Raw genomic sequence first — 71,805 nt, 5'->3', positions numbered from 1 at the left:
AAATCCTTTATGTTTTCTAAATATTTGACTGTGATGTATAGTCTAGAAATAATACTCCAATTGTAAATACAAACATTTCAACTGCAGCTCTTTCATGAGAGTAGTTTTTGCAATTAAACAACAAATTAATATTTTTATATTACTTTTGCCTGCTCTACCAGAACTAAAATTGGAAAATCATACTGTTATTTAACCTAGCACAGTTGCATAACTTCCAATAATGCGTTGGATACATTAAGAAACCTGGAAGGTACGTATTGTTTGATATTTTTTTCCTGCATGAAACAGTAATATGCAACTTAAATGAAGTCAATAAAAACATTTTTATTCTGATATAATATCCATTTTTATTTCAACATTTAAAAAAATGGTAGAAGTAGGTACTAGTAGAAAGCAGCAAGGAACTCTAACAACTGTTTTTTTTTGTTTTTTTTTTTCCCTGTGCAAAGACAGAAATCAGTCTGTGATCCAAAGAAATCATGTGTGGCCTTCCCTATAAAATACCTTTCTTGATCTGTTGAGTCAGCTGCAATCCATAGTAGCTTGAAAGCTGAAGCAAACGTGGCACCGATTCAACAGGATTCTTAAACCTACACTTCTCAGGGTTTGCTGCATGAGGAACTCTGATTTCAGGACATCATAATGTGATTGCAGACACCTTCATTAATGCATACAAGTGTACACCGTCATAACATTTACTAAAAGTATCCTATCCGTGAAATTAGGATTCAAGTTTGAACACTGTTCTCTGATCCCCTGCAATTAAGCATCTTTCTCTTGTCTCCTGATCAATGTGGGGCTAGCAGAGACCTACAGAAGATCTCAGGAGGTGGAGGCCAGAATTTGGTCATATGAATGAGCTGCTGGCTGGCTCTTTGGAATGCAAACTTGATTCCATAACTTAAAAAGTGAATTGAAATATTTATCTATTTCATCTTTCAGTGAAATATGACAGTTTACAATTGTTTTCTATCAGGCACTCAGAAAATTTTGCTGTAGTTTTCATTACAGCATTTGTAATTTATGATTACAAAGTATCAGAACAGTGGACCAGCTATATTTCAGACGTCTTCAAGGCTTTCTAATGTATTACACATTTTGTTAGGTACTTTGGGTATGTGTGGAAACAAGATAACAGGGCTGGTGTCAGACAATTACGTAATGATGTACTCATAGTCTTGGATCATCTTATGAACTTGTTAGACTTGAGCTTCAGTTTTTAAAACCCAATTGCTCACACAAGACAAAGGATAACACGTGGATTTGTCTATGCATGGGTGAAAAGCCTGAGTAAAAAAAACAACAAAGCACAATCAAGGGGAAGCAACTGAAAACCAATTAGGTTTTAAATAGGATTAGGAAGGAAAATTGAATAAAACAAGAATCCGTTGAAAAATATCAGTAATTCTAGAAGTATCAATCATTAAATTGCAGAACTAAGTACTTCACAAGAGGGTTGTGTAATATGTCAAAACCACAGATTTCAAAGCTTTAGACTGGACTAGAGTTTGTAACTGATATCTATGTTTAATGACATGCTGTTTCTCTCTGCTTTTCCCTGTATGAACCACTCTGTACACGGGTTTGCACCAGTGTGATCATTTATTAGGAAATCAATCTGTCCAAATGCGCATGCAATTATTATAATAAAAGGCCATTTTGCCAATAGGTAAATGTTATTAAAATACTTTTCCTCACAACTTGATAGACACTATTGTGAGCCATTCAGAAATCTCAAATGAGTACTTATGAAAGAGGTGTCTGTACTATTGAAAGTTACGTAGGCAGTAAATCTCTGAAGTTCCTGGTTGAAATGTCATATTCTTACGATATGGAATTTCCAGTGGAATATGAAGGAAGGCAAATATTTTATAGTGGATATATCAAGTTTCTACTTTAACTTTTCAACTGACTTAAAAAAAAAAAAACAAACAACTGAAGCATATGAAAACAGTTAAGCAAACAATTAGAGCTGTTCTACTGTAAAACAGTAAGGTTATATTAAAATCAACAAACAAGAATAGTATACTGAATTTCGAAGTGTATTGAACTTGCTACGTTATTACTGTTTGCCAGAAATAAGGCAGGTACAATAGTTTTTTTTGTTTTGTATCTTTGACATACAAATATACAACTTTTGGTTATATTTTTTTAATAATGAAAATTCTATAATTCAAACAAAGCTGCTCCTTTTGCTTTTTCATAGAACCATAGAATGGTCTGGGTTGAGAAGGATCTCAAGGATCATCCACTTTCAATTAGCAGTATCCAGGTGGTTGAAATCTCCCATCAGGACAAGAGCCTGCGAGTGTGATACCGGACCAGGCTGCCCAGAGCCACATCCAGCCTGGCCTTGAATGCCTCCAGGGATGGGGCATCCACAGCCTCCTTGGGCAACATGTTCCAGTGCCTCACCACCCTCTGGCTGAAAAGCTTCCTCCTAAGATCTAATTTAAATCTCCCCTGTCTCAGTCCAGAACCATTCCTCCTTGTCCTATCACTATCCAGCCATGAAAACCATTGTATCCCCTCCTGTTTATACACTCCCTTGCTTACTGGAAGGCCTCCCTGCAGCCTCCTCTTCTGCAAGCTAAACAAGCCCACTTCCCTCAACCTTTCTTCATGGGAGGGATGCTCCAGCCCTCTGATCATCTTGGTTGACCGGCTCCAAGAGCTCCACATCCTTCCTGTGCTGGGGCCCCAGGCCTGGACGCAGCGCAGCAGATGGGGCCTCACAAGAGCCGAGCAGAGGGGGACGATCACCTCCCTGTCCCTGCTGGCCGCCCCCTTTTTCATGCAGCCCAGGGCTGCAGGCGCACACTGCTGCCTCATGTCCAGCTTGTCGCCCACCAGGACCCCAAGTCCTTTTCCACAGGGCTGCTCTCCAGGAGATCTTCCCCCTGTCCGTATCAATACCTGGGATTGCCCAGGCCCAAGGGCAGCACCCTGCACTTGGTCTTGTTGAACCTCATTGGGTTCACATGGGCCCATCTCTCCAGCCTGTCCAGATCCCCCTGGATAGCTTCCTTTCAATGAAACTGCACTGCTCAGCTTGGTGCCATCTGCAAACTTGCTGAGGGTGCTCTCGATGCCATCATCTGTGTCACTGATGAAGATGCTAAAGAACACCAGTCCCAAGACTGACCCCTGAGGGACACCGCTTATGACCGGCCTCCACCCTAACACAGAACCATTAAGTCAACCTTTGACTGCAAGACTGCAACCCACCAACCAGTTCTTAATCCGTTGAACTGATCATCTTTCAAATCCGCACCTCTTCCGTGTAGAGAGAAGGGTGTGATGAGGGACCACGCCAAAGGCTTTGCAGATGTCCAGGTAGATGACATTCGTCACCCTTGTCCTCTGATGCCTTCACTCCATCATAAAGGCCACCACATTGGTCAGGCAAGATCTGCCCTTGGCGAAGCCATGCTGGCTGTCTCGGATCTCCTCTGTCTTGTATGTGCCTTAATACAGCTTCCTGGGGGTCTGTTCCATGATCTTCCCAAGCGTGGAGGTGATGCCCACCGGCCCTAGTTCCCTGGGTCATCCTTTATTCCTTTCTTAAAAATGGGAGTAATGTTTCCCTTTTCCCAGTCACTGGGGACTGCACCAGACAGTCATGATCTTTCAGATAAGATGGAAAGCAGTTCAGCAACCACATCAGCCATCTCTTTCAGAACCCTAGGATGGATATCATCCAGCCCTATGGGCTTACATACATTCAATTGCATGAAGAGGTCTCGGACTTGTTCCACTGTTACAGTGGGACAGAATCCACTCCCCACACTCACCTAGAGGTTCAGGGTCCTGGCAGACATGGGAAGCCTGACCACCCATGAAGATTGAGGCAAAGCACTCACTGAGTAATCAGCTTTTTCCATGTCTGAGGAAGCCAGCTCTCCACTGCCTTCAATCAGAGGGGGAACACTCTCCTTGATCTGTCTCTTCCTCCATATATACCTGTAGAATCCCTTCTTGTTATCTTTCACATTCCTTGCCAAGTTCAGCTCCATCTGCGCCTTGGCTTTCCTAATCCTATCTCTACACACACAGACAACAGCCCTGTATTCCTCCCAGGATACACAACCCTGCTTCCACTTCCTGTACATTTCCCTCTTTTCTCTCAGTTTAAGCTGCAGGTCTTCGCTCAGCCATGCTGGTCACCTGCCTCCCATGCCCAACAACTTCTGCTGGGGGATGGAGAGCCGTTGTGCTCTCAGAAGTGTGTCCTTAAAGAGTTGCCAGCTCTGTTCTGTAACCATAACCTTAAGGACAGTTTCCCAGGTCATCCCATCCAGCAGTTCCTTGAGCAGCTGGAATTTTATTCTCCTGAAGCACAGGGTCCTGACTCCGCTTTTTGCCAGGCCCGCATTCCTCCAGATCACAAATTCCACCAAGGCATGCTCACTACAGCCCAGGCTGCCTCCAATCTTAACCTCTCTGATGCTCTCCTCTGCATTGCTGAGCATCAAGTTCAGTAAGGCTTTACCTCGGTCCATCTAATACCTGGACTCGAAAGATATTCTCGACTGACTCCAGGAATCTCCTAGATTATCTGCCCCCACTGTGCCACTATCTTAGTAGTATCCAGTTGATTGAAATCTCCCATATGGACAAGAGCCTGTGAGTGTGATACCAGATGAAGCTAGAAAGCCTCGCCAACAGCTTCCTCCTGATCAGACAGCCTGTAGCAGACACCAACCACTAGATGCCCTTTACTGGACTAATCCTTAATTTTAACCCACAAGCTCTTGACCTGATCATGGCTGTTCCTCAGACACAGCTCTTTGCAATCTATCCACTTCCTAACATAGAGGGCAACTCCCCCACCCCCCCCCCCACCCTGTCTAGTCCTTCTGAAAAGCCTGTAGCCATTAATCATAGTATTCCAATCATGGGATTAATCTCACCATGTTTCTGTGATAGCAATAAGGTCACACTTTCCCAATTGCGCCGTGTTTCGAACTCCTCCTGTTTATTTCCCATGCTGCGCACATTGGTACAGAGGCACTTCAGCTTAGCTGTTGGCCTTGTTGCCTTCATGGAGGAGCCCTCGCTAATTTCCCCAGGACAAATCTGGGATTTTCCCCTACTGCCTCCCAAGGTGACAGCATTCCCACGCTCTTCTCTGTCATCCAGAGCAGCCCCTTCCTCCATCACATTTAGTTTAAAGCCCTGCTAACCCCCTCAGCCAGATTGCTCTCTAAAATATTTGTGGCCCTTCTAGTCGGTCAGTCTAGTCAGTCAGCTCCCCTCTGCGGTCAGCATTCCTTCTTTCTCAAGGCTGTGTCCCAAGCCATAGTACCCAAAGCCCTGTGTATGACACCACTGGCAAAGCCATTCATTCAGCATGTCCACCCTCCTCCTTTTGTCAGGATCCAAGTCACTAAGTGAGAGGACAGAGAAGAACACAGCTTGCTCTCCCGATCCCTTCAGCAGTCTTCCCGGAGCCCTGAAGTCCCTTTTGAGCTCCAAAGAGCTTCCTTTGCCTACATCTTCATTTCCAGTGTGGAAAACTAGTGAAAGAATAATGAGAGGGCTTGACTTGACAAGTGATGTTCCTAGCAACATCGCTCACCCAGGCTGCAGGCAGGCAACACACTTCCTTGTGGGACAGGTCCAGCGACGTATCGGGCCCTTGGTTCCCCTCAGAAGGGACTCCCCTATGATGGCAGCCCTTCTTTTCTTCCTGGTTGATGTTGCTGTGATACAGGGAGCAGTCCGGGCAACCTCTCCTGCACGGATAACCCTCACCTACATCCACATACCCCTGTTCCTCCAGCTCCAGAGCCTCATGCCCATTATGTAAGGGACCTGGGAAGGTAGGACAGGCTGAGAGACAGTCTGCTTGCTGCCCCGAACAGGGACTTGTTTCCATCCCTTGCTGTCTCTGGGAATTCCTGAAAATCATTTCCACTCGCAGTAAGACACAGGATATGTATGCTTACAGAAAATGTTCTTAATGTTAAGGAAAGAAAAGGTGCACATTGTTGGTTCCTCACTGTTTTAACATTTTGATCTACTCTATTTTAGATCTCTGGCGGACATTATTTCCTATATTAGGCTACTGGCAGCTTATGAGGTATGATCACAAATAACCACTGCATGCGATATGAAATGAGTTTAAAGTCAGACTGTGATTTCATGCTTTCATAATATTTGAATTATTTACTTTATTTACTCTAGCACTGGACAAAATACAGTGACTGAATTAGAAACACTGACACAGTCAGCACAAAAACTCTTAACTCAATACATTTGAATGCTTTTACAGCCTCCAAAGATTTAGAGCTGCAGGCTCTCATGACAGACTGCATGCTGCCTGAGTTGCTCTAACCTGGTTGCCTCCTATGGATCCCCTGCTCACCATAGGTGATGCACAGCCTGGATAGGAGTTACAGCCAAGTTAAGCGTGTGCACTGATTCACACCTTGCAGTCACAGCTCACCCATCTGGACTGATCTGGGGATTTTGCAATGCCCACATATCATAGTGGGTTTTCTGAGAAACAAAACACGTTACAGGTCTCTGTGCATGTCAGGCACCATTTTGTCAGACTGCCCCTCTGCTGCCATCTGTCGCATGACAATAAAACGTAATGGAATTTTGGCGGGAGGTACTGCTTTCAGAGCAGCCCTCATATATACATGTGCTTATTTTATACATGAAAAAAATAAGGCCAACTAGACGTAATTTGACTTGAGACAAATTGTATAAAACAGATGTTTATCTGCACCCAACCTTGCTTTCACTGGTTATGTCTAATATAATTTTAAAAGTGGAAAATATCCTGCAAAACTGCAAACTTATTTCTACAGGCTTACAGTATCATAATATGACACATATAATGTGGCCTTACGGATATTCACAAAGAAGGTAAAAAAAGGCTCCCTATATTTTTTCAAATATACCTGTTAACATTTGTACCAGTATTTATGTATGTATATAATATCCTTTTCTGTTATCATAAAGTGTCTTGGGTTGAAAGGGACCTTGATGATCATTCCATTCAAAACCCTCTTCCGTGGGCACCATTGCCAGCTACTAGATCAGGCTGTCTATGGCTCCATCTGACCTGGCCCTGAGCACTTTCAAGGATGGGGCATCCACAACTTCTTCAGGTGATCTGTTCCCATGTCTCAGTCTTTACTCTCTGAGTAAATAATTCCTTCTTAACATCGAATATAAATTTACCCTCTTTTAGTTTAAAGCCATTCCCTCTTTTCTTTAGCTCTTAGACACGTAAAATGAGCTCTGTCGAGCTTTTCACTGACAGCAACCCCAAGCCCTCTTTTGAGGGCTGCTCTCAATAAGTTGTTCTTGCAGTCTGTACACATATCTGGGATTGCCCCCGACCCAAGTGCAACACCTTGCACTTGGCCTTGCTGAACCTCCTTAGATTCTTGTGGGCCCACTTGTCATGCTTGTCCAGATCCCTTTGGATGGCATCCCTTCCTTCTATTGTGTCATCTGCACCACTCAGACCAGTGTCATCTGCACAATTGCTGAGGGTGCACTCAGTCCCCCTATCTATGCTGTTTATAGAGATGACCCCAAGATGGACCACTGGAGGACACTACTCATCATCAGCCTGGACACAGTCATTGACCACAACCCTCTTGCTGTGACCATCCAACCAATTCCTTATCCATCGAATAGTTTATCCTTCAAATCTGTGTCTTTTCAATTTAGAGATAATAATATGTTGTGCAACTGTACCAAAATCCTTGCAAATTGTCATATCGTCATCTTGTCACCTATCCTGAAATCCAGGTAGATGACAGCAGTAGCACTTCCTTTGTTTCCTGATGCTGCCACTCCATGATTGAAGGCCACCAGATTGGTTAGGCACAACATGCATTTATTGAAGCCACCCTGGCTTTCTTGTATCACTGCCTCATCTTGCATGTACCTTAAAGTGGCTTCCAGGAGGATCTGCTACATGATCAGCCTGTAGCTTCCTGAATTTTTCTTTTTCACGTTCTTAAAAGCAGGATTGATGTTTCCCTTTCTCCAGTCACTGGGGACTTCAACTGACAGCTATGACTTCTTAAATACAATGGGCAGTGGCTTGGTAACCACACCAGCCAGTTTGTTGTGTCATCAGGCCCAATAGATCTGTACATGTTCAGTCTCATCAGGTGGCTTCAAACTTGCTCGTTGCTTACAGTGAGAGGGAGTTTTCTCCCCTGATCCTTGCCAAGAGATTTAAGGATACGAGAGACATGGACAGCCTGACTGACTGCCAGTGAAGACTAGTGCAAATATCTTCTTGAGCATATCAGTCATATACTCTGACTAACAAAAAAAAGTCATAGCCATTTCTCCCTTCTCATTTATCAGAGGCAGTATACTCTCCATGGCCTTTTTCTTCTGAACAGTGTACCTTTAGAGTCATAGAATGATGTGGAATTGAAGGGACATTTAAGACCATCTGGTTCCAATCCCCCTGCTATAGGCAGGGACACCTCACACTAGACCAGGTTACTCAAAACCCTTTGCAACCTGGTCTTGAGTGCCTCCAGGGAGGGTGCATCTACAACCTCTCTGGGCAACCTGTTCCAGTGTCTCACCATTCCTCACAGTAAGGAATTTATTTACAATATCTAGTCTAAATCTACCCTCTTTAAAGCCATTTCCCCTTGACCTGTCACTACATGCCCTTATACGATTTTGTCCCCAGCTTTCCTGTAGGCCATTGTCAGGTACTGGAAGGCCACTATGAAGCTCCTCCAGAGTCTCTTCTCCAGGCTGAAGAGACCCCAACTCTCAGACTGTCCTCATAGGGGAGGTGTTCCAGCCCTCTGATCGTCTTCGTGGTCCTCCTCTGGACCCTCTCCAACATCTTGGAATCTCTTGTTATTGTTCACCTCTTGTTATCCCTTGCCAAGTTCAGTTCCATCTGTGCCTTGACTGTCCTGGTCCCATTTCTGCATGTAGGGATGGCACCCCTGTATTATTCCCAGGCCACACATCCCTACTTTCACTGTGTGTACAGTTCCCCCTTTTTCCTTCAGCTTAACCAGCAGTTCCTTTTTCAGTCACGCAGGTTTCTTGCCTTGATTTCTTAGGCTCTAGACAGAGACCTCTTGTGCATTCAGAAAGCAGTCCTTGAAGAGCTGCCAGTTCTGTTCTTTTCCTTTGTACCTAAGACAGCTTCTCAGGGGATCTAAGCAAACCATTTTTTAAACGAACAGTTCACTTTTCTGAAGTTGTGAAGACCATCTGTGGTCTTTGTCAGGACCATATTCCTTGAGATCATTAACTCAACCAGTCCGTGTCCACTGTCATCTAGACTGCCTCCTTTCTTGACATCTTACTGAGTTCATTTGCAAAACGTCCAGTAACTGTTTTCCTCCAGATAGAATTCTTGGACCAAGAACTGCTCAGTGCAGTCCAGGAGTCTCCTGGATTGCTTTTAGTTAGCTACCTTTCTTTTCCTGCATACATACGGGTGGTTGAGATCCCGGAGAGACTGTGAGCCCAATGCTTCTTGTAGCTGAAGCAATGAGGCTTCATCAACAGGCTCCTCTCGATCAAGTTGCCTGTAGTGTATTCCAAACATCAGATGGGACGGCAGTCCTCTAGAGAAAGACACGATTTGGCAAAGAGAATATGACTTAGAAAAATGATTCTGCATATCCTTCCATCTTTCCAAGTGTGTTTGGTTTTGGATGTAATTAGCTTTAAAGAGAGTAAATTTATTTTTTATTTTTGTGGGCTTATGTAACCAAAAGGGCTACCTGACATTATAAGCAAAATTAATCATTGATGAATGCGTAAGACCAATGGCAAAGATCCAGTGATGTGACTTTTGCTCTGACTGAAGTTATATTTTAGTTATACACACATTGATAAAACTAAGGTGGGATGCCATACAGGTAACTCTCACATTTTCAATACAAAGATGAGATCAATAAATATTTATGATGCACCAAGTGAAAAGGAGACTATGAACAGCTAAGTATGTCATGATTAGAGCGGAAACTTACCATATTAAATTGTCACTGATACTCAATTTATTTTTTTTAATTATTAGCCATTCTGTACTGGAAGATTTTAATGCAACAACAAAATACAATATCACAAGAAAAGCAGGAATTAAAACATGTTATGTTTGTTTTTGTTAGTCAAATATGTGGAGGTAGAAAAATTGCCCACGCCTTGATCAGCTTATCAGATAAGAAAGGGAAGGGAGCCGTGTCAGTAACACCACAAGTAAGCAAATGCTTGTCTGCATTTGATCCCTGTAGACCTTCAGAGGGTCACAGTCTGGCTGCGGCATCCATCTACCATGGATCATGGTGCTCAGCTGAAGTGCATCCTCAGTGTGAGGGACTGCAGCCTGTTTCTTTAAGTAGGTTAATAGATGAAAGTAAATTAAATTAGTCTTGTGTTTGTCTTTGGCCTTACAGTGATGCACAAGAGAACCTCAGGCATGCTTCTAAGCACAGGATTGTTAAGGATAACGGGCTGTCCGCTGGAAGTGCTGCGTTTTTTGTGAGATATTCAGACCTGGAGCGGATACATTCTGCGCCAAAGCAGGGAATTGCCTCAGCTTTTTACGGGGAGCCCTATCAGGGAGCAGCTGATGGGTGCCATCTTCCTCCGTGTTGCAGCAGCATTCTGATACAGCGGGGGGGAGCCAGGAGCAACAGCAGGACCGCTCCTCACGTATGTAAAATCTGCTGCTCCGAAGCCCCTGGCCCAGGGCAGGGCGAGAAGGAAGAGCAAAAAGGGCTCGGCGCGGCACCGCACAGCAGTTTCTAAGGGCAGCTCACGAGGGCACACGAGGAGGTAAAGCACCTCTGTGCTCTCGAGAGTGGTTCACCAATTGATTGCCTCCGAGACAAGAAATCTAGCCGAGGTCTCTGCTAGGCAGAAAGCTCTGGTAAGAAAGTGGCTGCTCAGCCAGAATGCCTGACTGTTGCTGCCGGTGAAGGGCAGCGAGGGATTCCACTTGTGTGAGGTGTCAGCAGGTGGATCATCTGCTCAGCGTGGTGACAAAGCTCAAGGAGGAGGTGAAGAGATTAAGGAATATCAGAGAGTGTGAGCAGGAGACAGGTTAGTGGAGTAACTCTCTGACAAACCAGCAAGAAACGCCAGGGTCATACCCCCAGACAGTGGTGGACCCCTGCCCTGCCATCATCGAGCAGAGGAAGCTGATTTAAGGGAAGAGAAAGAGTGGAAACAGGTCCCAGATAAGAGTCATAGGCAACCCCCATCCTGACCTACCTCTGTTCCCTGAGTGCCCCTCAGGTTTGAGGCTCTGGAACCTGAGGGAGAAGTGAGGATGTGGTGGGAGACCCACCTGTGAAGTTGTTGAAGGTGAGGTGATGGACTCCACACCTCTATTCTGCCTCCACCAGGAAGGACAGAAAGGTTATTGTCATAGGTGACTCCCTTCTGAGAGGAACGGGGGGCCCTAAATGTTGGAACCCACCTGTAAGAGAAGTGTGCTGCCGTCCTGGGGCCTGAGTCAGGAATACTTCTAGGACATTTGCTAGTCTGATTTGCCCCTTGGCTGGTTGGCAGGGCCCAGAGAGTGGTTGTGAATGGAGTTAAATCCAACTGGCGACTGCTCGCGAGTGTTGTTCTCCAGGATTCAGGACTGGGGCCTGTCTTGTTCAGTATCTTTATTGATAACTTGGATAAGGGCAGTGAGCGCACCTTCAGTAAGTTTGCAGATGACACCAAGTTGGCGAGGAGTGTTGAAGTTCCTCGTGCTTCCTCACTGCATGGAAGTCACATACACATACCACTGCAGCTCACGTGTTCTTTTGTAGGTTCTTTTTTACAAACTGAAATGTTTACATAGTGTGAATGCAGAGCTTCCACTTAACAGCTCTCCAAGCATGCACTGTGACTATCCACATACATGAGTGCTTCTCCTAAAGTAACGCCTCCTATTTCACTATATGAAATATATTATTCATTGTATAACCCGCAACGTGAGAGGCAGATGTTGGTGGTATGGTATCAGACGTAGTCAATGGCACCCGCTGACACTCACCAACACTTGCTGAACATTCACAGAGAACAAACAGCAGAAGTGGTGGGTGCTGTGTGTCAGCAGTAGTGACAGCAATGTGAAATGCAAGCCATTTTCCAGACATGCAGAATTTTACAAGTCTGTCATGCAGGATCTACTTCATCGCTGGCAACAGTGCATAGGCAATGGTGGTGACTATGCTGAAGAATAGTGTTTTGCAGCTGAGGAAGTGTTCCATCAAACAGTATTATCGTGCCCTTCCCATCTGTTGTAATTTCATGAAAATAAATAGGAGGCATTACTTTTGGAACAACCTGAGTATTTCTGCATCTGAGATGCCTTTGCTGCTACTGCTGGATAGGGTCTTGGGCCCCTGAAAACCATCATTTCAGGGACTGCATTTTAAGACCACACATGTTTGTACAATGATGCAGCACGAATATCTGCAGATCCATGCTTTGAGTAAATTCAGCACATCCTCAGAGCTATAGCTCAGTTATGTATTGTATACACTGGGAAACTCTGAGAAGGCAGACAAACAGAAACCTCATTAAGGTAGAAATTAAGGTTGTATCTGAAAGACGGATCCAGAGTTCAGGGAGCTCTGTTGAAGTGCACAATTGGGAAATGCCTCATGCTTGTGTGGCTTGTCCAACACAGCCAGCACCATATCAAAAGCACCAATTTAGCTTCGTTAGGCTGCATGAACAGAAGGCTTTTTTGTTTTCATTTTCTCTCCCACTCTCTTCTGAAAATAAAATCTCTTCAGAAAATAAATAAATGAAACCCTACATTAACATGTAAGAAAGCAGAAATTAAGTAATTAATGTTCTTTTGGCAACTCTGCCATCTCTGAATGGAGTGAGTCTTCCTCTTCCTCCTTTCCCCGTTTCCTATTCAAGAGTATCAGACCTAAATACCGAACCTAGCTCAGTCTCCAGAAACTTTGATTTTTGAGAATAAAATTTTAAGATCTGGAACAAATACACTGAAATATCCACACTCGTCTGGAAAAATAAAATCAGAACTTTTTTTAATAATAAAATGCAACTTAGAAATACCACAACAGTAAGAATAACAACAATAACTGAATGCATTGCTTGCTGTATTTTACTGTTTAGAGTGTACTGTGAAATACATCACTGGACATACACTGTGACCAAGTTAATGTTTCAGTAGAAGCTTAGCATTTGCATTTTGTGATTGCTAACATCTTGCATTAGTGAATGCTGCTGAATACATGAAAAGTTGGGCTTATTTCACTTGATGTACATTAATAAAATTTTTCATGGAAGTTCACTCTTTTTGATTAATTTTCTAAAGGAATAAACATCTGAACCCTCACTATTACTTCTGAGCTCAGTGCTGGATATTAAATTTGCCTGAAAAGACCAATAGAAACCACCTGGACAGAAAATCCTCAATTATGTTAGGAGGACAAACACTGTGCTACTGCCCCAAAAACCTACTTCCAGTTATGTTTTCTAGTTGAAGTAATCTGCCAAGAAAGTGATGCTGCCCCTGTACTCAGCACTGGTGAGGCCTCACCTCAAGTGCTGTGTTCAGTTTTGGGCACCTCAGAACAGAAGGGACATGGAGGTGCTGGAGCAGGTCCAAGAAGGGCAGCAAGGCTGGGGAAGGGCTTGGAGAATATGGCCTATGGGGAGAGACTGAAGGAACTGGGGCTGTTGGTCTGGGGAGAAGGAGGCTGAGGGGCGACCTTACTGCTCTCTTCCAATATCTGAAAGGTGGCTGCAGTGAGAGCGGGGCTGGTCTCTTCTCACTACGACAGGTGACAGGACGAGGGGAAATGGCATCAAGTTGTGCCAGGGGAGGTTTAGGTTGGATATCAGGACAAACTTCTTTCCAGAAAGGGTTGTTAAACACTGCAATGGGCTGTCCAGGGAGGTGGTTGAGTCACCATCCCTGGATGTGTTAGAAAACCATTTGGATGCGGTGCTCAGGGCCGTGACTTAGTGGAGGGCTGTTAAAGTTAGGGTAGGATGGTTAGGTTGTGGTTGAACACGATGATCTTTAAGGTCTTTTCCAACCTGAGCAATTATGTGATTTAGTAGCAACAGTCTGACATTTTAAAGCTCGATTTGCAACTGAGCTTGCATGTAAACATGCCTTGAAAACTGATGTTTCAAATAAACAGTAAGTTGTAAACTTTTTGTGCATGTCTGCAGTTTGTAGTGAGTAAAGAAAAAAAGCAGCCTGCAAAAACAAGTGCAGACCTTGAGTAGCTGTTATTTGCTCATTCGGTATTCATTGCTTATAATCAGTGGCAGTAAAAATGTTTATGTATTTGCACCTTTTCCTTATGATTACCAAATGTAAGAATCTGTACAAAAGCATTTTATTTTCCATTTATGCATCATTTAGTCTCTTGAATTTTAGTCAACTCTGCTTCAAGACACAATGAGGGATGAGAGTGTAAAGGAGTCAAGGCTTTTTTGGGTAATGCATGTAGAGTATAGAATACGCCGATTAACCAGCTATCATGAAATTGATTGTTTTATTTCAAACAGCTGACGTTTTTCTGATCCTGTCTTTCCTGAGGAAAAACATCTAGAATTCACACTTACCTGAAGTAAAACAAGTAATGAAAATGGAGCCTATATATGCACTACTCACAGAACAACAGAAGGGATCCTGTTATTTGAATAACCTACATTTCAAAGGCTAAACTTCATCAGTTGATGATGAATTGGACCCAAGTTTGAAAAGCATAGCCTCAGCAATTGTGCAGATGACACAGTAGAAGGAAGGGATGCCATCCAAAGGGATCTGGACAAGCATGACAAGTGGGCCCACAAGAACCTAAGGAGGTTCAGCAAGGCCAAGTGCAAGGTGTTGCACTTGGGTCGGGGGCAATCCCAGATATGTGTACAGACTGCAAGAATAACTTATTGAGAGCAGCCCTCAAAAGAGGGCTTGGGGGTGCTGTCAGTGAAAAGCTCGACATGAGCCCACAGTACGTGCTTGCAGTCCAGAAAGCAAACTACATCCTGGGCTGCATCAAAAGAGGAGTGGAGAGCAAGACGAGGGAGGCGATTGTCCCCTTCTGCTCTGCCTTGTGAGGCCCCTGGAGTACTGTGGCTAAGCCTAGGGCCCCAGCACAGGGTATGGAGCTCTTGGAGGACATCCAGAGAGGGGCTGCAAAGATGGTAGAAGGGCTGAAGTACCTCTCCCATAAGGAAAAGCTGAGGGATCTGTGCTAATAATTCTTCAGTTTATATTTTACAGTTAGATTTACAATCAGCTACCTAAAGTTTGGATAGTGTCACTGATAGCAAGAATCCCGAAAGAGGTCATAATGTACCTCCCATGCATATCAACAGCAGTGGGCTCAAAGCAACCTACTCTGGAACAGCTGATCACCCAATATAGAGCTGCATTCATGCAAACGAAATCAGGCTTTGACATGTTACTGCTTAATTTTTTTTAATTGTCTCCAAACGACATAACAAGTTTAGCACCATTTTACATATATTAAGATTCCAAACACTTGACTCATCAGTCTAATCAGCAAATGGAAAGACCACGCAGGTATATGACTTGCTCAGCAACCCTGACCCCCTCCACTCTCACGCATGTAGTGGCCCTGCCCTGCACCCAGGCATAACGATGATCACCAAAGCAAACGATGGCATGTTCATTCACTTTATCAATTCATCACTGCTTCATCCACGTGGTTGACTCAGTCTTTCATACCTAAAGCTTCAGAACGCCGTCTCACTTTGCAGTAAGACACAGGAGTAGCGCCAATTGAAAATCACTCAAGACTCACAGATTGAGAATATCTAAATTACACTCCCAATCCGATTGGTCCTAAACCTCATGAAACAATCCCTCGGTGTATCCTGTACACAAATTAAAATCTCATGTAAATATTCAGTGCTGCACAAGTCTTTTCTGACATTTGCTTTTTACTTTACTTGCTTTGAAAGCAAAAATGAGTTTCTGCCTTTGGTGTTATGTATCTAACCAAGCATCATGGAGAACAAAATATGGCCAGCTGCACGTAAATTGAAGTTTTAACACCTCTATATTCATCAGCCATAAGACTTCCATAAAGCATTTCTCGGCATCAGTCTGTGCAGACACTCATTTATTTAAAATGTTACTGGCTACAGTCCAGTATGTGTAATTAGTCACTTTAAGTTCCATTTATTTCTCTTCATTCTATGTTTCACACGCAGGAAGTCTTCAGAGATGAAAGTCTGATATAATATTTCTCAGTAAGTTACACCAGTGGCCTTTTTTATTCTATGGTACAGGTTTTATACTAATTCAAACCCGTGATTTTCCTATTAGGTATCTGACCAGCACACTCACCTGGTCAAATATAACTTCACCAACTCATCTGATGACCAAATGATGCATTAGTGACAACAGACTTCGATGTGCGGGTACGTTTGTATTTGTATATACACACATGGATCTCTGCAACAGTGATTCTTCCAGTCATAAAACAAACAAAAAAACCTGTATCACCTTCTGCTTTTAGAAACAGAACACCATTCTACAGCAGCAGCTTTCTCAGAACAGCAGGAGAGTTATTTCTGTTTTTATCATTTTGATCTTCAAAAATGTGTGTATGATAAAGAACTACAAATTCGGCAAAAAAGACTGCTAACTAACTACAAATCCTTAAGGCTAGAAAGTAAATTCTTCGATACAAAGTCAGAGCAGCGAATGTTTCCGCATAATAACTTTTGAAATTTGATTTATTTTTGAATAAAGCCCTCACCCAATGCTAAGACTGAAAAAAAGCCAGGGATACTGTAATACTTGCTCTCTGTTGGAAGGGAAGGGATGGGCATCTTGACTCGCCACGCTCTCTTCACACAGGACAAAGAACAGCTTAATATAGTCCCCGACTCCACAGAATTGTTCTGCAACCAAGGCCCAAGAGATGAAATTTGGAATGTGCTACCATCTAAAAATCCTCCTGAATCACAAGAAACACAGCATATAAACACTAGCACAACCCCTTATTTTAATGACTTATTTTAAATCTGTTTGTGAGTTTCAGTTTTTAACTTCCAGTGTAAACTTTTTATCACACATCTTAAACTGACATGTGGTGTTACTAAACATTACTTTCATTTTCAACTTTTATGAAATGACTAATGTGGGGTATACGAGTTCATGTGTATGTACACATACATACAATCACCTTAATAAAAAAAATTAGCTGGGGCCAACACCTTCTACCATTCCACATGTCACAATTAGGCAATTATGTCCTAGGACCACACCTTTACAAAAAGAGAACTGAAGGCGGGTATATGAGAAAAAGAAGGTGCAAATAAGGCATAACGTAGCAGTATACATATAGAAAACTCTCAAAGATGTAGGTTACTCTGAAAGTAATGCCTCTTCCTTATTTCCATGGAAACTATGACGAAGAGCACAACAACACTATTTAACAGAGCAAATTCTCAGCTAAAAAACCCCTATTTTTCAACACAAACCCCATCACTAATTGTGCATTTCTGCCAGTGTTGAACAAGAGCCAGTATGCTACGCCTGTAAAAATCTGCGAGAATGCTTGGTCTGTCACGTTGCTCCATCACTGCTGAAGCACACCGCTCACTGCCTCACTGTTCTCCATAAGCGTTCAGCAAGTACCCATAAATGTCAGCGGGAACATTTTTTCCTGCATGGAGGAAGTCAGTGACACAGCTTTGCCTCGTACACATTTCCATGTCGGACACCTTTTGTCAGACTGCCCCTCAGTCTGCAGCACAGCAACAAAATGTGACGGACGTTTTGCGGGAAGATTCAGCTTCTGCTGCCGTACCACCAATATCCACCCCTGACGCCTTGGGCCAGCATAAGGAAGCAGGAGGTGCTACTTTCAGAGTAGCCCTTATAGAACAGGAACACTGAAAACTCAGGCTTTTAGTCCTGGATGTGGGTCAAAGGGAGGCCACCTGGTAACTCCCATTGAATGCCCACTTGAAGCTTTGTATTTACAGCTTTTTCTCCTAGGAAAATCTTTGCCTATGAATGGTATGCAACAATATCATACAACCATAGTGACAAATACAGCTGGAAATAGGCTTTGGAATATAAGCTCCATTAAAATCAAAGGTTTGAATATATCAGTAAATACAGGTCAGGAAAAAAATAAAGGTGAGAAATAAGCAGACAAAGAAATGTATTTTTCCTACACAGCTAAAATATCTTCTGGGACAGCAAGATTTCACTTTCCTTTAAAGTGAAATAATTACCTACAGGTAATTTTAAAAATCAAGTTAATTTTGAATTGAGGCATTTAATCTTTTTTTCACAGTTTGAAATGAATGATTACATGCAATAAATGTTATCTCCACATGTTAAGAAAGAGTTAATAAAAAGTCACGTATGCTGCTTCTGTTATTGCATGAAAACAACATTGGACTTTTCCTTTTGGCAACATTCCTTCTTAAGCAAAAGATACTACAGTGTATTTAACACAGTGCCATAGCTTGAGTTAACTGTGTGATGCACCTATGCCTTTATTTGACTTGCATCACCTTCCCTCAAAGGGAAATGAAAAATCTGCTTGAGCTCATCATCACGGACCGCCCCAGATCTACTGATGATAGATCTGCAGCGGTCCAGCATGCTGAAACCACTTACACTTAGTGTGAAATGTACTACACACCTGTATGGTAGTGTAGTATGACACAGGAGACACTGTGTGAAACTTGGCAAGCCTGAAAAGTGCTGGCTAGGCACAAGGAGACTGTGTCTTGCTGTGACCCGGCTCCTAGATTTATTCATCTGGCCTAACAGCCTTGTGTTCAAAGTTACTTCAGCTGTACATTAAATTCAATTCTATGGATAAACAATAGAAATAGTCAATAGAAAAGCACAAGTCAGAAACTGCGTCCAGTTCTGGGCTCCTTGTGTTCACTTCCAAGCTCTCCAGTTTAAAACAGAGAGAGATCTCCTAGAAAGAGTCCAGTGGAGGGCAACAAAATGATTAAGGGCCTGGAGCATCTCTTTTATGAGGAAAAGCTGAGAGACCTGGGACTCTTCTGTTTGCAGAAGGCTGAGAGGGGATCTGATAACTATTTATAAACATCTTAAGTGTAGGAATCGAGCGACGGGGCAGACTCTTTCCAATGGAGTGCAATAATAGAACAAAGGGCAATGGGCAGAAACTGAAACGCAGGCAGTTCCATGCTAATGCAAGGAAGAGCTTGTTTACTGTCAGAGTGATGCAGCACTGCAACAGGCTGCCCAGAGAGGCTGTGGAGTTTCCTTCTCCAAAGATATTCAGTGTACACGCAGACACTCACCTGAGCAACCTGCGATAGGGAATGTGCAAGGGGTTGCAAGTCGCTTCCAACCCCCACAGTTCTGTGATTCTATGAAACCGATCCTGAAACGGGACACACGGCTGCATTTCTTTCAGGGAAATTAGATCCTAAGGACCATCAGGAATCTACAGGAAAACACTGTAAAACATACTTGATCTCAAAATAGCTACATTGTCATTAAATAATTAAGTATTGCTAAAAAACAACACAATAAAAGAACTGCTTTTTAAAAAAAAATTTTTTTTTTTTCATAATAACATAACAAGCGGTCAGCTCCAGCTGGGTAGCTGCTGACTTACACTATGTAATTATTGCAGGGCATTACAATTCTGTGCCTTTACAAATACACCACTTTAGGCTCCCCTTTTAGTTCTCCACATACATTTCCACATCTGTAAAACCTTGTCAAATTCACATGGACTAAAGTTCAGGATTTGAACTTTAGTCCTCAAAATAAGCCAAGATACCTGCAAAAGTACAGGTTAGAGTTAGGAATTGAATGAATATTGACTATTCAATGTGAGGCATATCTTCCGATGCTTGGAACAGCATTACAAAACTAAATAAATTAAAAGAAAGAAAGAAGGATCTTATTTCTGAACAGCCTACTGGATATTATTTTCAGTGCAAAAGGCTTTGCTTGTAGGGCAGTGCATTGGTAGGTGTAAAAAAGGCAGGGTGTGCATCCTCTTTCTCACTCCAGTGTATAACCAAGATGTTATAATTGCAATATAATCAAAAGAGTAAGGCAAAAGCAAACAAGGATCACAAAAGAGAATAAGTAGAAGAGCTTACCCTTGGGTTGAGCTCACTAGAAGATACCAAAAAAGGAGGATCTCCAGAAGAGATCCTTCCCCTCTGGTAGCCAGCTCTTAAATAGGTCCAGGAGGGGTGCAGCCTGGCTCCACCCCTTCCGGCAGCACAGGTGAATTGCCTTCACCTGTGCTCCTCTGGCTGACTCATGGCTCACCTCAGGTGATTAATCAGAGGTTCAGGCCGTGACTCAGCAGTTCCCATACACTCCAGCAAAGAGCAAATGAGTTCAAAACCAGCTACAACAAAACTTTTGAAGCTACGTGGCTGTATGGGAACTGCTGAAACTTCCCGAACCTCTGATTGACCACCTGAGGCAAGCACTGAGTCAGCCACAGGAGCACAGGCGAAGGTAATTCAGCTGTGCTGCACCCCTCCTAGACCCATTTAAGAGCTGACTGCTGCTGACAAAGGATCTCTTCCCGGAGACCAGCTCTCATGGAGAGTATTGTGAGCCTACAACATTGGTAAATGTTTTCCAGTTATTACCTTCCTGTTGCAATAATCTTACTTAGCCTAACTTTCCTGGATATTTCTTAATTATTACACCTGTATATTCACTGATTATACAGCGACTAAACAACAGACTGCACTGCAGAATGGACCCATCCAAAAGCCAAGCGCAGCTTTGTTACAGCTAGATCCCCAAGTATAAGGGAAACAACATTGTGATCAGCAAGTCAGAAGGTATTTATGAGAATGATGAACCCAGCCACCCAGATGCCTCTCTGAGTGGCCAACAGTGGGGTAACCCAGATGTGCCTGTCTTAAACAAGCAGAGCATGCAATGGAAATACTAGCCAACACTTGTGCGTATTTCAAGCTAAGGCAGTTCCCCAACTGTTTTCCCCTGACAGATGGAAGAAACACCATGCAATTCTGACTGCAGGAGTCAGCAGGTTATCAGGACAATAAGAAAACAATGCTTAAGGAATAATCTTTGTCTTGGAAATACCACCTTATCTGAGACATCAAAATGTCTGAAATAAATCAGTCAGCTATTGAGTTTGCCTTGTAGAAGTGTACCTCTTTTTTTCCTTTCTCTGTATTACTATACCTGGACTTGAGCAAGGCCTTTGACATGGTCTCCCACCACATCCTTATCTTCAAATTGGAGGGATGTGGATTTGATGGTTAGGCCACTCGATGGATAAGGAATTGGTTAAAAGGCCACAAACAGAGGGTGGTCATTGATGGCTCTGTGTCCAGGTGGAGGCCGGTAACGAGCGGCGTCCCCCAGGGCTCTGTCTTGGGAGCGGTGCTCTGTAACATCTTCATCAATGACAGCGATGGCGGAATCGAGTGCAGCCTCAGCAATTTGCTGACAACACCAAGCTGAGCGGTGCGGTCGACACAGTGGAAGGAAGGGATGGCATTCAGAAGGACCTTGAGAGGCTGGAAAGGTGGGCCTGGGTGAATCTAATGAGGTTCAGCACAGCAAAGTGCAGAGTTTGGCACTTGGGCCAGAGGAATCCCAGGCATCCATACAGACTGGAAGGAGCGGTGCTTGAGAGCAGCCCTGCAGAGAAGGACCTGAGAGTCTTGATGGATAAAAATCTTAACATGAGCCAGCAGTGTGCTCTTGCAGCTCAGAAGGCAAATGGTATCCTGGGCTGCATCAAAAGAGGGGAGGCCAGCAGGGACAGGGAGGTGATTGTCCCCCTCTGCTCTGCTTTTGTGAGGCCCCATCTGCAGTACTGCATCCAGGTCTGGAGCCTCCAGAACAAGAAGGACAGAGAGCTGTTGGAGAGGGTCCAGAGAACGGCCACAAAGATGGTCAAGGGCCGGAGCATCTCCCCTACATAGACAGGCTGAGGGAGCTGGGCTTGTTCAGCCTGGAGAAAAGAAGGCTGTAGGGTGACCTCATTGCAGCCTGCAGTACCTAAAGGGAGCCTACAAACAGGAGGGGAGTCAACTCTTGGAAAGGGTTGATAACTGCAGGACAAAGGGAAATGGTTTGAAGTTGAGGGAGGGGAGATTGAGGTTGGATGTCAGGGGGAAGTTCTTTAGAGAGAGAGTGGTGAGGTGCTGGAACAGCTGCCCAGAGAGGCTGTGGATGCCCCGTCCATCCCTGGAGGTGTTCAAGGCCAGGTTGGATGGGGCCCTGGGCAGCCTGGTCTAGCATTAAACGTGGAGGTTGGTGGCCCTGCATGTGGCAGGGGGTTGGAGATTCATGATCCTTGAGGTCCCTTCCCACCCTGGCCATTCTGTGATTCTGTAACATGCACACGCTGCCTTTTTTTTAAAGTGACACATAAGTAAATTTCAAAGTAAGCAATCATAATTAGGAATATCCTATAACATCGTTACTCAACTAATGAGTCAGATCAGTATTAGTGAACCAGAACTAACAAATCCTCATTCTACCTTCTTAGTCATACATGAAATACCTGAACAGTCATTTTTCATTCATGTATTGAGAACACAGAAAAATCTCTTCAGGAGAGTTTTTTGTAAAAGAGAGGCAAAAGATTTCAACAATTCCGGAAGGACCCAAGCTAAATAAGATACTTTTTTCCAGAGTCTAATTCTATTTTGATTGTTAAGTAAAATACGTACGTCTTCAACATCAGTTACTTTTTTCAGAACTATTACATTCTGCCACCAGAGTTGACTCCTTTCAGAATAACTCATCAGAAAATCAAATTTCGTAATTATTTCAGAAACCTTTGTAATATTTTTTGCTCGCATATCTGATCCAAATGCCTCTTCATAAAGCAGATCAGCGTTCAGACATTCTTTAATCATGAAAATGCAGTAGAAACAGAACGACATTTGAGTGGTTTACTCCAGGAGAACAGAAAGTCTATAAGCAGCTCATTACAACATTAAACATCCACGTGCAGAAAAAAAGAAACCAGCTGCCAGAATTCTCCAGGTTGTTTTTAATAGCCTGAGCGATCAGAAAATTGGCACTTAATGGATATCCTTGCTGAGGATTCATCACTTTAAGAGTCTAGAACTGAAACTCTGTGGAAAGACTGTTTTCACACAGTGCGCAATAGAAAGAATAGTTCCATTCAAAATGTGTGTTATTTCCTAGTAAGCATTAGCTTTACATATAGCAGGTGAATGATTTTCTGTGCAAGACAAAAAAAATGAACTCTGTATTACGATCTAGTTCAGTGTTGGCTGTACAACACATTTTTTTTCACCTTGTGACTGACTATAGTTACTTTAAGTTACGGTATGCTTATTTATAAGTTATATAAGTTACATACTTATAAGTATATAAGTTATACGCTTATTGACTAAGATCAGATCTTATGAAGTGCAATTCTAACAATCAAAAAAACTACAAGTTCCAAGCTGTGAGGAGGCTGGGTAGCCATTTTGGTGGTGGCAGCCATCTTGGGGCAGAAGAGATTTAAATAGCTGAATTTCAAGAAATGACTGATATTTTGCAAAGTTGGCAGTTTAATGTAATCTTGGAAAAGGTCATCTACTCTAGTAGAATCAGAGTATGACAGTATGTCATTCTGTGACATATAAACATAAGACAAAATCATTTCTGTTCCACATTAAAAGAACTCAGCCTCATTTGGCCTATAAGGCAGCTGAAATTTTTGGGCATGAAGCTGTGTTAGCGATCTTTCATAGGATTTTTATCATTCAGAACCTCATTGTGCTGAACAGTGCTCATTTTTGGGCTTCACGCAAAGATGGGACAGGGCAACTGAAGGTGTCACAAGTGACTTAAAGGGAAGGTGATGCTCATTAATGAGAAACATTGGGAGCAGACAGCGATGGGATGAGGCTCACAGTCTGTTCTACTTCAGAAGCAGCGCTGAACACACGAGGCACAAGAAGGGGAGATGGTTACAAGTGCAGATGAAAGATCACGGTGGGAAACTTATCTTGGCAATTTTATTTTTCATCAACAAAGCAGCAGCTGAACAGCGAGATAGCAGAAGGCTAAAGCAGAATGAATCCTCGAGGTTTAAAGTGTATCCCTGTCAGTGTGACTGAGCACGGGCCGCAGAATAGAAGAGAGGGGAAATGGTAGCACCCTCAAGCTGGAGGCAGCATCAGCATCCCGGCCTCACGCAGAACGGACGCCTTGCTGCTGCTGTGATTTACCACAGCGCTGTGTCCGAGATGGGACACAATGGGATTCTGACAGTGAAGAATCTACGCCGGGCGCAGAGCAGCAGGGCACCAACGCTCGCGAGGAACAGCAGGAAACAAGGCAGACGCGCGCCAGGTTCGGGCGCACAGAGGTCAGCCGGCACGGCAGGGCGGTGCAGCACCAACTGCGCTCAGCGACTCGGCAAGGAGAAAAGCCTGCCGCGGAAACGACCGGCAGGGAGGGAGCGGGCCCCGCTGAGGGAAGCGGCTCCTGCCAGCACTGCCCCCGACCCCGCCTGGCTCTTCCCGCCCGCCTGGCCGCCGCCACGCCGCTCCCACGCTCGCCCGCCCCGTCCCGTCCCGCCCCTCCCCTCTCCTCTCTGCCGCGCGCGGAAGCAGCAGCGCGACTGTTAAAACCGTTACAGCTCCCACTTTCGAACTGATTCAAACTCGGCAGCGCTGAGACGCGACGCCCCTCCCCGCTCCCGTCGGGCCCCTCGCCTCCTTCCTCTCCCCGATCTCCTCGAGGCGGCGGTCGGAGCACCTCGGGCTCCGGCCCCGCTGCGCGCTCAGCCAGACAGACGGGCGAAGAGAGCGCAAAACCGCCACCCGTACGAGCGGCGCGAGAACAAAGAGCTCCCCCACCCCTCCTTCCCGCCAGCACGTGGGGCGCGGGTCCCGCCCCTCGCCCCGCCCACCACCGTCCGCGATTGGCGCGGGGCGCTCCGTCCGCGTCCGTCCAATCGGGGCGGCGCTCGGCCCTCGCCAATGAACGCGATAGCGATTGGGCCGCTGTATTTGGCGCTCGGTCCGGGAGGGTGAATCCGGCAGCCGGAGGCAACAGGGGAGGAAGAGCCGGGAGGAGTAAGCGGCGCCGAGCGGCGGCGGCACGAGATCGGAGCGAGGGGACGGGTGAGCGGACTGCGGCACCGCGGCCGTCAGGCGCAACCACCGTGCGGGCTGCGGGCCGGGAGCGGTGATTTATAACCGCCTTCCTTTGTCATGGGCGGGCGGGGGGGCAGGCAGGCAGGGCGCGACCGCCTCGGTCCCGAGCGGGAGCGCCGATGGGGCGGCGGGGAGCTTCGTGCCCGCTCTGCGGCCGCTGACGGCCGAGGGAGCGGCGCGGGGCCGGCGGTGCCTTTTGTCTGAGTTGGCTCTGTCCCTCCCGGCCGCGCCGCGCTCGATGGAGCGGAGCCTCGGGCGGGGGGGGACGATTGGCGCCGTACGGGGGAAAGAGCCGGCCGGTTCCTCTCCTCCTCGCTGCTCCTCCCCGACGGCGGGGGGATCTGCGCCTTTAACGTACGGTCGGTGAGGTCCGAAACGCGAGCGCGAGTGCGTCTCGTCCGCCACGGCCCCCGAAAGAGGAGCGGGGTGCAGAAGTTCTCCTTGCGCGGCGGCAGCCCCCGCCCAGCGCCGCGGGCGGCTCGGCGGCAGTCCCGTGTGCCCGCCGTGTCCCGGAAGCGCGGCGTTCCCACTCGCACGTTGCCGTCCCGCCGGCCAGCCTGCGACCGAGCGCTCCTGTCCCGGGCTGCTTTCGCGGGCAGCGAGAGCGGGAGAGCGAGCGGGGAGAGGGGGTCGACCTGTCCGACCGGCTCCCTCATCGGCACCGGCGCTCCTGAGTTCGGGGAGAGCTGGGACTGCTGAGTTGGAGACCTCGTGTCGCCGAGCGCGGGTGTGTAGGGCGATGTCTGAGACGGGAAAGGGACGGAGCTGTGCTGAAGCAACAGGCGTGTGTGCGGTGGGACAGAGGTGATGAAATCCATGTGCTGTAGCACAGCGCGTGTGTATCTGGTGTTAACAAGTGCGATTGTTTGTTATCGTTGTGATCCATTGTTAGGAATGGGCAAAAGGAAAAGCGGTCTCAGCATAACGCAGTGAGAACGGTATAACCAACCTGCTCCTGGATCAAGATATGTCTTCGAAATTGTGAAACGCAGTATTTCACTGGTACTACTCGGAACGTGTTTGTTTTTTAACTATCGAGCTGGAAGTTCGGGTTCTTTGTCTCTAAGTAAAAGCATGTAACAAAGTCAGTCTGTTTGTTGCAGGATAGGTTTGTCTTTGTGCAAGTCTAGCAATTGCAGATCCAACTGTTCTGTATTTCAACGAAAGACTTTACTGGTATTTTTAGTACAAGATTAACTTCTAAATTGAGATTTTCTCCTATATAAGCCCTTCCTCTCTTCTTCTCTTTCCCCCCTTCCTCCTCCCCCTCCCCCCCCCCCTAGTTTTTTTTTTTTTTTTTTTTTTTTTAGGGGTTGGCACATTCAGGTTCTTTGTGATTTGTAAAACTTAAAGGTCATTCTTTGTTTGTCCCCAGTGTCTGTATCAAATTGAGAGTCCGGGGAATGTTTATTTGTGATAGCAATAATGCATCTTCAGAAGGGTGAGTATTACTTGTCCACAGTGTATGATAGCTACTCTTGCTTTAGACTAGATCATTATAATATAAATAAGATTTACAGTGTCTTTCAGAAAACATGCTTCCAGTACTTTAGGAGATACCATTCAAAAGTTTTATGCAATGCGTCGAATGTTTTTTTAACTTTGAGAGCTGGTGCTTTATCACTTGTGTACTGTATGTTTATTACTTCAAAATGTAGTTTCTTGTTACAGAGTATTCATTAAAAAAAAATTGAGGGAAAGTACCTTTTTTTTTTTTTCTTTCCTCTTTTGAGAGAACTCTGTCAGTAAAATGTTTATGAGATGTCAACAGCCACTATCTTCTAGAACTTCGTAAGAATTCAAGTTTGTAATTCAGGAGAAAAAAAAGGAAAAATATTTTTTTAGACGTTTTTAAATATACAGTGTTGCTCTGAAAGTGACAGACACTGAAAATCCCCATTGTCAAATAAACATTAAATGTCTTTGCTCAGTTTAAAATCAGATGAAGCAGTAGTCTATAAGCTTAGGCTGGAGACCTGAAATTCAAACTTTTTTTCTTTCCATGCGGTATTTTTTTCCTTTCTACCTAGAATTTCCAACCAGTTGGAGTATGGTGGGTGGCTTGGTTGAAAATATGCCTTCTAATGGATTTATGTTTGTTCTGTGATATTATGACATTCATAGGTGAAATGTAAATGTACTTCAGTTTATCTGCAAAGAAACTTTAGCTTAGCAAGCAGGGAGTTCTTGTGGTGTGTTAGTGAGTGTACTAATTGTATACATGGACAGTGAAAACTAACTGCTGCTTTCTGCAAAGTAACAAATGTCAGAATAAGTACGTGTAGCATCTCGTGCACTCCAACAGTGCTCACAGAAAAGCTGGTGCGTTTCAAACATCCTCTGGAAATTAGTTTAAAAAACAAAAACCTCTCCTTGTCAACATTCATTCACAAGAACGTTCTGCTTCTTTAGCTGTATGCGTCGTATATACATTTTATTGATTTCACATCTATATCGTTGAAGTTGAAGAACAATTTTAAAAGATGGCGTTAGCTTCATGTGATGAAACAGGGAAGGTTGCTTTTCAAATAGCTGCAATACTGACAGAAGGCAAATTTAACCAATGCTTGCTCTGTGTTGTGCTTGAGCAGTAGATTGTGCTTTAAGCAGTAGTTGAGAAGTATTGTAGAACACTCTAGTGATGGCTATAATCTGCATCTTCTGTTCTCCAGTTAGCTATGATTCACTCTAGCTGACTTGCAGCATCTGAAATTTTAGGGGAGAATCTCAGGATCAAGACCTGTCAGTTTTTGCTGAACAAGAAAAATTCAAAAGTTCACTGAAACAAGTGGATCTTTTCAGAATTATGTGTCCAAGGAAAATTCAGCTGACCAGAGTTTATAAAAAAAAAAAAAAAAAGTTGAGAAAGTGGAACATGTACTATGAATATAATTCTTAAGAATTTTGTGTGATGTTTGCTTACTTGAAAAAAACTAAGACTGCCCTTAAGAAAAGCTGTCAGATAGTAATGAGAGGATTATTTTTAATTCTTAACAATGCTATTGCAACCACCCTTGGAGTTGGATCATAGAAGGAAGGTGGAGAGTGCTGCCAAACTCGCTGAAATGGCATCTGAAGACAGCAGCTATGTTGTCTCGTCTCCAAATGTATTTATGTATGTATCTGTACGTTTAGCATCTATGTATATAACTTGAGCAAGCATGCTGCTATGGCTAAATTCAGTCTTTAAGAGGATGAACTCAGTGGAGTCGTAGTTCAGGTGGTAACTTCAGTTAAGCCTGTATGTCTGGGGAAAGGATGATGAGACAGAAAAGCGTTGTACAAAATCGATGCAAAAAAGGGAGAGGCCTTTTTGGGGAACAATGAAGATGTTCATTCAACTTAGCTGGTTACTTTGATTTGTTCTGAAGTATATGCCATGTCTTTTTGTTGAGTTAAAAACGTAAAGGAAAACAAAAAAGAATTGGGTATTTGACATGTTCTAACAGATATCAGCTAAAGGCTTTGAGATTTATTACAAGTGTGAGGCAGAACTGAAGAGTGAGCTTTGTTGCAAGTAAAGCAAGTAGATTCTGATGAGGCCCAAACAAAAAGCAGTGACATTTTCTAGAGACATGAGTGCAATTTTCTGTAACTGATAATAGCAGACAATTTGGTTGATACAGGCTTGTTTTATCTGTACATCTAGATTTCCGTTAACTGTGGATGTGTTCTGGGTCTTCAATGAAAGTGAAAAAGCTACTTCCAAATCTGGAGTAGATAGCTTGAATAATTAAGTAAACTTAGGTAGAGGCAACTCTAAAAAATAGGAGTGAAAATTCAGTCCTAATGCAAATGATAATCTTACATTTTTCACTTTAAAAAAAACTAAATTTAAAACAAAGGAATGTTTAAATATATAGCTTGTTATGTAACTACAGGCTTTTAAGTTTATTACCACTTAAAAAAACCCAAACAATGGGAGATGTCTAAAACATATCTTTATATTCTTTCTGTGTAAAACAAAAATATGAAAAGAAACCGACCCAAACAATTAGATTGTTGTGTGTTAAGCCCTTACTTAGGCTCTCAGCTCAATAGGTGAAGAACACTTTCTTCTTGGAAAGATTTACAATGCTTACTCTGCTCCATTTAATGGTAAAATCAATAGTACTTAAAAGGTGAGATGACCATCTGGAAATCTAGTTATATACTATGTGTGTCCTAAATGTGGATAAAGGTAACAGTGTAATGATATGAGTGGATCAGTGCAATACTAGCAATTGCTTGGAAATGTGGCATAGTATTTCTAAAACTTCTGGTTTTTATATATAAATTTATATTAATGAATGAGGTAAAGCCAACAGAATATACTGTCATAATTCTGTGTGCAAGTAAAACTTCTTTAGTATGCTACTGTAAGGAACATTTCAGAATTGTTTTGTTTTTATGTACACAGTACCTGCTTAAATGATCTTGTGTGCAAACATAGCAGTCCATGTCACGGGCTTTCTAGGATGTGTTGTAAATTAATAGGGAAAAAAAATTCTTCTCTGGAGGGCCTGATAGATTTATACTTCGTTAATCTAGAGCCAGCTCTGTTGCCTTTGTCATTTTATGTTGCATCCATTTTTTTCTCTCATTCAGCCTTTTGTACGGTTGGTTTCTTTACCTTGCATTCAGCTTTTCACAGCCTATGTGATCAGTTTAGATCTCAAAGCCATCAAACATGATTTAAAGAGAGAAAGTAGTTGAAAGGAAGGAAACTCAGGTCTTAATAATAATAAAAAAAAAAGTAATTATATATAAATGTATACATGCGCAGGTATTTATACATATACATATATATATGTATATACACACATATACATATATGTATATATACAAGGGAAGCTCTGACAGTAATACCTCCTATTTCACTGTGCTGGCTCACAATGTCCAAGGCAGATGTTGGTGGTAGTAGAAGCATGGCAGTAGAAGCTGAACCTTCCTGCCAGTATTCCATTACATTTTGTTGCTGTGACAGATGACAGCAGAGGGGCAGTCTGACAAAATGGCATCTGACATGGAAGCGTGTATGAAGCAAAAGTGTGTGATTGAATTCCCCCATGCAGAAAGATTGCACCCACTGAACATTTATGGAGACCAAAGAGTGGATGTTAGCACAGTGAGGCAGTGGGTGGTAAATTTTAACAAAACTTAATCTGATGGGTTAATCATCATCTATATACTTCATGGGGATGCTGTATGCTACACCCAGTTATTTTGAGGATTTCAAAATGAGAGGTGATTAAATGACTCGCTTGCTTTCATTGCTTGAAGCTTGTTTACGGACATTTTTAGACAATTTTCTAAATGTACTAAAAAAATTCAGCTACAGCATTTACATACTTCCCTACAATAAATTCTGTATGAATTTACTGCATACATGGAGATGTAAAAAGTCGTTTTGAAATTTTCAGCTCTTTGCTTATGTAGAAAAAGGAATATGTTGTAGCTGTTGAAGCACTTCACTGCTGTGTGGCAGGGTTTTTCAGTACGGAGTATTGTTTATGTGTGTGGATTGAACAGAAGGACTCCTAGGTATTTTAGATTCTTTAGAGTAACAAAAAAAGGCGGGTCAGCAAAACAAGTTAGAGTGGAATAGTCACTGCGCTTCATTCGAGCCCTAAATTATTTTGCCTTTGTAGACATGCCCTAAGTGGTGCAAGTACTATTTCTTCTGCCTGGTTTATCCAGGATATAAAAAAGATTTGCAGTATAAGAGATGAGGTGTTAGACAAAACTTGGTCTCGTGCAAGAGGTGTGAATGTTTTAATGGTGGCTTGTAAAGAGCATCATCAAAATCGGGCCCAAAACTTTTTGCTGTCCTGCTGTTTGGAGTTTAAAAATGTTTAAAATGTTTATTGATCCAGAGATCTGTAGGCATGAATGAGAGTATTTAAAAGCATTATTCATGCAAATATCCAAATAAATAAATAAATAAATAGTTGGATTACCTGCTACGTGGTATGTTGCTGATGTTGCCCAAACTGAAGCAAGTTTTCTCACTCTGTGGTTGAGTGAGAGAGAGGAGAGTTCTGTATCTCTTCCTGGTCAGCTTACAACGATGGTAGAAACTCCTGAAAAGAATATTCAAGCAATATGGCTTTGAACTTTGTGAACTTTTTGAGGAGAAAACCAAAAATGAAATTCTGTGGGAGTGAAATCAACACACACACAAAAAAAAAAGATGGAGAAGATGAAGATGTGATTGCTAGGAGTGTCTTGTTTCCTTCCTGTCTTGATTTACTCCGCGAGGCGAGCGTTATAAATGATATGAGTTTCAGTATGATTTGAGTACAGCCAGAGGGCTACCTGCAGTCTTAGTTGCTCAGCACTCTGGGAGTGGGAATTGGGTCTATAGGGCCTTAGTTCCACGGTGTGGTTGGATGGTGACAGTGGCTGTGGATGCCTCACTGTTCTTCAGCATGGAGGACTCTCTCTGGTGCAAAACTGCTGGTGCCACCAGGAAAGAAAGGATAGCACAGATACAGTTACAAGTGGCAGGTGTTCCTTATTGGAGCTAGCAGTGCTGGCAGAACGTCATGGTGATACCTTGAAGTTCGTGGCTGTTCTTCTGCATACAGCTTTTATCTGGGATAATGTTTGGTCAGTGAGAAACAGTGTTTGAAGAGACCCGTCTAATTTTAAAAACAGGTTAGAAAGGAAGATTAATTAAAGATAGATGTGCTCCAAGCAAGCATGTGGATGGAGAACAGGGATTGCTTCCAAATGTGAACACTGGATCCCAGCAAGATCTAGGGGTGCAGTGTAGAGCACTGTATGTCATTAAGTTACGGAGCTGGAACAGAGAGCAAGTGTGTCAGTGAGTCTTCTGAACTGCAGCTAATGGCAGTGGCACTGTGATTAGTATACTACTGTGTTTGATACGTTTGCGTGTTTTTCATGACTTGTTTTGTTTAATTTTCCATGGATGCGAATTCATTCTGTAATGCTTCATAATTCTGGGGCACTTGCTGATCTTTGAATCCATTGCAGAAAGCATAAATGACTCAGTTATATCTAAGCGATCTCACATTTGGTTTGTGTTTGCTATTTGTGTCAGGAATGACTGTAAAGAGTGTATACAGAATGATGCTGTCAGCCATAGGAGGGCTAAAATCAGCCATTCAAAGAAAATGATCACACTCACGATGAGCTCATTTACAAGGTCTTGCCTATGCTATTGCTAGTTAATAAACATTCGAACTAATTTTAGTTTGAAGATACTGTGAATAAATAAAGTCCTTAATGCTATTTATCTAGTTCACCATATGGTTATGAGATGCATGGACTAGGACACAAAATTTCACAGTGTGAAGAAATGAGTGAGCAGTGGACTTTGTTTCTTACAGGAGGGAGCTGGGATTGTTCAGTCTGGAGAAGAGGAGGCTCAGGGGAGACCTCATTGCACTGTACAACTTCCTGAAGGGAGGTTGTGGTGCAAAAGAGTCTGGCCTCTTCTCCCAGGCAAATAGTAGGACCCGAGGAAACGGCCAGAAGTTATGCCAGAGGAGGTTTAGGTTGGATATGAGGAGAAACTTTTTCTCTCAAAGGGTGGTCAGGCACTGGAATGGCTGCCCAGGAAGGTGGTGGAGTCGCTATCCCTGGCAGTGTTCAAGAGGTGCCTGGATAAGGAGCTACGAGAGATGGTTTAGTAGCTTGTGGCACTGATAGGAATGGGAGGGGGGTTGGACTGGATGATCTTGCAGGTCGTTTCCAACCTTGTGATTCTGTGAATTCTGTGTGAATTCTGTGGATTGGATTAAGTGTATTTTGAAACTCCTAGCTCAATGGTAGCCGTTCATGTAATTGTAAGAAAAAGGGTTGTGTGCAATTTTCTTCTATATGATGACAATCTGGATCAAGATAGCATGTGATGGTTGCCAAAAGAGTGGATCTGCCACAATGTGGTGATTTTATTTATTTTTTTTAGGCGTATTAAAAGAAGGATGAGATGTAGAGGATTGTTTCTAACACAGAAATCTGAAAAAGTGAGGGTCTGGTTTAACAAGGAAGAGTAATTAACTTTAAAATTCAAAATTAAATGTAAAACTGATGATTTTTGAAAAACTTGCAGCTGTGTTCTCAAAACCACAGAATGTTTCTAAAGATATCAGAACTGATAGATGCAGCAGAAAGAAGCTACTGACTCTAGCTTGAGGCTGAATACAATAGGACCAGAAGATTCTGGAAGTAAAATCAGAAAAATCAGTTGCTGACAAGGTGAGAATAAGCTCCTGGATGAGTAATTCCTCATAGGTAACTATAAGGGGGTGGAAAAATTTTGAAGTAGCGAGGAAAAATATGATTAGGACTTAAAATAGTCGCTTAAAGAACATAGAAAAAAAATGTGAGGTGTCTTGAATATTCCAAAGTATCAGTTGGGATCTCTCAACCCCAAGGGGCCACTGAGATGGTAACAAGAGAGAGCCTGTTGATACGTTAATTCAGACAGTGAGCAAGTGTTTCTCGAAGAACTTACGAAGTTACTAATGTAAGGAAAAGCGGTCTTCAGCTTGGCTTTGAGAGGAGCTCTGCCTCTGCAGTTCTTTATTTTAATCTTGGTAAGGTTATGGAGAATACTTAATATTATCGTTAGGCTACATTCTTAATTAGCAAAGCGCTTTTCTGGTTTGTCTTTTTTTATTAATATTTTCAAGAGGGAAACTGAAGGTTGTGCTCTGAAGTGGAGAAGGCCTCATTCAAATGTACAAGCACAGCAGGATTGCAGCGGGAAGAAGTGTGTGAAATAGCTAGCTGTGGAGTTCTTAAAGGAGACTGTGGCATAGGGGTGTTGGTGCTAATTGGAACAACCAGTACTGTGCACCGAAGTAGAGTTCAGTTTGATTAAGCTCTCAAGCATTTTAATTTAGAAATTATTGTTCCCTTTATAGTACTTGTGTTTTCCAAATTATGCTTGTAGTTGATACTTGTAGTTGAAATATCAAGAATTTGAGTAGTGATTATTGTTTTTATCTTCTGAAATGCTAGATCACAATTTAAAAGGCAATCAAGCTCTATAGCATCAGCTGTAAATCAGTGTGATCCTCGGTTTTGAGACAGCAGGCCCAGCACAGAATTGTCTTGCATAATATTTTAGATTGGCAGGGAAATAAGATTATCTGATCCCGTCTCCCTCTCAGACAAGGCCAACCCTGAAATTGCAACAGGCTATTCAGTGTCTTTTTCGCTCCACTTTTTAGGTGTTTTCAAGAATGGAGATTCCAGGATCTCTCTAAGTATGTTGCTCTGCTGGACTGTACTCAAAGTGAATAATTTTATCTCTGTATTGAAGTGAAATCCTTGCTGAGACTTGCTTGTTGCCTCTTGTACTCCCATTTAGCATAGATGAGCATGTAATATAAGGCTGGAACACTACTTCTGTGATCATCTGGCTTTAGCTCTGACTTGTGTAAGAAAGCACACTGCTCATGGAACTGAATCTTTTATGCATTTGTTGAAATTCTCAAAATGACTCTTCCAATTTTGATAAAAAAGGCAAAAGCATTATGCATTTGAAAGATTCTGTTTAGGAGGTTGCGTTCCTGTATGTGGTTTTCTTAAATAATTTTTCACTTCCTATTACTAATACAGATCTAAGACTTCAAGATGATGGTTCTGTCAACTCTTAAAAAAAAATTACTGTTGATTTGGAAAAAAATAGGCATACATATACATATATATTTCTGTGTGTGAGGCAGGACTGAACTATAAGACCCAGAGTACATTCCTTAATCTCACTTAAAGTGCTGGCAGTCAAAGGAAAAGCATCTCTACTTGGAGCTGGCCTCCTTTGGGAGTTTTTCAGTGAGCCCTTATCCTTGGTAAGGGGTAAGTTCTTCCTTCTTTATTACCTAATTATGCCCACTACCTTTCTTGAGTGATTTGGGAATGGGTCAGTGGCAGCTATATCCTCTGCCTTATACAAGACAAAATGTGCATCTTGAAAAGTAGTCACATAGAGGTAGATCACCATATTTACTCATTTGATTGTGCAAAAACTCGAGGGGAAAAACAAGATTACATGGTGTGAATGCGTATGCTATATGTGGTATGGAAGAGCAGTGTTCTAATGCAGGAAGATAAGATGCTCTAGCAGATTGCTGATGCTGACAAGAGCAGCTTTACTTTGTTCCCTTAGCCCTGGTTGCGTGGCACTTCTTCCAGTTTGGGTGCTAATCAGGCCAGCATGAGTAACTTTGACTGTTTGGTCCAATTAGGAAACTGTATTTTGGGGGTAGGACAAGTCTGATATAGCTGAACTGATCACTGCGCTCAAATTTACCGTATATGCCATGTAAACTCTGTCTGAAATGCTGAAGTATTTACACAGATGATGAAAAGGTGTATGGTGTTTTAAGGTCCTATTCCTCTTCCCAGTCCTAGCCAAGAAATACATTAGGATGTATTTGTCATCAGCTTCTAAAAGCAAATGGGTAAGTAAGTGTGCTTAGCTTAGGTTAAGCTGAAATACTTTTCAAAGTTAAATCATGTTAGGCAACTGTTAATACATTTGTAATTAGATCGTGCATGTGTCAGGGAGGAGGGAGGGCACTGGCCTCAAATCTGATGACTTTCAAGCTATTGTTACACCAAAACATAATACTATGATGACAGACTGCTGATTTTTAAAGGGATTTCACTGCTTAAACTTTAGTGTTGCAAGTACTAATTGCAAGTAACTTAACTGCAGTGAGAATGGTCATAATAAATTTATGGCTATTTCTAGGTGCAGACTTCCTGCTTTCAGTGATGCTGTTCTACCTGGAAGATCTGTCTGACTTTCATTGGTCTGTCTTGCTCTAGGGCTGATGCTAAAATGTTTTGCTACCTGCACTGCAACTGAAACGCAGGCTGTTAATTTTTGTAAGCTGGGGTATTTTGACATAAAGGGAGAGTGAGAGCAAACATGCTGAGAATTGGATACTTACAGGCAGACATTTTCTTCTCAGATTAAGGCTGTGGTGCTGGTATATCTGAAACTGTTGATTGCTCTTGTCCTTACATTAAGTTTATTAAACTTAATCATTTTTTTTTCTGTTGGTGATAGCAGTTTCCATCTCTTGAGCAATGGAGTGCATTCTTGCAGAATGTGGAATCCTGTTAGAGTTGGTCATGAATGTTAGCACCCCACATCACTCACAGCCACTGACGTTCCAAAGAACGAGGAAGAACAAGTGAGCTGTTGAGAGTTGGGTACGTAGCCTAGATTCATGGATTAATCTACTTCTTTGCTGCACTCTTTTTCATGATATCTAAGAGGTTAAGCGTTATCATTCTGCTGGCATTTGTTTGGCCAAAGAATGCCGCAGCTGGATGGGTGGCTTCATTAATGTTTCCTGTTTCTAGCTGGTAAGAATAATTTTAATGTACTGGTACATCTCGGTGACGGAGAGATGATGTGTCTCGATGGACATCCCTGTTGGAAGCGGGGCTGGTCTGAACTTCTGCCCTCTGCAGTTTCAGTTCTTTGCCTCTTGTTTCTGCTTCAGCGTTGCTCTCTTCCCTTTGTGTTGATTCAAGTATTTCTGTGGCTGCTGAACAAGCCTGTTTACAGAATTGATTTTGTTGAAAATTTCTATTTAAAAATGAAATCTGATGGGCTGTTCAGACAGATTTTTTTTTTTTTTTTTCCCCTGACCTAGTTTGATTAATAGAATCTTAAGTACTTAAGCTCTCACAAGAAAGGAGGTTGAACAGAGGTGGGGATGAGTGATGTAGGGCCTCTGATACAGAGGATGTATGTTTTTCTAGGCAAAACTGATGCCAAACAATGTCTGAAGATGGTTTAACTTCAGAATAACAGATAATGTTAGATACGTCTTAAATGAAGTATTCTCAGCACTGCAGAACTTCAGCACAGAAAATAGCATAAAGTATGTTTTAAAGCACAGACATGTACTTGGTTAAAATTTTAGAAAGTTGAACTGCACTGTAAAATCCTGTGTTTCTATAACATAGAATAAAACGCTGCAGTGTATTCTCAGTATACTGTGACTAATTCTATGAAGAGTGAGCGTGCTGGGTTTGGATAGCGTTAATAAACTGTGCTAGTTTTTCTTTTGTACCTGCCTAAGAGTCTTTTGTTGGTGTGGATTAGCATCTGAAGTACAGAAGGTGGCAGCAGCCTGGGGAGTATTTTTCTTTACATGGAAATAAGACTGCAAATTTACTTAGATAAATTTGAAAGAGATTTTTTTTTCTTCAGAAAACCTAGAAAGTAGAGCAATGAGCAACTGCAGAAGTTCTGTTCATAGCGCAGCTGCAAAGGCTGTTCATGCGCTAGGAGCGATTTGTCCCCTCACCCGCTTCTCTTGCTTAACATGTTAGCAACTCTGAAATGGCAGCAACAAACACATTTTCTTGCTTTTCCCAGGAGTAGAACTGTTTCTTGACCATAGTTTTTTCACCAATCTGCACACTATTAATGAAATATTGGAATAATTGAAGGAGACAAATACTTGCCCTGCAGATTATAGCAGTAATTTATAATTAAATTTGATACAATTTTTTTGAAGCCTGGCATTATGCGTGTGTTTTACTGATGGTTTATTTTCATGTGCTTGAGAATTGCAGGAAGAGTCTACTGGAAGCTGCTAACTTTAGAATAGATTCGTTAGTATTTGCTTGTTCTTTGTTTTGGGTGTGTGAAATAAAATACTAAGGAGTACATTTCCAAGAGTTTCAAGTAATAAAGTTTGGCTAATATAGTTGATAAATGCATAGCTGCAGTTAAGCAATCATTTAGCAGTACTTAAACGTTGTTACTTAGTGCTGTATTAAATTTTGCAATTGAAAAGTGATTTGAAGTTTTTTTATCGGATGATTTTTGGAAGTTGAATGTTCTGGAAAATAGACATTTAGTTGTACTCTGAATATATTGATTTTGGTACTTCACATTTGGGTTTTTTGTTAATTTTCTAGTAGGATGGGCTTTATTTATTTATTTATTTATTTTCAGGTTTATGGAGAGGTCCTCTCCATCTTTTTTTCTCTTCTGTTGCTAAAATTCTGCTTTTTGAGCTGAATGTGAAAATTGCCATCAACTATGCTGCCTGAGCTTTGTTTCATTTTTGTCTTAAGCAGAGGAAAAGCATATGAAGTATGCTTACACTGAGGGACATAAATGCTGTCTGTATCTGCTAACAGCTTACAGTTAAAGAGCTAGTCTGCTATTCCAGAGCAAACCAGCATGTGAAAGCAGCAATTCCTTGTGGTATAATTGTGTGCACTATTCTTCTTCCCAATGTTCATCAGAGCTCCTAACAACTCCTTCCTGATTTATAGTCCCGCACAAATTGCTTACGTTACCACTGTGTGTAGAATCATAGCATGGCTGGAGTTGGAAGAGACCTTGAAGATAGTCTATTTTCTGCCCAGGGCCCCATCATCCAGCAGATTGTTTTAGGGAAGAAAAAAAACAAAAAAACAACAAACACCACAATTGTAAAAGTGAGGCTTTCACTTACTCTTGGTCAATTTCATCCAGCTTACCGTGCGTGCCTTCGTGAAGAGTGGCTACAGCTCAGCAGGCACTGTTGGGAAAGGTGGGCTGATTGTAACCTGCTGTTGCTGCTGAGGAAATCACTTGGATGAGTATCTTCACTGTGTAGTACTGAATCTAAATGAGCCATCGCTCGGGATGCCATACATTGTACATTAAGCCAGCTCAGATGTATGGTTTGAGCTTACTAGTGCATCCAGTCCAGAGAACTTGATGGAAGTATGTCACAGGATTCATGTCATCACTGAGGTTAAGGGGGTCTGGAAGTGTGATGCAGTTTTCTGAGTTGGGCTGTGCAGTTCTGTAAGCTCCCCTAGAACTTGTACTTAAAGCAAATGTGGATGCATGCACAACTGGCTTTATGTGAGGTTCTTAAAGTCCTGAGTTCCCCAGACAGAATTATTTTATTCTTTCATTGCTTCAGGCCCCAGAAAACGATTACTTGATTGTTCATTGGTTTGCATCAGCTTAAACATGCCATTTCTCTGTTGCATTTTATATTCTTTTTCCCTTCATACTTTCAGCGCTGAAGATGTTGGTTAAGAGTGATCTGAAGTGCAGTATTTTATCACTTTATGTGTAGGTTTAAAGTAGATGAATGATTTTTTCAGTTTAGATCGACTTGCTGCAAAGACCTGAGGAGTTGTGCTATGCACAGTATGTTTGATTCTTAAGGATCTCAATTTCTGAGCAGTCAGAAGATGATGTAATTTGTTACATTTTGAAATATAGTGTAATATAAAGCCCAGTTGTAGATTTAATAACAGCCTTTTAAAAATGCAGACCCTTGCATTTATTCCCCATTCTTTTCAATTTGGAAATTTTTATTTTTCTGAAATTTGACAGGGTAGCCAGAGGAGCTTAAGTATAGTTCTTGACAGTAATGTGACTGCTTGAATAGACTGCCTAATTTATAGAATTGTCTGTGTTCTTGTCTTGCACTGATGGATATTATCAAAGTGACTAAAGAAAAATAGGATGCTATTTTAAATAACTTTTTGTTTTCTGGGGGTAAAACAGTAGCAATTTGAAGTAATATTTTTTCTATACTTTATAGTCTCTTGTTGTGAATTCCTGATATATTGTAAACACTGTAGCTGCTGATGCTTAGTAGTTGTCTGACTTAAGCTAATGCAAGTTTTTAAAAAACTTTCTGTAAAAGGACCTTGCACATAAATTAATTATGAAACACTTAACAGAGTTTATTTAAAACACAAGCATGTGTATTCTAGCACACTAGTTTCTTGTTGCCTTTCATTTCTAGCTATGCAAGCATGAATGGGAAAAAAAAAAAAAACAGCAATGCATTTCTTTGTTTTGATGGTGCTCTGCTTCAAATAACATCCTTCCTCTCTTTAGAATGAATCTGTAATGGCTAATCCTATCCACACACTTAGTTATACTGTAAAATCATTATGCCTGTGGCGTGGAGGCATTTGTAATGTTGCAAGAAATGGAATAGATGAAGTGGCAGGGGAGCTGGAGAGAAGGGTGTGGGAGCACAGGAGCAGGCAGCATGGGGTCGCTTGAGCTCTGCAGCATTGCGCTCTTGGAAGGGCTGGCTGGGTATGAGGAGCATTGGACCCAAGGACTTAAGGCTTTGCATTTGGGCAGGGCGCGTGCATCCCTTGCTTTTCATGTAATGAGGATTATCTGGCCTGGAACGAGAGAACTCGTCTGTCCTTGACTGGCCAGGTAGAAGCTAGAAGTTCTTGGAGGTGACTTGCTGCATTTCTCAGCCTTCCCTGTTTTGTGGAGGGCATGTGAAGTTCTGGCAAGGTTTTCCTCCTGAGAATGAGGCCAAATAAGATCAAGATTACTTCAGGAGGTGAGCTTTCTCTAGAGATGGTATTACTGTTTTGGAGTTATGCTTCCTTTCTCATATTTGTTATGGAAATGGTATAAAATGCCCATAAATAATAACTGAGTTGACTGCACAATTTTCTTCTAGATAAAATTTTCAGGACTTAAACTGTTAAATTATTTCTGTGGACTCTCTGTGTAAAGAAAATGAAGAAATAAGAAAGAAAAATTTGAGACAATAGAAATAGCTAGCAGAATCCAGAAAGGATAATCAGACAGAAGGAGGAGATGGCCTGGGGGCTGTCTGAATCAGACCATTACACAAAAACTATCTACTATTTTGTAGTTTGTTAAAATGGAAAATGTTTAACATTATACTGTCTTAAGATAGGTGAATTCTTACAGAAGGAAACCTATCTTTTTTTTTTTTTTTTTTTTCATTTCTTACTCATGATTCTGCATAGGCTATGCTTCTCTATGCAACTCATCCCAGTTTCTGAAGCTTAGTTTCTTAAATGCATGTTGGGTTTTTTTTTGACCAACCTTTTAGTTGGTGTTAATAAAATACCACTGACAATTCCTATAGTCCTCATATAAACGCGTCAGACCAGCTGCTCTATTGGAATTAACTCTGTCCTGTATGAAAATGCTTTTTTCTTATGGCTTGCCCTCCCCATTCTGTTTTCATTCTCCTGAGATTGAAGACAAAAACAAACAAACAAACCCAACAAACAAAAAGCAAACCAACAGCCAATTATTTCTTACGTGTTGAAATACTGTAGTTCTACCTTGGAGATGTTTCAGCTGTCCAGAAATATACAAATGTAGTTCACTTGCTGCCATGGATTTATGGGCTGGTAGGGGCCAGTCCCAGAATTGAGCCGCACTGGCCCATAAACCATTGACACTTCTTTTGAAAGACTTCTAAAAGCCAGTATTGGAAAAAATTTTCTCATGGTTTTTCAAGATTAACATTATACAAGCTTGGATCTTTAACTCATTGCATTACATTGCAAGTAATTTCTGTGCAACTTGTGTCTGTGTACACTTCCTTTTCACTCAAATGCTTTCTCTTACTATGGACTTAGCATTTACAAGGACATTCCTAGGCTTTTTTAACACTTATTTGTCTTAACGCACTCTGTGTATCCCAGTTATCTTTGCAGATTAACATTATTACTTTATCTAGAAGAACTTTTTCATAAGCAACTTAGCAGAAGCAATATTGTATTTTTTATTTTCTGTCATTTATTTGCCACCTTCCAATCAAGTTAGTTATCCATGTTGTACCCCAGACAGCATCTTGAAACTACTACAAGAAGAATGTCTTGTAAGTCTCGTTGCTTTCAGAGGAGTGGCCAGAGTGTGCAGTGTGTGTATCATCTTGTCAAGTACAGAGTATTATTTTCCTTCCTATTTTATCATATCATTTAGCAGTTGTGTTTATTACTGAGAAACTGATTATGCTGGATTTGTTTTTTCTCTTGGGTTTTAGACCATAGTTTTGGGATTTTCTGAGACTGTTTCAGCTATGTGAGGGAATGATGAGAATTCTGGTTATTTTTCTTGTTGTTAGTATAACTATATGTGGTTTCCATATAGATCTGTGTTTGATGGGTAGGCCTTTCGTGACAGTTTAATTTTCTTTGAGAAAACAGTAAGTAGCAGTTAGTGGTGCTTAAACCAAATGTTGAATGGCCTGTTGATTTGTAACTAAAATTACTTTTTTCAGTGTCTATCACTTAAGTATGAGGGGGTTGTTGTTTGGGTTGGGATGGTATTCAAAATGCATAGTTGGGCACAAAAAGGGTACAATAGATACTGAAGAATTGTCTCTGTCCTGCCCTTTCCATCACTCTTCTAACTTCCTTTGTAAGCAGACTGGTTTGGTAGTACTAATACGACACTGTTTCTTACAGGTTAATCATGGGTCAGACAGGAAAAAAATCTGAGAAAGGACCAATTTGTTGGCGAAAACGTGTAAAATCTGAATATATGAGACTGAGGCAGCTCAAGAGATTCCGACGTGCAGATGAAGTGAAGGTATAGGATGTTTTGATTCTATTGTCTAGTGTCTGTTCTCAGAATTGATTTTCTTAAGTACTGAGTGACTCTGTAAGTTGTCCTGTGTTTAGCACCTGCAATAACAACTTCGTGAATGTCTTTGTTAATACTGAAAACTTGTCTTAACTCTAATCTTATAAGCAGGTGTGTTACATTTGTATGTGGTTGAATCGAGCGTGCTAAGCATCAGAAGAGACTGAAGAGAGAAAGTATGGCAATTTGTTTAGCCACTTTCCTAATTCCATTTAGAATTTAATTCGGTGCTGAACCTTTAGATCTCTAAACATGAGATCTTCTTTTCAGTCCAAGAAAGTGATAATGAAATCTATTGAGCCTGACTGACATTTAAACAAAATTGGAAGAATTTGATGTTGAGAACTTTTTAAAATCTATTTGCATTTTTAGTGAATGTTGTGATTCCTTAAGATTTAGCAGGTGTCTTCATCTTATTTGTAATATTCACAATTGTGGTTAATTTTTAGAGTATGTTTAATTCTAATCGTCAGAAGATACTGGAAAGAACTGAAATCTTAAACCAAGAATGGAAACAGCGTAGGATACAGCCTGTACACATCATGACTTCTGTGAGCTCTTTGCGCGGGACCAGGGAGGTTGGTTAACATGTGTTGTGGTAATTCCACTTACAAGGTTGTTAGCGTGTTTTTGTTTGATTAACCGGAAAGTTGGCTCTTCTTTCTTTTCTAGTTTTACATGACTTCTCAGCCAATTTTTTTTTCTTAGAAGTAAAGGAATAATTGATGTCCCTTAGGTGACTTCTATCTGAAAAGCAGTAAATAAATAGTGGGTTGCATAGCTTTGAGCAACACACAAGTCTGAATCTTATTTGGATTGTACTTCAACATCCTTTTATCCTTTTGTCTCTCTGATATTGGAAGTCTCATATTGGTCCTTGATGGACCAGTGGTACAAATGAGTAGATACTTTGGTTCTTACTGAGTTAAAGCACGTGGAAGCTGTCAATGCAGCTATTTGAATAAATCTGCTTTATACTAAGTAAAGTCATTTAAACAAGGATGTTCTGTAAGAAGCGAATTCTGATGACAGCCTGCTTGGGAGTTCAAATTGGCAAGTTAGTAGCTCCTCTCCAACTTCCAGTTTTAAGTGAAGGTTCAATTTATGTTAGTTGCACTTCTTCAAATTAAGACAGTTTGATCATGTGTAATAATCTGAAAAGCTAGTTCTTTTTTAGTAGGATGAGAATGAAGATTTTACTGTGAACAGGTAAAGAAAAAAAAATCAGACAAAACCACAACATCTTTCTATGGAAGAAAATCAGCCAGACTTACGCTTTCATAACTTTTTAGAGGGAAGCTGGTGTTGTGTATATCAGGAAGGTGCATTTGTGTGCTTCACTATTTTCTTCGTCTTTTTAAAACTTTTTTGTAGCCTGGCTCACTATTTTATGTTAACACCCTATGTGAATCGATGGAGCACACTAAGTACTGTATTTAAATGCAGTCTGTCTTGTGAATTGGAAGAACTCTAATGCTTGATCTAAGATTTCATTTAAACCACTCCACTATAAATTATGGCAAATGTAAACTTTTTTCTTTCTTAATGTGCCTAATTTCTTCATAGTTGTATAGAACACTGGCTGGTTTTGTTACCTGACTGAAACTTCTTGAGAAAGTATGGTTTTGATTAAGACTGTGGTGATACAGGTTTTCTCCAGTGGTTAGCCCAGTGAGTGTCAGCCAGAAACCTTAATATGTTCTGTGTTAGGCTAATAAATATCAAGCTGAGTTCTGTACCTAAACAAGGGAAACAGTCCTAAATGCATTCAGCCATTTTAACTCATCTTTGGAATTGGAGGTCTCATGTGAACAGTAAGCTGAAAGTAATTATTTTTTGCTTTTGTATTTTTCTCTAAGATTAAAAATTTGCTAGAAGACTGGTAGATAGAAAATATACCTTCTTTCAGGGCGATGTTGTAAAGCAGTATCATAATATGGTATTTTGAGTATTTGTATACATGGCAGAAATCTAACTTCATTGCCTACAGATCTTAAATCTGAAACAAAAACCAAACAAACCAAGAAAAAAGATTTTAAAAAAAAAATCTAACTTTTGTCATTCTACTGGGTACTGTCTCTGTATGTTGTTTGTTATATTACTTTGTATATTTCTTTAGAAATGTGAAGCTCTGTTCATCTTTCCCTTCTGGAAAGGAGAAAAATCTCTTGTCTCCACTTCCATTTTTCATTTCAGGTAGCCATGAGAGCTATTCTAAATGTAATTGTACTTAACTCCAAGTCTTCTTTGTACTTTCCCTGCTATTGTATTTTCCTATCTGCCTTTTTTCATAAATTTTTTTTTGGGATTTTCCATATTGTTCCTCAAATTTGAGAAGAGCTGATCTATTGACTAGATTGGAGAGTAACCCAGAAGTTATTTGTATTCTGTGATGTGTCTGGTCTTTGGAGGCTGCGTAAGTCTCCAAAAAGAAAAGAGTCCCACAGCTGAAAAAGATGCGTTCTGAGCTGAATATTGAATCTTTTTTTCCCCTCTATTCTTTGTAAACAGTAGGCATAATCAAAGAGTTGAGGATAGGATAAAGATAAGAAGTCGATATCAGGGAAGCGGAGCAGGAATTGACAAGAGCATCTTTTTCCATAAGGTGTCTTGATGGTATTATAATACTTTTTTAACATATATTATACATGATTTCTGCAGTGAATTGATCTGAATTCAACTGCCACCCTGATGGCTTGAGTAAATAGTCTAAGACCAGCAACAAGTATTAAATCTCTTCTGAAATGCCTGAAATAGCTTATTTTGTAGCTGAATAGTTTGAGTGAAATACTAAATACCTTAGAACAGCCATTTTACTATCATGTGGAGGGGAAAAAAAACCACCACCGTGATCTGTTAATAAAGGTACCAAACCAGAAGTAATTTCTGCATCTTTTTTCCTTCTAAACTCATTCTTATTATGCCCTGAAAGTCTGATTCATTTTTCAAAGATGGATCTAGCTAGTTTTGATAAACACTTGCTCTGTTTGTTGTATACTTCCTTTGTTTGTGTTTTTATTTTTTTCTGAAGTTGCTATTGTAAGTGTAACTTCAACCTCTGATTTCAGTGCTCTGTTACCAGTGACATAGATTTTCCAAAACAAGTAATCCCCCTGAAGACTCTCAATGCTGTTGCTTCTGTGCCTATAATGTATTCTTGGTCGCCCCTTCAACAAAATTTTATGGTAAGTTTAAAAAAGTGGTGTGGGAAGAAATATGGGTGAAAAGGGAGGAACTTACTTTCACTCTTAGTTCTAAAACTATCATTAGTTGCAAACTAAGTCTATATGTTTAATGCTCCTCAGTATCTCTAAAACACTGCTTTAAAGAGAGCCTTAATGGCAGGTGACTACTCATATTGCACTGCCTTTTACGGATGCAGCTGTGAGCGTTTATGTAACAATAAGCATTTTCTGAGAGATATCAGTATTCTCATTTAAGACAGTTGAAGAACATACCTGTAGTGAAATGGTAATTTCAATGGAATAGAAAGAATTTAACCCTTAATTAGTCTTCTCATGTAATGGTGATCTTAGCAACCAGATGCCTTTTCTTACAATGAGCTTTGTTGTGTGTACATACAGCCTTCATGTTAATTTTCTTATATAAATATCTGACTTATTTGAAAAGGTTAACTTATTAAAATCTTTGTCACTGCTTTGTGCACAGTGGCTTATGGTTATTACAGCAATCATAGCAAAGTGATCTAAATATCTAATTTTATCGGTATGTTCAGAGTTCCTCCACTTTTTTCTTTTGTTTCTACTTGCTTTCATTTTGTCATTATCTGAGTATTTTGCACTGCTGAAGAATCATGATCAGCAGGAAAGATTGAGTTTATTTTCCTAACAGTAAGGTTCTTCTGAAATACTGGAAGATGCTGCTGAGTATTAAGGTCTGTAAATTCTTTATAGAGAAAACAAAACTGACAGTGGCATTTGCATTAAATTGTAAGGCATATTTCTGTGGTATCTGTTTAGAGAACTTGAATTTGAGTGTTTCTGTATCATATTTCCTTACCTCTAATAAGGAAACGAAAGGATTGTTTCTATCATATATTAACATGGATGGGAAGCAAGGAAGGGACAATTAATTTACCACTGTAAGCTTTCCAAAAGCTAGGTAGCTTATTGTGCTTCTTCAGCAGAAGCTTTGTTGTAGCACAGTGCTCACCTAAATGCAGGAGTTATTGTCAGTACCTCGAGCTAGTCACAGCTGGGACAAAATAATGTTGATTACAGATGGGGAAGTTTGGTTTATTTAGTTAACTGTGAATATGGTTTATATGCTCAACATGCTCAGATGGTTAAGCCAGTTTAACTGCGACATCTCTGGTGAAAACATCAGTGCTGACACTGCCGATTGGACATGCAACTTAAAATTGTTTGATCATATCTGTTGTTACTAGGTAGAGGATGAAACTGTTTTACATAACATTCCATATATGGGAGATGAAGTGCTTGACCAGGATGGTACCTTTATTGAGGAGCTGATAAAGAACTATGATGGGAAAGTGCATGGAGATAGAGGTGAGCCCAAGCACTTGGGTGTATTTATCACTACTTCCTACATAAACAGTTGCTGTCAGTTTTGTTTATTAAGGCCTGATGCTTGCCTGTTGCAGCAGTATTTCTGGAATTCCTTCTCTGTGTAAGTACTGGGTATAACAGAGTCTGTTTAAATCTATTGGTTTTCGTAAGGCTATAGAGGATTTAAGTAATAGTATGGAGAAAATGAATGCATATATATATATATATATTTTTTTCCCCAGGGCCTTAAAATATTTCTTCATAATTTCTAGGTTTAACATGGAGAATTTTCTGGTCTTCAGTGTTCAAAGCTTTGAAATGCAACAGTGTAATGTTCTGATGTATGCCCTACCTTTCAGAAAGTGGCAGGAGAAGCGTGCAAAACTGATTATGACAACATTTACACATGCAATTCAGTAGAAAAACCATTTTGGTTTTCTTCTCTCATTCTTTCATGTGTACTACTATGTACTACTACTTTCATTGGTTATCACAAATTACCTGCTGCTTTAAAAACATCAGTTCTGTAAATCAGATTGAACACAACTGTCCTGGTGGTACGCATATGTATTCGTAGGTGTTTTTCCTTGAATCTGTGTATCTATCCAACTCTATACCCACCACAAGGCTAAACATTTTTCATTGCTTATGAAAGTTAAGCTTGCAACTCAGTAGAAAATATTTGATGATATACCAGTCTTGTTGGTTTACATCGGGCATTTGGATAGCTGGTGTCTTTATAGTTCTTGAAGAACATAATGAGTTGTTTCCTCTGGATATTTTTATGAGTTTGCTGATGGTTGGTTGCCTTGTCAGAGAACTGATTAGGTCAGCGTGTTGAAATTACTAGTAAACGTATCCTGTTACTAATGTCACCATTTCATCAAATGAGTCTATCTTTAAAATTAATCTTTTTTCAGTGTCTTATTTGCCATCATGAAATTAGAACTTACTGTTATTAGGGGTACTTTGTAACTATCTCAGAAGTTGAAAGAACACTTTTCATTTTCCTGACAGTGTTTTTTTTTTTTTTTTTTTTCATTATAGCCACACACAAAGAACTTAAATGCCATGGAAATCTGTAATCCAGAGACACTCTCATATAGGAGCCAGAATTATAAAATATTTCTGTCATTGTACTTCTGATTCATATTAGCCTGTGTGTATACATTGAGAGTTCTGTTTAAAACATCCAGGTTGCAGCTGTTTCCATTGTTCACGTAGGAATAAATCCATTAGCTTCCTACATACGTATGCCTTCTGTTCAAGTTCTAAAGCACAGTGATAAACAGTACAGTTCCCACGTGGTTCAGTTGCTTTTTGAGAAGTAACATCACTAAGTACAGTTTTTCCCTCTCTTCAGAATTACGCTTCTGTCTGTCTGCACTGTCCTGTGATTTTCTGAGCTAACAAGCAGATACACAGTGTTGTATCCTTCACTTTTCTCATGATTTTATTTTGTTTCTGTCTGAAGTTGGCTTTTGTTTGTTTGTTTGTTTTTTAACACCTTGCCAGTGGGATCTTTAATGGGGGAAGTAGATGCCGTGAAACTACCAACCAAAAATATCTTTGGGGGTTCTCTAGCTTAGGATAGCTTCATAGTCTGTGTGCATTCATTGCCCAACTGTCTTAACCTAACCTAGTTAGTAAGCCTACTCTTTTCTTTAAGAAAACTTTACAAATTTTTCTTCTCTTCTTCCTAGTTGTCACTTCAAAAAACAAAGCCGAGTGCTTTTAACTCTTCTTCGTTCATACAGTGAGGCTAAGTAGGACAAACACAAAATTGTTTTTCATAAATTAAAGGTTTTACCATAATCCAAGCGTAGAGAGGATTAAAAATACTTCATGTGCACAGTGTGATTTTTTTTTTTGTTCACTCCCAATTTTGCTGAATTTCAGAATGTGGATTTATCAATGATGAAATATTTGTTGAGCTGGTCAATGCACTTGGTCAATATAGTGATGATGAAGATGATGATGGAGATGACAATCCTGATGAAAGAGATGACAAGCAAAAAGATCGGGAAGGTAACAGGATGGGTATGTCTGTCTGCAGACTTCAAAAATAAGACCAAAAAGCTCTTTTCTTTAATCACTTAATACTTTTGTGCAAATCATTCTACTTGATAGTTTTCAGCTCTGAAGTAACACTATTTTCTTCATCGTGTCCTTTGCCATTTAGTTCAAGAATTGTACAGAGAATGCTACAAAAATGCTTTTGCCAGTTTTCTTTCTCTGTGACCTGAGACACAAATCACAAATCAGTTGGGGATCTAAATATATATATCAAAGTCTTAATAAATAATTTAGTACTCCTCAGAAAATTGACTAATACTATTCTTAAGCAGGCAGAGTTCTGAATTGCCATCTCCATCTGCTGGTGAAATAATGGTTTCTCCAAATTTTGTTAGTGCAGTTCTGTCAGCAGAGAAGATCATTTTAAGGAGATTACTTTAAATTCTTGGTAACTTAGAAATAAACTTTGTTTCTTTTATTAGGATTTTGGCGCAGTCCCTCTTTTACTGAATGCCTCTTTGAGGTAGCAAAGGAGCAGAAAAATAATTTCTTTTGTTTTGTTTTCCACACGTTTTCCTGCTTTGACAGAGAAAGAAAGCCACCCACCTCGGAGGTTTCCATCTGACAAGATATTTGAAGCCATTTCCTCAATGTTTCCAGATAAGGGTACAGCAGAAGAATTGAAAGAGAAGTAAGGGTATTTCAAATATTACTAGTTCGCAACGCGAAACAAAGATTCCATGACTTCATTAAATACTTGTTGATAAGGAATCTTCTCCCATCCTCTTCAGAAGCGTCTGGCTTCTGTAGTGGTTGTATAACTTCCCACTCCCTTTGAATACCACTGCAGATGTTCTCTCTAGTTGAGCGAAGCAACGGAGACAGGTTTATTGGTCTTTCAGACTAATGGAAAGCGAGTGCTTGCATGTGATTAATGATGTCATTTGTTAGTAATATGTGTGAGACGGTGATGTTCAAGAAAGTAAATGCATGCCTTCCTAATGATTTTATATTAATGAGTATAGCACTGAGTACTTGTCACACTATTTGCTGATGAGCAGGCAGTTACCTTTCCTACAATTTTTAAAAATTTGTTCCTAAAAACACATAGTGTTACTGCAGTTGAAAGTTGCTATGGTTTTTATTATACTGAATAGAAACCTTGTATTTCTTTCTCTTAAGATACAAAGAACTCACTGAACAGCAGCTTCCAGGAGCTCTTCCTCCTGAATGCACACCAAACATAGATGGACCAAACGCTAAGTCTGTTCAGAGGGAGCAAAGCCTACATTCTTTTCATACACTCTTCTGTAGGCGCTGTTTTAAATACGATTGCTTTTTACATCGTAAGTACTGTTGTATTGTGCTTCTATAGCTTTCTTTTTGCAAGTTGGAGAACTTAAAAGCCGTGAGATGCAGTACAGAAAGAAAGAGGAAAAGTAGTAACAGTAGTATCCCTGAAGTTTACAAAAGAGTTCTGTCCAGGTTGATGTTACTTTATGGTAAACTATCAACTAAACTATGTTACTATGGGAAACTATCTCTTTAGAATGTTGAATGTACCTGTTAAGGTGGTTTTTAAAGGATATTTTTGCATTCAGCAGTTCTTACAGATGTTATTTCTCTTTGTGTGATCTTCAAGAAAACGGCCTTTTTTTTTTTTTTTTTTCCCACTGTAGTTACACTTTTGCAGCTTTTGTGGAGAAACTGAGAACTGAATGCATTTCTCCATAAAGATATCTGTTGTTTAGCAGACTTGCTTCATCTTCCATAAGGGAGAATGAATATCCGTGAAGTTTTATCTTCAATTCTCTTAGGCTACTTTCTAGCCATGTTGCATCTACCTGATGATTTGAAGAATAGTTTCAGACATTTGAATTTTAGCAACTGGGATATCCTTTCCACTGTATTCCTTCCACGTTGCTGCATTCTTCTGGGGAATTTAATGAGAACTTCAGCAATTACACAGGTTTTCTTTTGCAAACAGTTAAGAATAAGATTCTGTACTGCTATGTGAGACTGTTCTTTCTCTGAAAATGGAGTCAAGTGTGAAGGGAAACATCACAGTCAAAGATGAAGTGGTTGGATTTCTAGTTGAATACTGCAATACCCTCTATTCAAAATTAATTTTCTCAATTGATTTAACTGCCCCTGTGTATATTAGACTGAGTATGTATATCTGGAAGTCTTTGTGCTTTGTCAGCAGCTCCTCGTCCAGCACACGTGCATTCTGCCTGTATTTGTACTTCCTGCTGAAGGCATTGCACAGAGCTGCTTCTTTGTGGTATCCCTTGTTTGCTTTTTGGGTTAAAGAGGAACTGGACTTATTCTCAGATGGGAGGGAGGGGGAAATTTCTAGTTTCATCAGGGTTTGTGGCTTTTGGAGTTGGCTCAGTTAGTTTCACTTTCTCCCTGTATTCCATTGGCAGGTCTTTCTTGAAACTACATGCTGAGAAGCTTTGTCCAGCCATCTTCAACATTGTGTGTTGTGTTAAGCTGTAGGTATTGTTTAAGAGTGTCTTAGTTACCTGGGTGACTCATTTTAAGAAGTGCTTTTTGGGTAGCTTGGTCTGTAGGACAGGGAGGTGAAGCTGTGTGCTACCTCTTGGCCTGTCCGTTAGTCTGGAGCTTTTGCTAGTGTCAGTAGTTTAACAGGGAGTTTAAACGTCAGTCTAGTCTATCTATTTCAAACACATTTTGGTTTTTAAGACAACAAGAATGGAAGGCTTTCTGCAACAGCGTTGGGTTTTTTGGTCATTTTTCTCACTTTTTTATAACTTGGAATAGTTTTATACTCTTTATGTAGATATATCTTCATACAGATTTACCTTTTCTAATTATTTTTTAACCTTTTCAGAAGAAGAGATGAACAAATATACATCCATAAGTCCATTGGCCCTGCAGGGATGCATCTACAAGTGCTGAGGGAGTTGGCAAATACGGCTGTGATGCCACTTCATATTTGATCAATTGTGGCAATCTGTAGAAATGCCTGGAGAGTACAGAAAAGCAAATGTCACTAATATCCTCAAGAAGTGCAGGAAGGAGGATGTAGAAAACTAACCCGGGCCACCCTTACCTTGATGTCTGGGAAGACAGAACAGCTAACCCTGGTAGGCATTTTTGAGGCTCACAAAGTCAGGAGTTCTCCACGTGGATTCATCAAGGGAAAGTCGTGCTTAACCAGCCTGATGAGTTTCTTTAGTAAAATGACTGGCCTGGTGGATTAAGGAGGAGCAGTAGGTGTTGTCCATCTGGACTTCAGCAATGTCTTTAGCAATGTCCCCTATAAGATTCCCACAGAGAAGCTGTTGAAGTGTTGGCTGGATGAGCAGATTGTGAGGTGGCTTGAAAATGGTGAGTAAGTGGATCTGGAAGTCAGTGGTGCGAAGTCTCGTTGGAGGCCAGTAATGAGCAGAATACATTGGAGTGAATGCTGGGTCCTGTCCTGTGGGGCACCTTTGTTGATGATCTGGATGATGGAGAAGAATGCACCTTCGTGGTCGATGGCGGGGGAAGTGGCTGAACCATGCAGCTGGCCAGAGGATAATTGTGAGCTGGAGAGGTGTGCCAACAGGGGTCTCATGCAGTTCAGCAAGAAGCGAGAAGTCTTTAATGTGGGAAGTGAAGTAACCCTAGGCACTAGGACATGCTGATAGTTACACAGCAGCTTCACGGAAAAGGCCCTGGGAGGTATGGTGGACATTAAGTTAAGCATGAGTCAGCAATGTGCCTTTGCTACAAGGAAAGCCCATGGTGTCCTGGGCTGCTTTAGGCAAAATATTGCTGGTAGATGGAGACAAGTGGTCCTTCTCTCCCTCTGCCTTGAAATGCAGTTCTGGGCTCCTGGTACAAGAGATGAATGGAAATACTTGAGAGAGATTAGTTAAGAGCCATTAAGGTGATGAAGGAACTGGAGTATCTCTCTTTTAAGAAAATGCTAGGAGAGCTGGGAGTATTTTTTTGCAACAGAAGGTCAAGAGAGGAACTGAAGTATGGAATGCAGAAAAGATGAAGCTAGGCTCTTTCTCTTGTTTCCCAGTGATGGGGTAAGGAGAAACAAGTTTCAGGTTTCTCCTGAACTTTGGAAAGCACTCCTGTACTGCCTGAGTGACTGAGCACTGCCACAGAGAGATTTTAGTTTCTCCCTTTGGAGAGCTTCAAAGGGTCACCTTGACGTGGTTATGGGCAGGCTGCTGTTTGGTCTGGTTTAGACCAGATAGCTGGAAGAGACATCTGGAGGCCCTTTGTGATTCATGGGTCACATTGCAGTACCAGTTACTATGGGGAGTCTGGTGTTACCAGTTCATGGTTTTATAGGCACCAACGCTGAGACATCTTCTAGGATGTCTAAGGATGTGTTCATAGCGTTTTTCCTTTTGACATTCTTAAATGCTAGAACCAGCCAACAGTAAATCTGGACTAATGTCTGTAGTCAACTTTAGGACATCAGTTTGTACACTAGCAGCATCGTTTAAATGGAAAGCATTGTGTTTTCCTTTTCTGTTATTCAAAACATTCAGATGGCAAACTGCTTATGATAAAAGACTGCCTACATTCTTGTTGCTGGTCATTTTTAAATCCTGTAAACAAGTCAGTATTCTTTCCAAAGTGTTGTATGTCCAATGCAATGTTTTAAGCTCTGCCTTGAGCTCAAAAAGGACTAAACTTTAATCTCTTCAGGTACTCTCAGGCTTTAGCTGAAAAAAGGATAAGTGGTGTTTTCAGTAGGATGGTACTCCCCAGTGAGTTCTTCCATCCACTGTGGAGCACTGTGTCAAGGCAGTGTGAAGTTATCTGCAATGATTACGCCCTTCATCAGAATTTGTGGCACAGTCATTGTTGCCAATTTAAAAAATAAAGGAATTGATCATTGCAAAGAGATCTCTTGAAGCTTTATTTCTGCATTCATCATGTAACTTTCAGAGCAGGTACTGAGTGTAGTAAACTGACACTTCAGTCCCCGTTTCCTGAAGACATACCCAAATCATACCTCCACAATGGTTAGTAGATTTCTTCCGCTTTCTGTAAGTTAGATTCCTCTGCTTTCTTTTTTTTTTTTTTCCCCTATGCTAACACCAAAGAAGAAGTTTTTTTGTGTGTGTCTAGAGGTGGAAGTTGATCTGTTACGAACCAAGAAAATTTGGCTGTGTGGCTTTTCACTTTCTGTGAATCTGTAAGACTTGTAGTCCAAGTGCGCTGGGTTCACTGCTGAGGAATAAGAAACTCTTCAACAAAAGAACACTCTTGTTATCAGAGGGCTACAGTAATAGATTACAGCACATCTGCAACAATTTGACTAACTTTTAAACAAAGTTGATAGCATTTCTACTAGCACGTGTTCTCTACACTTGCAATTGGCGAGCACCTCAGGATAATGTCCTAGCTTCTGTGGATGATATTTTGAATTAGCTGTCCTGGAGATGTGGTGGGCTGCAGTTATCTGCATGAAGATAAGAGAATTGAGCCCATTGGGGATGAGACAAGTAAATCATGCAGATGGAAAACGTACTCAGTGGAACAGTTTCAGAATAAATTTGAGGAAATTTTTAAAGAAAGGCTAACAGCAGCAACATGCATAAATTGCATTTCCTATACTGCAGTTTTTACATATCTATGTCAGTATGGTAAACTGAAGTCTTTTTGTATTTCCTGATTTACAAAACTTATCTGTGGAGAAAAAGATGCAATATTTAGTTATGAAATATTTAGTTATATATTTTATATCCTTTTATGCCTTTTTTAAAAATTGTTTTTTATACCAGCCTTGGAAGAATGCATTGCTCCCCCAAGATCCCTACGTGTGAGATTTCTACAACATCTTCCCTTATGGGAGGAAGCATGTAATGATGGTTTTAAGAAGTCAGAAGCCCCCTTAAGATGTGCACACTAGCACTGACTCACTTTCCCCGTTGGTCCCAAATGAAGTGCTAGAAGAGCTATGTTGTAAATCAATTGCCTGGCAGGTATTGCTTGAAAAGGGAATAACTACTGAGAAAGTTCAGTCTTGAAGGCACAGTGGTGGATTGTTATAGCAAGAAACCTCATGTAGAATCTAGAAAAAAGTAGGAAAGGCTATGGTGGTAGTTCTGAAGGAGAAGGAGGTGAGTTCTGTTAATACGGGAGAGGACGGATTTGTATGGGTTGAGAGGGAAGAGATTTGTTCTTTCAGTTCAAAAAATGGTGCTTCACTGAGTGATGAAAGCATAACTATAACTTAATGTTGCTCAACTGTAGCAGTGTTAAAAACTAACATAAGTGTCTGGGATTAAAACATTTTCTGACAGGAGTCTCTTAGGCCTTCATGGAGTGTTAGAGAACAGACAGCTAGTGCTGAGTCTGGTGTTTTGTTGGTCTTTTTTATTAAGCTTCAGTACAATGGCCACTTTTTCTTGTAGTTGTATGTGCTACTGTTACCACATTTATAGGGGAAAAGTATTTATTGGAGGACTTAAACATATGTATAGAATTGTGGAAAGCTAACTAATATTTTTGAAATCTCATAATTGGGAACTTGAGTGTGCCAGGTCCTATGCGACTCTAGCTGCAGATTTCCTGGGTTTGAGTTCAGTGGGGGATTCCAGGGAGTTCCTAAAGCTTCCAGTGAAAACGCTCTGTTGAGAGGCCAGTGTCATATGATGGAAGATCTGGTAAAGACAAGCTCTGGCAAAAATATGGCTTTGGAGCTTAGTCACTCTGTAAAAATATTAACGTTGCATTTGTAATGCACCCAGATCTGCATCATTCTAAGTCACTGTTCTGCAGCTTGAGTGCTGTACAGATTCCATGAGTATGTGTGAGCATTTAAGTCTGCAGCTTGGAGAGAAATTAGTTCTGGTGCTGATAACTAATGGAGTAAAAATGATCATAATTCCTTCCCAGTGATTAAAATGAAAACTGGGTTCTTTGCTTTGTGTGGAGTTGTTAACTTTTATGTAAAAACGGTAAAAATTGAACGTAGGATGCTTACAGCTTGAGAGATGTTCATTCATAGGAGAAATCTGAGTAGTTCTGTTTAACCTGGTGATGGTAATCAAGTTTGTTCTGTTTGTAACTCAAACGTCAGTAGGTGGCATGTATCTTGAGGCTTTTTCCATTTTTCTAGTTTTTATGCTGTTCTTGGTAAAGTCTTGGTAAATCTTGTGTTTTTAATACTGTTTCAGGTTAGATATCTAATGTATTTTTTTTACTTTTAAGACTTGCAAATGTTATTTTCTTGATTCAACAGCATTCCATGCAACTCCAAATACTTACAAAAGAAAGAATACAGAAACAGCATTAGATAATAAGCCCTGTGGACCGCACTGTTATCAGCATCTGGTAAGATAATTTCAAATGAGCTGTAAGCATCTACTAAAGCACAATTTCTTGTAAGTACACCGAGCTGCGCTTACTGTTAGGATGTGCTGTGTATATGAACGTGCTTGTACCTGTAGGCTGCTTGTGATCAGGCGTGTCATCTTCAGCTTTGTGAAAGAAGTGTTAGTCACAAAATGGACGTTTGAGTAGGAATAGCTTTCAACTCTGCTGGATGTAGCCTGACATACTTGTAAGGAGGTACGATCATTTCCTGCTAACTGTGTGTTGCTGCCCTTGTGTCCAATCTAGTCAAAGAACTGGGTTTTACAGACTTAATTCTCTCATGAGTTGCCTATCAACTGAAAATTGGACAGATTTAGTTTGCTGAAGAAGGGTTATTGCCAGAATCTTTGTTTTTTCAGGAGCACGTGATTTGAACTGACAAGAGGAAACAGTTTAAAAAACAAATGAGAAAACTCATACTTCCCCTAAATGAAACTACATGTCTAATCTTCTAACGTAAAAACTTCCTATCATACTCTTTCCACTACAAAACAAATTCCCATACTGATGGTCTTTTGAAAATGCAGAGTGCTTATTGTGTAGATGCCATGTGCAAAATGAGTTCTTGTGTGTTGGAGGCACTCTGAAACATTCTCACTACTTCTGTCACATAGGAAGGTGAAAACTTATTACTGAACAAATTAATTTTTTACTTGGCAGCAAAAGTGGAAATGGGACTGAAATTAATATTCGGTAAATGTAGATTTATCCTATCATCAGGAGCGTTCATGTTCACGATAGTGAACTTGAATGTGGAGAGACCTTAACTGCATCAATGTTGCGGGTGAATTAACTGGCATTTGTGTCCATGATTAAATTTATGGGGTAATATGCAGGTATCCCACACCCCGGGCAGCAGGTGGCAGCGCTCCTAAGCTTCCAGTGAAGATCAGTGATTTGTTTTTAGGAAGGTGCAAAGGAGTTTGCAGCTGCCCTGACTGCTGAGCGTATAAAGACTCCACCAAAGCGCCCCGGGGGCCGCCGGAGGGGAAGGCTTCCAAACAACACCAGCAGACCCAGCACACCAACAATAAATGTGCTGGAATCAAAAGACACAGACAGCGACAGAGAAGCTGGGATGGAAACTGGAGGAGAAAACAACGATAAGGAGGAAGAAGAGAAGAAAGATGAAACATCCAGTTCCTCTGGTAAGGCTAGTCAAAATGGTGCTTGGCTTGGCAGCTTGAACCCACCTCCTGCAATGCAACCTTAGAAACAATGTATTTGAAACATTCGAAATGGGTGAAAAAGCAGAGGAACCATGAGTTTAATAGATCTCTGTAACAAAATGTCCAGGTCCTCTCAGCTTCATTTAGAAATGAGATCTGTAACTTCTGGGCTACTTTTTACTGCAGTTGAGCAGGTTATTTGATGTTTTTAAAGGCTATAGAAACTTCTTGAAATATAACCTTATGTTGATTCGTACTTTAAATGCTTATTTATTACAGAAGCAAATTCTAGGTGTCAAACACCAATAAAGATGAAGCCAAATATTGAGCCTCCAGAGAACGTGGAATGGAGTGGTGCAGAAGCCTCAATGTTTAGAGTTCTTATTGGCACTTACTATGACAACTTCTGTGCAATCGCCAGACTAATTGGGACCAAAACATGCAGACAGGTAAGGAGGGGAGTGATGACTGAGGATGACAGCGTTCTACTTTTGAAGCCTGAAATACAGAACTAGTATTAGTGAAATAGACAAGTAATTTCTTTGGTTTTCCCAAGAATGTGATGATCCAGAATTCATGCTACAAGTATGCAGAAGTTAATTTAATTTAAAAACAGATTTAAAACTTACAAGAGACTTTAGGTATTTATTCTACAGTGACAAAAACGATCAACCTTATAGATCCATCTTTTCAGTATATTTAAGATGTTGATTGGAGGAAATAGTAATACTATAGAAAATGAGCAACTTTCTACTAGTGAGAGATTTATCATGGATGTATTATGGTATCTCTTGTTAGGTGTATGAGTTTAGAGTAAAAGAATCTAGTATTATTGCTCCGGTGCCCGCTGAAGATGTTGATACTCCTCCCAGGAAGAAGAAAAGGAAACACAGGTAAATCTGTTACTAAATGCCCTTTGCATAAAGGAAAATTGAAGATAGAGGGGATCTGAACAGAAGCTATTTCCAAGAAATAGTCATCCGTATCCTTCCTTTTCTTCTCAAAAATGAAATTTGCTGCAATAAAACACTTTTTTGTTGTTGTTTTTTTTTGTTTTCCCAGACAAAAGCACTGCCACGTGGGGACGGGAAGTGTTACACTTGCCTTCCCTTCCCTCCTTTTCTCTAGCTTCCTAAACAGACAGGTTCTTGAAGGTTTATTGCTGCAAATAATCAAAGTGTAGTTTGGAAATACTCTTCTGTATGGCTGGTTACAACATTCAAGAAATGTCAGTGGAATTTTGAAGCAGTAAATATTAAATTTACAAGCATTATACTGGTATTAAATAATGACATTATTTTTCAAAGTAAACCTATGCTTTTTGTGTTGAAATGTATTGAATCAAAAAATTCAGATGATCATTAAGAAAAAGAAATGAACTGCAGGATGGCTTTTTAAGGGACGTGGCAGGAATTCCCTTGTTGCACCCAGCTGCATTATCAACTGCAGCTTCAATTGAAGAAATAGGTTAGTAGACTCTTAAGTGCAGCTTCAATTTTTAAATAACTTTTAATAATCAGCTTTAATTAAGTACAAAATAAAGCTGCATGTTGAGCCAGATAGACCTTCTAAAACAATTCCTGTTGAAACTTTAAGCTTACTATCTACCGTCGGTGAAATGTAACTTCCTTTGGGAATACTGAGGTTCAAACAACATAACTCAGTGTTCTGATCGCTTTTATTCCTAGGGATGAGAAAATGGGAGATAGATAAATAACTGACTGAAAGTTAGCAAGAACTTTTATTTCTACAAGGAATAAGTATGCTTTTTTCAATGTTTCTTATTTTCCCCTTCGTCTTTCCTTACCTTCTCCTTGTTCATTCTTCCTGTTCTTCCAGTAGTTCTAGGTATCTTTATTATTTCCAGCCTTAGTGAAATTCCTAATGTTGATTTAAAAACTGATGGTGGAGTAGGGTGTTTCTGTTTTGTAGTGCAGAAACAGCTGATGTAAGCCAAGAAAAAAATCTAGTGAGCATCTGGAAGGAATCATCTGTTCTGAGCAAAACTTATTGATTTAATGTTTTTGGCACACTTTTCAAGTTTGGGGGCATTTGCTGGGCTTGGTTTTTTAAATCTGGAGTTAATAGCTACAGTGCAAGTTTAGAATATGCAGTTGGGAATTAGCTTACTTTCAGGTTCTTGCAAATTGCTGTAAGAATAATGCCACTATGCCAGTTTCTGAAGTGCGACTAAAAGGCTCAAGTGCCCTTTGAAGCTGAAATTGATTGTAGAGGTAGCACAATGACATTGTTTTTGGAGGAGTTTCGAGTCTTTTGTATAAAATAAATGGTCATGTGCCAGCATATGGAGTTTCTTGATATTTTATTCCTACTAGCTGCAACAAACAGGTCTTGTGGGCCAGTAATTTGATATTGGAACGCCTTTCAATTTTTTTTTCCTCTTCCTTCACTGAAAGGTAAAATAACTTTTTTCCTTTAATTTCGTAGAATATGGCGATCAAGCAGTGTCTGTTCAGTGCCTTTCAGAAAGGAAAACCGTTCAGTCCATACACATACGAGTGTAATCTTAGCACTGTGTAAAGATGTCACGCAACTGGTATGGCTGGGAAAACCACCTGCGAGTCTTTGTTTCTTGTTCTGTTTGAGTTTATCCAGTCCTGGAGTAAATCCAGTTCTGAAAGGACCAGTGCCCTGTCCTCTGCTCTTCAGCGTTGCACTGTGCTCATGGGGTGCAAAGCCTTTGAGGAAAGGCAGCATTCACTGAAGAGAAAAGCAGTTGCAGATGGCTTTGTTAATGGCCTTTTCTCTCTGGTTTGATTGCTGATTCTCTTAAGACTTTGCTTTGGCATGCGTATAGTATCATTAAAAAGAAAATTCTAACCTTGCAAGTGGAACTGCTACTGTTAGCTGAATGACACGTCTTCTGTGCCATCTTCTACCCATATAGGTACACTGAATAACTAGTTGGTATGACTGCCCCATCGTGGATAGCAAATAGTACTCTCTGCCTCCATCCGGTGTCTCTTTAGTTAGATAGCTGCAGTGAGACTGATCAAGAACCAGAAAACATCTTTTTATACAGTGGTTTCTGGAAATAGACTGTGTCAACTTTCTTTGGCTGGACTAAAAAGTATTTTGCATAGGAAGCAGGCAATAGGAAAACCCGAGAGAAGAAAAATGCAGAAAGCATGGTTATATGCTGAAAGAAGGTTACTTAGTTCATTCTCTTATATATTTGTTCTTCCTTGGCTAGGAGCTGACTTGCGTGCTGGCTTTAACTAATGGGCCCTTTTCCCGTGGATTGATAAGAATCTGATTGTGGTGTCCTGTAACACTGCTGCTTGATTTTTTTTTTCTCCCCTTCCTCTTTCTCATCCTCTATTCAGATGTGAGTTTACTTCGTAAGCTTTACTTGAAAGTACTTTTTCTCCACTTTTCTCCTCTTTCATTCTGCTTTCCCTACCTTCCCCCGAACTGCTGCATGTGCCTAAGAAGCTTTGTACAATTCTGCACCGTGTTTACGGTACAAAGATGTATTGCAGCAGAGAAGAACGTGAATATTTTTGACAACTGCTGTCACAGTGCTTATGGAAATGCTTGCTTTCAAAACTGGCTGTCAAGCAGAGATCAGCTACCAGATGTACACAAACTCGCCTATTTGCTTGGAAATCTGCCACCGAGTTTACAGTTCATTTTTTTCTGTAATGTCTCGTTGCAAGCTCTTTCTCGACCGTCTTCTCACCTTCACTTCCTAGTTTGTGAGCTCAGATCTTCTCTTCTGATAGAGAGAGCAAATTAGAGGGTGAAGCAAGATGTCAGTCCATTTCTGATATGTACTTAGACTTCAGCTTCGTCGACTAGTAAGGGGAACTTGCAGCCCTTCCTGACAGTCCTTAAGAGAAAAGGCTGTGGTGTTTGACTTTGCCAGTCAGACTTGTCTAACTGGTGAGTGTGGGCAGCTTCGTGCTGCCATCTGCCGCTTCCCTCACGCCGCGATGGCGCTGCAGGCAGGCCTTGCTCGGTTCTTGCCAGGCTCTCTGACACCGGTTGCTGTTAGGAGAGCAGCAGATCTGATGCCTTCGTCACTGTGACTGCCATGCTGATTTCTGCACTGATCCTGGTTGTTAGTATTCTGAACTTGTGGTTGACGACGACCTCTGCTATATTCAGGTGGCCACGTTGATTCAATCCACTTTCCCATAAAACCAAGAAGTCCTCGCTGGCAGCTGGTCAGCAGGTGGCATTTTACACTGAGGCATTAGGATTGTTGTATGGGAACTGTTGGGTCGTTGATCGCCTGGGGAAAGGACAGTGTGCCCTGGGAGCGCAGCTGGAGGCGTTCAGCTGTGCAGCCTGGAGCGGTGGAGCCTGGCTGCACCTCCCAGAGCCGATAGGGGCTGAATGCCACGGGAGGCATCTCCAGAAAGAGATCCTTCCCCTCTGTGGACTTCTCCCCTGTGAGCCCAGATCTTTGGAGACAGGTGAGCAGTCCCTTTTCCTTCCCTTATAACAGCTTCCTGTTGTGTTAGTCCCTCTGTCATTACACCTCTTGTATCAACTTTCTATTGTGTTGATCTTGCTGATTGTTACAGATAGTGCTTAACTTGAAATAAATATTCATATTAATTGCTAATGAAATAATGCTTTAAGGAGTGCATTCACAGAAATCTTTAAAGGGTTTATCACGCTTTTTGGGAAGGATTTGTTTAAAAGCTTTGTGTTTCCTACATTTGCCAAAAGCCAGCCAGCAAAAAAAAAAAAAAAAAGCAGTTTGCACATTAGAGTAATTTAAGTCGAAATTGCATTCATATCAGTGTCTTCTTCAAAAGAATTGGTGTTAACAAATATGCTGGCACCTTTTTTTGTAGTGTTTTGTATCTCTGGTGGGTAGTCTTTGGTTCTGTAGCCTGGATAAGTCTGCCGCTGTGTATGGCAGGAAGGTGCAGCACACCACTGAATTAAAGTAGAAATTGAGATAATGGGTTTGCAAAATAAAGCACTATGTAGAAACTTCAAGCTGAGGTGGTACAGTGGGACATTCAGAAGATGGGCTTTTTAAATATTACTTATTTTACAGATTTTTTTTTTTGTATTACTGAAATACAAGTGCTAACGAGAATGCGTATAATTGAACAAACCTTAAGAAACATCAATTTCTACTTTAAAGCTAGTGAAATTTTCTGTCTAGCACCTGTTTGTCACCTAAGGCCGGACAGATACTTTTTCTTGATTCCTTGCTCCTGAAACTTGCAATCTACATGATAAAGGAGTAGTCATGACTTACAAGTACAGTGAGCTATGTTGTGGTAAGCAAAAGCATGCTATATTTCAACAAACGTGCATTCCACCTTCTCCTAGCCTCTGCCCCAAAGCAAACTGGCAAAAGCGCTGCTTAGGCAATATAACAAAGAAAGAGAATGCTGAAGGACAGTTTTAAGGATTGAAGAGAGGTATGTAAGGCATACAGAGTTTGAAGCAGAAGGGAAGTGGCTCAGCGCTGTGATCCTGTTGGAGATGAGCAGATAAAGGGTGGTACCTGGCTGTGATCTTGAGGAGACCGCTGGTGGGGTGTTGAGTCTCCAGTCCTGTGAAGAAAACAGCTGTGAGATTTTCACTCCTCTATGTGGATGTGCCCCTGCATGTTTGCAATTCAGTGTACTTCCTTCTGCTGCTGCCTGCTTCAGTGCTTTCCTATTTGCAGGTTTTCCTTAAAAGCCAGACGAATTTCAGCCTAGGGCTGGTAGATGCTGCTTGTCTGTACCATCTTGGGACTAGTGCAATGCTGAGGGGGGCGGGGGGAACCATTAGTCTGCAGTGTTGATACAGTCAGCTCCAAGGAACTGGAACAGGGTGCTTCTGCTGCAACCAATTCTGTGGGTCTGGCAGACGTTTATGTTACCAAAACTTGCCCATTTTAAATCAAACATGGGTACAAGATGCAGAGGACTTTCCCAGCCCACTGCAGGTGGAGTGGAGTTCCTGTCAACTTTCTTGTGTTTGTTTTGTGTTTTTTGCAGGTTGTGGGCTGCTCATTGCAGAAAGATACAGCTGAAAAAGGGTTAGCATCTTTCCATTCAATTTATGTCCTGAACTTTTAAGATCCTACTACTGGTTTTTTTTTTTTTCGGTTTGGGTTTTGTTGGTTTTTTTCCCCGTTTTCAATTTTAGGCCATTATGTACTTCCTGTAGGGAGCTAGAGATAAAGCAAGCTCTCATTAGAGATAGCAGGGGTAAAAGGTGTTAATTGATTTATATAACTGTTTGGAAATAGTCTGTATAACTCAGAAGGAGGCTGAATTAACAACTTCTTTCAGCATGTGCTCATAAAGTATGGAAAGCAGGACTGGGAGCTGCGCTAAAAAGCAGCATTTGCCTTAAAAAGAAAAAAGCTTAAAAATGCGTTGAGAACAGTTTGGGGCTTGTAACAACATTACAAATTGATTCTTTCCCCTTTCTCGTTGCTGACGGATCATTTTTGCAGACACAACAAACGCTCAGTGCAATTAACAGGAAGCACAATCTATATAGCACCAAATTCTCTTCACCACTGTGCAGATAAAGCTAGACTTTGCTCCAGTCGTCCCTTCTGGCCTGTAAGATGTTGGCTTTGTCTGGATTAGAAAATTGGCTTTGAAAGCTTGGTATTGTAATGGATGGGTGTTATTCTGCCCATGTGTCTGTTTTAAAACTGATTGTTTGTTCCTCAAGTGTAAAAATGACTTAATGACTTGGAGCACTTGAGCAATTCATTTTGCTAGATAAAACAGTGTTACTCTAGCACATATTTACACAGGAAATTATGCTACTGTAGCTTCATTTTTCGGTTTTCCACAGTAGAGAGTGTTCAGCTCTGAATACACTTAAGCAGCTGAGTAATGGGAAGAATAAGATGCACGAAGAGGCAAGCAGCTAGTGGTATCAAGCACCTAACTAATACTACATTGTTTTTCTAAACACACACCTCCCTTCTTTCCCCTCCCACCACTGATGGTAGAACTGGGTCTGTTTGGTTTTGGGCTTTCTCAGTTAAGGGGACTTCAAGGGAATTTCTGCTTTAAACAATGAGGGGAACTGCACGTTGTTTGCATCTTTCACTATTAAAAATGTTGCAATTTTTATTCAGATGGTTCATCAAATCATGTTTACAACTATCAGCCATGTGATCATCCACGTCAGCCTTGTGACAGCTCATGCCCTTGTGTTATTGCTCAAAACTTCTGTGAGAAGTTTTGTCAGTGCAGCTCAGAATGTAAGTAAAAGTAGAACGCTTACCTATAAACTTTCCTCTCTGTTTCAGTGTCTTTGCTGGCACCCTGTCCCCTCTGCAGGCAGTGTTTGTGAGAGCTGTAAACAGTGTCAAGCAGTTGACAAGGAAGCACGTGTTCAATTTAAATTGGCCCTCTTAATTAGTCATTGAACAAAGTGAAAAGCAGTTGTAATGATTGGACTTGAGGAAGAGTGAAGTAAAATTGGAGATGTTAAGAAGTTTTGGAACTCCTCTGTCTCTACTAGTGGATGTTGTTTTAATTTCCCTCTCTTTGCTAGACAGTTTGGAGAACATCTCTCAGTCTTTTTTTCTTTTGCTTGTGATTGAATTCAGGAAAGGAGAGAATGAACTGTCCTCATTCACCATTTTTGCCACTGAATAAAAACACAATCTTGGCTTTCTGTGGTCTGCAACAGAAGGAATGCTTTTCCAAGCAGACATAGAATAGCTTTTACTGAAGAGAGATCTCTAACAGTTCTCCCTGAGTTCTGCTAATCAGTGGCTGTCAAATATGTATCCATACGATGATCATACGATGATTTATCGTGTAAGATGGTTCTGTTTAAGACCCATCACCTTTTTATGATTTGAGTTTGAGCTCCTGCTTACACCCCACCTGTGCATCTCTCCTGGCTGGACTGCTGCTAGAGGTATTTGGAGCGTAATTCTTTTGTTGCTCCAAAACTAGCTCAGCATTTCTCAGTTCAGAACTACAGTGGGCAGATTGCTTGGAGGTCTTTTACTCCCTCTCTGCTGTGCTGAGCCTAATAACATATCCTTGTAAAATGTCAGTGCTTGACAAACTGCGTTCTGTGAATCTGCATTTCCTGATACAAGTCTTTCCTTTTGGTATTTTTCCAGCCATCCCTGACCACAAATGCAGGTCAGTCCTTGCAGTGGACGTTGACAGTAATTCTGCAGGGTCCATGCAGGTCCATTAGGGAAAATGTCCCCTGAAATTGTGGTCAGGCACTGTAACGGGCTGCCCAGACAGGTGATTGAGTCACCGTTCCTGCCAGGTGCCCAAGAAATGTGGAGATATGCCACTAAAGGCTTAGTCGGGAAATATTGAGGGCAGGTGGATGTTTGGATTGGATGATCTTCCAACCTTAATGATTCTGTGAATTTACAGTAATTGACAGAACCACAGAATGGCCCAGGTTGGAAGGGACCCCAAGGATCACGAAGCTCCAACCCCGAACCAGTGCAGGGTCACCAACCTCCCCATTTCACAGCAGCCCAGGCTGCCCAGGGCCCCATCCAACCTGGCCTTGAACACCTCCAGGGATGGACGGGGCATCCACAGCCTCTCTGGGCAGCTGTTCCAGCACCTCACCACTCTCATAGCAAAGAACTTCCCCTGACATCCAACCCCAGTCTGCTCTCCTTCAAGCTAAAACCATTTCCCCTTGTTTTTCATAATGTCCTATAAAGAAACTAATGGCTATGCTTGTTTTTAATTATTATTATTGTTTATTTTTTAATATTGACATACTGAAAGCTATGCTGTTTTACTTTGCATTTTTTCATACTTGCCTTTTTTTCATCTATTCCTTTGCAGGCCAAAACAGATTTCCTGGATGTCGTTGTAAAGCACAGTGCAACACTAAGCAGTGCCCATGTTACCTGGCTGTTCGTGAATGTGATCCTGATCTCTGTTTAACTTGTGGAGCAGCTGACCACTGGGACAGCAAAAATGTTTCTTGCAAGAACTGCAGCATTCAGAGAGGATCCAAAAAAGTATGCAGATAGTTACAGAACTATGTGCCTATTGCCTTTTGTCTTTTTTGAAGTGTTCTCGTGTTTTCATACCAGAGAACAGAATTTCTTCTGCTTCATGGTTTCAAACAGGAAGAAACAAATCAAATAAAGCAAGAAGAAAAAAAAAAAAAAGGGAGGGGGGAGGTGGTGATGACAAGAAAACCCTCCAAACATACAGAAAACAAACATAAAAGACAATCAAAAGTAAAATCAAAAGGGGAGATAGCTGTCATCTGTTACCTTGCTTATGTGTCACTTTTAAGCACTGTGTACATTTTAGCATTTTCCAGCACCAAGGAAGCATTTCTTGTGTTTTCTGAAAAATACTGCAGAAGGATCTCTTCTTTCTGCCATTCTGCTTCACTTGTGATTTGCAGATAGGCTGCAGGTTTGAAGGACAAGTAGCTGCTGGCTCACCATGAGAAAACTTCACCTAGACATTAGTGCTGGCTATTTCTTTGTTCACTTGTTGATTGTAATGCACTTCACTTGCATGAAGTCTACCGAGTATCATTGTGAAGCCTGTTCAGCTCTGCTTGATATTTTAAAAACAAATAAATTCTGAATTCTGCTCTGCAGCATCTTCTCATGAGTTGGTCAGTCAAACAGCGAGTGAATCAGCATTATGCTCCCATCTGCAGGCCTTTTTAGTCTGCAGTTCTTAATGTCTATTTGTGTCATCAGTTAGAAAAATCCTTGTGTCAAGGAGGGGAGGGAGGGTCAGTCTAAGCCAACCACGTCTGTTTTATTTCTTTCTGTTCGCCTCCCACAGCACTTACTGTTGGCACCTTCAGATGTGGCAGGCTGGGGAATTTTCATCAAAGATCCTGTACAAAAGAATGAATTCATCTCTGAATACTGTGGTGAGGTAAAGGATGCCTCTGGTTACTGTGGACTTAATGGGTAAAGTTGTGTGTTGGAGATGATCTCCTGGTTCCAAACCAAGCTGATGTTGTTCTCCAGAGAGGGAGAGAGGTGACTGGCTAAGTATGCAGCTACTGCTGTTACAGGCTCCAAATCCAGGAGTTATGTGGTTGAAATGTCACCAAAAGTGTGAGGCTCTTGGGAGAATGAGCAACGGAGTGCCATTTTTAATCCTCAGTGTGACTTTCACTAACGTTCAGTGAGCCATTAAATGTTATTCAATGGTAATAACAAGAAATTGAAGACTTGCACAGTCTTACTTTTTAAGATGAGAAGCAATTCTTTCTTCCTACTCTGAAGGAACTTACTCGTGCTAAAAGCAAGCTGTGATTGTTTGATAAACCTAGAGTATTCTTCAGAACGTCTTGTGTTCTTAGCCTTAAGCTGTTACAGTTGCAAAAGGTGGTTTACAATAACTATTTCTTTCAGATTATCTCTCAGGATGAGGCAGACAGAAGAGGAAAAGTGTACGACAAGTACATGTGCAGCTTTCTGTTTAACTTGAATAATGGTATGTGTTTACCAGTCAATCCGTGCAGTGTAATGAAATGTCGGCTTGCAGCTCTTTCTGTTCCATATCTTCTCCTAGCCATCTGCTGATTCCTAGTTCTGAGAGCAGAGGGGATTTATGTAAATGATATGCAAGGAGATAGATAGCAGTGAAAGAGCCTATTAGACGAGGCAGCTACAGATGATGAGTTGGAAAAACTGTAATTTTACTCCGTGAAATTCTTACAAGCATTAGTAAACTAGCCTGAATAGTCTGTTTTGCTAGGTATCATTTGAAATAATTTCACTGTGACTTAAATAGCAGTAAGTTGTGAAGGTAATCTTGTGTGGGGAGGAAAATGTGCAGATGGGCAGCTGCTGCTGCTTGCAGGAAATAAGACTATTCTGTGTCAGTTATAGAATACAATAAATCATTTGAAAGAAAAGCGCTGCCTTCTGTAAACGTTGCCTTAATTTGTTTATGGAGCTTGCCCTTGTGGAGCAAGGGCAGAGAAGCTTCCAGTGGGAGCCACTGTGGCGGGAGATGAATGGACTGCAGAGGTGGGGCAGTAGGGTCACTGAGCTGCAGTGATAAAGCTGCTGCATGAAGATGTGCCACCTCTTCAGTGTAGGAAGTTGAGCGGGTGTCTTTTCCAGCTGCTAAAATCTAAGCATAGTAATCATTAAACAAAGAAACTGTTTGGAGATGACCTTCCTGTCGCTTATGGTTTTTACTCCTAGATTTTGTGGTTGATGCAACACGCAAGGGAAACAAGATTAGATTTGCAAACCATTCAGTGAATCCCAACTGCTACGCAAAAGGTATGTTTTACATTTAGCTCTCATCTAACAATATATAAAATGTTGTGGGGTGTGTAAGTATGCGTTTTATCAGTATTTACCTTGAGTTTTTCTTTTCCACAGTTATGATGGTTAACGGCGATCACAGAATAGGAATTTTTGCTAAAAGAGCCATTCAGACTGGAGAAGAACTTTTCTTTGACTACAGGTTGGTAGATGTTTCCTCTATCTTATTTTTATGATATGCTCAATTAGTTACCTGTATTTCTAAGCAGATCCAAACGAGTTCCTGTACCTGCTTCCTGCTAACTTCAGGTCTCAGCACCTGAGAGCAGTGAGAGGCAGTCCTGGCTATTTTATTTCTTTTTAATTGGGCAAAGCATTTGGCCAAGAGCCTTGTGAACATGGAAAGGTGGCTTGCATCAATAAGAGAAATGTGATTTAAGAAGGGAGAAGGACTTGCACAATGTTTCTGTGCAGATAAGCATAAAACTTTCTCTGGCGCTCTGGTACTTCCTTAGATAAGCAGTACAGGTTGTTTCCACTATTATTCAAAAATGGGTAAGGAGAGCTTGCTTCATTACAGAGAAGTGCTTGCTAAGATAATCGTGCTAGAGGAGAACTTACCTGTCCAGTGAAAACAGTGCTGCCTAAGTCAATTTTGAGAAATGCAATTGGTTGAACTTCAGCACTGAGTACTGTAAGGAAAGCGTGAAGCTTTATGGACCACTTACTTCCTTTTGGCTCAAGCTCCTCTAATAGCATTTCTTGAATGTTCAGTATTGTTCTGCACTTGCAAATTTACACAGGAAGCAAATTTCAGTGGTGAGGAAACTAGGGGAAAGCAGAGCATTCCAGACTGTGATGTGTTATGTCAGAACAATGAAGCTGAAATGCTCCAGTGATACCAGTTCTTATTCTTGTTTGTTTTTATTTCAGATACAGCCAAGCTGATGCCCTTAAGTATGTGGGTATAGAAAGAGAAATGGAAATCCCTTGACACCAGCTACCTCTTCTTATAAGCATACAGCTGCCTTATCTTCAGGAAAATCTAGTACTGTGGGCAATTTAAAAAAAAAAAGCTATTTGAAATTCTGTGTTTGCAAAGTACTGTAACAGTAATTTATAGCAACCAATTTAAAAAAAAAAAAACTTTTTATTGCCTTCTCACCAGCTGCAGTGTTTTGTACCTATGACCTTTTGCAATAATGTGGTGTGGTGCATTTTTCAATCTTGAATAAATGATACTTGAACTTCTTCATTTTTATGGGAATGGAGTTGAAATTCTGATTTACCCGGTTCACAAAACTTAATTTCTAAATAAAGGCAGTACATACTTGCCTAGTTCTCTGTTCAACTGTAATTGTTATTCTTCTACTCTGCCTTATCAGTCCTAATGTGGAGTCAGTTGATAGCAGATGGGTTTAAAAATGGAGGGAGTGTACTCCAAAAAAGAAGTGGAAGGGAGGCTGGAAGTAGGTAGCTGTAATGGTAGATGACGCTAACAGGTGTTAATGCCAAGTTTAAGGTGAGTAACAGTCTTACAAGCTTTCCTGCCACCTGTGCACCAGCTTAACACTAGTGCAGCTCCCCACATGGTGCCGTGATTTTCTCTACTCGGTTGACTGTAGAAATAACACAGAGGAGATTCCACTTGTACCAGTTGGTAAGGGAACAGGCAGCTGCGGCTCCAGTAACTGCTGCCCTGCATGGGGCATCTCTCCAGCTGCAAACAGAATAACATGACTAATTGTATACCTCACTTGAATCAAACTGGGCGGAGGCCATTTATGTCGTATCCTTTGTACTGCTTAGCTGTAAGCAACAACTGCTTTGCTTTTAGTGGTACAGATTCCTCCCTTCTATTACGAAATTTCAATCTAATCTTGTTCAGAATGCGGCAACTGCACTGCTAGAGCCCTGTCCCCTTCTCTCCTGTAGCTGCCATTTAGATATTGAAAGGCTGCTATCAGGTCACCTTGCAGCCTTCTTTTCTCCAGGCTCAAGAGCCTCAGCTCTGTCAGCCTGTCCTTGCAGGAGAGGTGTTCCATTCCTGGACTCATTTCTGTGCCCATTCTCTATACGCATGGCCACAGCTCCGTATCTCTCCTGTACTGAGGCCTCCACACCCGGATGCAATACTCCAGCTGAGGCTCACCAGCGCAGAGAAGAGGGGCAGGATCGCCTCCTGATACAGCCCAGGGTAGGGTTGGTTTTTGGCCTGAGAGGGCGCACTGTTGGCTCCTGTCCAGCCTCCCATCCACCATTATTTCCAGGTCCTTTTCAGCAGGGCTGTGCTCAACCCTTTCATCTCCCAGTGGTAGTGAGGCTCACCTCGACCCAGGTGCAAGACCTTGCATTTGGATTTACCAAACCTCCTGTGGTTCACCTGGGCCCACAGCTCAAGTTTGTCTCCGTCCCTCTGGACGGGATCCTGTCCTGCTGTGCTGACCCCACTGTCAGAGTCATTGATGACTGTAGAGTATCGGCACCTGCGCTGACCCCTGGGGACACCACTTGTCATTGACCTTCATCAACACTGAGCCACTTTCTGGCACTCCCTGGACTTGTTAAGGAGTGTTAAGTTGTGAGGGGGTGGCTTTTCTTTCTCCGGTTGTTTGTGACAAAGTGACCCAGCGAGCCAACTTACCTCCTTTTACCGAAGTCCGGTTAACTTCTGCCTGCTCAGATAAAGATGTCTGTTCCCTGGAGCTGAGTTGGCAGCAATTGTGATTTAATACAGTATATAAACTGTACAAAGCAGTCCTGCTTTAACCAGTGATGGCTTTGAGAGGCAGCTTGCAGCGCTGCAGTTCTGGGCTTCCACAGGTGATTGTCATTTTGCATGCCTCTCTAGCACCATGCTCTCCTACTTTCTTCTGCAAAGCACCTCTTAAAATCTTCAAAAGGCATTTCAAAAAATGAACAACAAAGTGTTCCTATTAACCACACAGGCAGTCTTGGTACAATTAACGTTCTTCCAGTACAGGAACA

At 41.2% G+C, this 71,805-nt stretch overlaps 1 protein-coding gene across 5 annotated transcripts; it reads left to right on the top strand.

The window, feature by feature from the left end:
• The first annotated feature begins 24,955 nt into the window (after positions 1–24,955).
• On the top strand, positions 24,956–70,072 carry EZH2 (enhancer of zeste 2 polycomb repressive complex 2 subunit). 5 transcript variants are annotated; one of them, XM_042886515.1, is made up of 21 exons: positions 24,956–25,110; positions 36,182–36,324; positions 42,355–42,478; positions 42,982–43,110; positions 45,601–45,717; positions 46,941–47,061; positions 48,961–49,101; positions 49,666–49,768; positions 50,260–50,423; positions 56,306–56,397; positions 57,347–57,587; positions 57,888–58,057; positions 58,407–58,501; positions 63,587–63,627; positions 64,693–64,818; positions 66,398–66,576; positions 67,370–67,465; positions 67,951–68,032; positions 68,752–68,832; positions 68,935–69,019; positions 69,751–70,072. In XM_042886515.1, the coding sequence occupies exons 3-21, from the start codon at positions 42,362–42,364 to the stop codon at positions 69,809–69,811; spliced, it is 2,241 nt and encodes a 746-aa protein (XP_042742449.1). In that variant the 5' UTR covers positions 24,956–25,110; positions 36,182–36,324; positions 42,355–42,361; the 3' UTR covers positions 69,812–70,072. The 5 variants fall into 5 exon arrangements, with proteins under 5 accessions (XP_042742449.1, XP_042742448.1, XP_042742447.1 ...); XM_042886514.1 differs by lacking the exon at positions 36,182–36,324; XM_042886513.1 differs by lacking the exons at positions 24,956–25,110; positions 36,182–36,324 and adding an exon at positions 26,562–26,584 and having other exon boundaries at positions 42,982–43,083.
• The last annotated feature ends 1,733 nt before the right edge of the window (positions 70,073–71,805 follow it).

This window comes from Lagopus leucura, unplaced genomic scaffold (assembly GCF_019238085.1).
Source record: "Lagopus leucura isolate 7727_CA_CO unplaced genomic scaffold, USGS_WTPT01 Super-Scaffold_100058, whole genome shotgun sequence".
Taxonomy (NCBI): Eukaryota; Metazoa; Chordata; class Aves; order Galliformes; family Phasianidae; genus Lagopus; species Lagopus leucura.
This window is presented reverse-complemented; position numbering and strand designations above follow the sequence as displayed.

Excerpts from the sequence above, each read along its gene's own strand:
- EZH2 (XM_042886514.1), top strand. The coding sequence starts at position 42,362 with ATGGGTCAGACAGGAAAAAAATCTGAGAAAGGACCAATTTGTTGGCGA. Across the intron at positions 58,058-58,406 it reads GGACCAAAACATGCAGACAG|GTGTATGAGTTTAGAGTAAA; the intron begins GTAAGGAGGGGA and ends ATCTCTTGTTAG. Across the intron at positions 66,577-67,369 it reads TTCAGAGAGGATCCAAAAAA|CACTTACTGTTGGCACCTTC; the intron begins GTATGCAGATAG and ends CGCCTCCCACAG.